Consider the following 60948-nt stretch of genomic DNA (forward strand, 5'->3'; position numbering starts at 1 on the left):
ATGCCGCAACTAAGAAGTCCACATGCTGCAGCTAAGACCCGGCACAGTCAAAATAAATAAATAAACAATTAAAAAAAAAAAAGAAAGGCTGAGATGAAGTGGTTACCAAGGTAGGACGAAAACCAGAAGAGTGTGGTTTCCAGAAAGTCAAGTGTATCAAGAGGGAGGGAAGGAGGGAGCCACTGTGTCAAATGCTTCTGTGAAGTTGAGTAAGATGAGGGCTGAGAAGTGAGCTATTGATTTGACACATGGAGGTCATTGGAGAGATTATTAAGAGAAATTTTGGTGGACTAGTGGAGATGAAATCCTGATTCGAGTGAATTCAAGAGAGAATGCGAGGAAAGTAACTGAAGACAGTGAAATTCTATAACTCTTGAGGAGTTCTGCTGTAAAGAGGAGAAGAGAAAAGAAGTGGTACCTTGAAGGATATTTGGCTTTTCTCTGATGAATGATAGAACACGTGTTTGTATGCCGAGAGTAATAATCCAGTACAAGAGGAATCTTGATGATGCAGGGGATGGGGGCATATATGTTGGAGTTGTATTCTCCAGTAGGCAAGAGAGGATGGGATCCAGTGTACAGGTAGAGTGGTTGGCCTCTGGTTTGTGTGCAACTGAATTACATGGCTAGAGAGGTAGGTAAGTTGGTAGATTTTGTAATAGGGACATATGAAATTTTCTTTGTATCATATCTATTTTCTCAATAAAGTAAGAAGAAAAGTCATCTTTTGAGAGAAAAAGTAAAGAGAGTCTTGGAGATTTAAGAGGAGAAGCTGTGAAATAATGGTCTGGAAGAGTAGGAGAGTAGCTTGACTAGAGAAATGTATACAGTAGGCCAGCCAGCCAGTACTGAGAGCCCACTTGAGGTCTTGGCAAAAATATTAAGTAAGACGAGTCAGTATGGTTGTGTGCTTTTCTTCAGACAGGCTTATCTGCTCAGGAGCTAGCCCAGAGTAGGTGGAAAGCTGGGTTTAACCACCACTGAGGTTTTGTCAGGCAAGAATGATGGTGGAAGAAAGGGATCAGTCCTTTGAGAATATATGCAAGGGGGTGGTCATAGTATTGGAGTCTAAGCTGGGTAAGGAAGAAAATGAAGACATGAGAGTTCAACTGGTTGGTGGAAAAGTGGTAGGGTTAATGGATTGGAGGTCTAGATAAGAGTCAAAGAATGGTTGGCATAGGGGAACTAGAAGAAGTGAGCTGGAAGGGTTGGAGGTGGCAGAGAGATGCTTGAAGTCAAAATTTTGCAGATGGTGCATTTTTGGACAATGACTATGGGAATAAGTGGCTGAAGTGGGTTGGAGGAAAAGATCACAAAGAGAGAAAGGGAGTCATGGATCTGAGCAGCTAGAGTGTCGGATGGATCCTATATTTAGATGTTGAAGTCACCAAGAATATCAAGAGTTTGGGCTGAGAAGATGGTAATTCAGGTACTGAAGTCTTCAGTGAAAGACTAGGAATAGCTGGGGGGAAGGGTATGATTGATAACTGAAGTAAGGAGGGGATTCCTGTAAGGGGGCTTCTATTATCTCAATGAAATATAAAGTGAGGTCATCTGCTGAGAATGAGGAGTATAGCAGGTTTGAGGAGAGAGGAGAGATGTGACACAATTATTTTGGAGAGTGATAAAATGAATTTACCAGGGAAATGTGCCAGGATTGCCTGGTGGTATTAAGTGCCATTTGATACTTGTGATCATGAATTGAAAGTGAAGGCAGGCATCCCAGTTCTGTGATTATCTCCAGAAATATTTAGTGGCTCCGATGCTGAGTTCAATCAATGTGGGACTTTTGCCAGGTGAATACTATGGGGGAGGAGAGAGAGAGGAGCGAGGGAGAAACCAGGGGGTTGCAAAGAAGTGATTATAATAATGGCTCATGGAACCTAAGCTGGACAAGGAAGGAAGGATGAGAGAAGGTGAAGAACTTGAGAGAAACTGATGGAGTGATGGATTGGAGGGCTCAATGAAGTTGGAGAGTTTAGACATGTCTGAATCCTAGCTTAGCTTCAAACCTGAATGAGTCTCCCCACTCCCCACACCACTGACAGAGCCAAATCCTAGCACCCACCCAGCCAATTGAATCCACCGTGTAGCAATAAATTGTTAAGACATTTGTACAATGGTTGAGGCAGTGGAATATTCTAAATTCACTGGATAGTTATACAGCCTTTGACTTTAGCTATATAAACACAAGTACTAAAAACCCAAAGACCTTATAAAATCTCCTGAGGGTGGACTTTAGAATGGTTGAATCCATTCAGGTTTTGCAAACGTTGTTCCCTAAGGTCACACCAAACTTTAGGACATTCACAAAATTTGGCTCTGAGTCCTTGCACAGTTTTGCTACTGAAACTGTGAGAGTCAATTCCCTGCTTGGCAGTACACTTTGTGGAGGCACAAGGTCTTCTAGGATCTGGGCTAGAGAGCATTTGATTGAGGCCACTCTGGGTCCCAAATGCATTCTTTGATGACTTCAAAGTCAAGACCAAAGACACAAGTATATTCTCTCTCTCTCCCTCTCCCTCCCTTCCATCCTTCCTTCCCTTCTTCCTTCCTTTTTAAAAAATTTATTTATTTATTTATTTATTTATTTATTGGCTGCATTGGGTCTTCGTTTCTGCACGCGGGCTTTTCTCTGGTTGCGGTGAGCGGGGGCCACTCTTCATTGCAGTACGCGTGCTTCCCTTTGCGGTGGCTTCTCGTGTTGCGGAGCTCGGGCTCTAGACGCGCAGGCTTCAGTAGTTGTGGCTCACAGGCTTAGTTGCTCCACGGCATGTGGGATCTTCCCGGACCAGGGCTCGATCCCGTGTCCCCTGCATTGGCAGGCGGATTCTTAACCACTGTGCCACCAGGGAAGTCCCCCTTCCCTTCTTTTTCTATCTTCTTCCTTAGAGTGAATTTTCCATCATCCTGGGGCCTTCCCCCATTCCCCAGCCAGAGGTTAGGGCACTCTTTGTCTTCCTACTTTGTCCCAGAATTTTAATCCTAGTATGGGAGACTCAATCTCTAAATCCCTTTTGTGATTCTTCTCAAGAGGCCCAGCAGTCACCATACAGGTAAGGAATCCTTATGTTCTGGCTTGTCAACTCAGAGTTTCTCATGTGACTTTGCAGATTAGATTCCTACCATTACTCTTGCTTCACTTTTAAAAAACTATCAAAATACCAAGAGATTCTTTTTAAGCGAGTTCACTATAACTGTATGTTAGCCAGTTCATTGGTTATAAAGTCCTTATAAGGAAAATAGTGCAACATGAGTTAACACAAACTCTGCAAGTAGACAGAACCGGGCTCTGCTGTGACCTTTGGTAAGTACCTCACCTCTCCAAGTCTCAGTTTTCTCATCTGTACCATAGGGCTCATGACCACTGCGAAGACTAAAGGAGACGACGACCCACGTAAATTACATAGCACAATGTCAGGTGCATTGCAATTGCTCTACAAATGTTTTTCCGTATTATTATGGCATAGAATGCAAGTACTATGAGAGCAGAGATTTTTTTCTCTTTCATTCACTGCTATATCTCTAGTGCCTGGAACACAGTTTGGTACACAGTAGACACTCAGTAAATATTTGTTGAATGAATGAATAGTACGTGTCTTATATTGTCTTTTGTAATTCCCACAGGGTTAGGTACTTGTAAATGTCTATTAATCCCACAAATCTTGAAATAGCATAGCTATAAAAACTTGAGGGATTATGACCAACATTTTTATTTTACAGACGAGGAGACCGAGGTTCAGGGAGATTGAGTGAGGTGTCCAAAGTCACAAATCAGTTAAAGGCAGTATGGATGGTTAAGAGCTCAGACTCCAGGGACTTCCCTGGTGGCGCACTGGATAAGAATCCGCCTGCCAATGCAGGGGACGTGGGTTCGAACCCCGGTCTGGGAAGATCCCACATGCTGTGGAGCAACTAAGCCCCATACGCCACCACTACTGAGCCTGCGCTCTAGAGCTCACGAGCCACAACTACTGAAGCCCACGTGCCTAGAGCCCGTGCTCCACAACAAGAGAAGCCACTGCAATGAGAAGCCTGTGCACCGCAACGAAGAGTAGCCCCCCTCGCTGCAACTAGAGAAAGCCCGCGCACAGCAACAAAGACCCAACGCAGCCAAAAATAAATAAAAATAAATAAATTAAAAAAAAAAGAGCTCAGACTCCAAAGCCAAACCACATAGATTCAAATACCTACTCCCACTTACTAGCTGTGTGATTTGGGCAAGTTACTTTACCTCTCTGTACCTCAATTTTCTCATGTGTGAAGTGAGGATAATGAATAAAACTCCTTACTCATGGAGTTTTTTTTTTTTTTAAAGAATTTTTTTTTTTAAGGCATTGTTTACTTTGTTTATTTATTTATTTTTGGCTGTGTTGGGTCTTCGTTTCTCTGCGAGGGCTTTCTCTAGTTGTGGCAAGCGGGGGCCACTCTTCATCGCGGTGCGCGGGCCTCTCACCATCGCGGCCCCTCCCGTTGCGGGGCACAGGCTCCAGACGCGCAGGCTCAGTAATTGTGGCTCACGGGCCTAGTTGCTCCGTGGCATGTGGGATCTTCCCAGACCAGGGCTCGAACCCGTGTGCCCTGCATTGGCAAGCAGATTCTCAACCACTGCGCCACCAGGGAAGCCCCACTCATGGAGTTTTTATGAGCATTAGACAAGTTAATATATATGCCTGGCATATAATAAATGCTTTATGTATCAACTATTATTATTTATTAGTTATAGAGCTAAGAGTCTTCCTACTTTCAGTCCAAGTTGTTTCCTAGCACATCGCTTGGTCGAGGTAGGTATTTCTCCACTGGAATGAATTTCTCCAGGTTTCTAGAAAGTATATAATTGCTTCTGTGAAAGGCAGAGCAGATTAGCCTGCCTCAGATCCTCATCTTGTGTCTGGTGGCTTTTCACTGTAACGTTTAGATCGCAAATGCACCATTGTTTACCTTGTTACCTGGAATGGGAATATGTACTTTTCTTGATGCTCATAGTGTATCTTGTACAAACACTATTCAGGGTCTTCATTGTCTTTTAGTTCCTAGGGTCTGGCACACATTCGAGTTCAGTTAAATATTAGTTATTTGTTGAGGCAATGTACCCTCCTTTAGATCTTTTGTCATATGATCGTGCAGAAATAGCAGGAGTCAGTGAAGTTTTTTCTGTAAAGGGCCAAATAGTAAATATTTTAGGCTTGGGAGCCGCTCAGTCTCTGCCATAGCTACTCAACTCTGTTGTGAAAGCAGCCCCAGACATAAACAAATGGGTGTGTCTGTGTTCTCATAAAATTTTATTTGCAAAAATAAGTGACTGATCTATGCATGGGTCAGAGTTTGCTGCCAACTCCTGGTTTATAGAGTAGCAAGAGGTTTAGAGACAGAAATGGATAAAAGCGATAAATCTAGTTAGGAACATGTACTCGAATGAATTTTAAGCATTTAATTTTCATTAAATGAATAAACAGAGGTTTAAACCATAAACAAATTCATTTGAATTCTAAGCTTTTCTGTTGGATGTTGTCTGGACCTGTGTTATCCATGTTGGTAAATGAATCAAGCAGCAAAGACTATTAAATTAAAATTAACAAGGTACAAATTAGTATGGGGGCCAAGAGTACAGTGCTTCCAAGTTAGTGCTTTTTTACTCTTTGGGTTCTTACACTTGATTCTTTTTGAGTGCCAGTAGTTGTAGACCATATGACTTAGGGCATGGTTGGTCAGGGGCTCATAGGGACAGTAAAGCATGACTGGGGAGTCCTGCTTGTCCTCTGCCTATTACTTTGACCCCAAAACGTACACAATAAAGTCTCTACTCTTGCTTTTTTAAATGTGGCAGATAACAACAGGGAGAGGGGACTTATTCATTTGACAACCAACTGAGCAGCTATTCTATGACAAAGATTACGAGAACCTAGAGAAGGAAGCTAAAAAGATGAAAATATGCATGATCCCTGCCTTTACAGAGCTCCCAAGCCAGTGGGGGAGACAGATCAGCAAACAGGCAATAACCCTTGCACTAGAGTGTGATATTGTTAGTGTCGTTGGAAAGCATTGACTACTCCTAGAGTTTTAAAATCATATAGTATATTATTTGGATACTGAAGACTTACATTGCACTTTGAGGATGTTCACACCCAGTTGTTAGTATAAGCAAAATTAATTGCTATTATAACAGTTAATTTTATATGTGTATGGATGTGCTTTCAATCAAATCTCATCCCTAGAAACAATACACTCAGAGAAGAAAGAATTTTTCTCCTTTGGTTAGCTTATGAAGGAGCCATTAAAGATCCCAATTTGTTTGACATTTGTCCGGAAGAATAACAAACCAAAACAGACCTGGGAAGAGGCAGAGTCCTTCATTCTCTCATGATCAATACTAGACTGCACAGAACAGGGTGCAGAAAATAAGGAAGACATATCACTCATTATAAATATGTCATGACTAAACCCTATCTGATGTATTTGGCATAGGAGAATAATTGGAAATTCTATTTATGGTCCTATTTACACTTCAATTGTCAAAATTAATGATTCACTATAAGTGAGAGGTTTTGCCTATATTCATCACCATCAGTGCCTGTGACTAAGTTAAAATGTGTTTATATTTCCATAAACCTTGATTTTCATTGCAAAGCCCCAGACTCAAATTTTGTGTGCTAACATTCATGACCAGTAGCCTAAAGTCTTCCCTAAATCGGCAAATCCTTACCCTTCCAAACAAACATTTATTTAATAGGTTTTATTAACTACTGAACAGATAGAATTGTCTAGCATACGTCTAAGGAATGGCAATGAAACAAACCCTGAATGTCCGCCATCAAGAAACAAGAAATAAACACATTTTAAAAAATTAAATTTACTTTTGTATAAGTAATGCATTACATGCTATAAATTCAAAATTTACAAGAAGGTATACATACGTTGAAAATTCTATCATTTTCATTCATGTAAAACCCTTCCTTATTCTTTTTATGGCTGCAGAGTATTCTATTTATAGATTTAACATCATTTATTTAACCAGTCACCTACTGATTTATATTTTGCTTGTTTCTAATATTTTGCTGTTATTTTTTAAAATGCTGCAATGATTAACCTTGTGTGTAAATTATTTAACACATATATGAGTATATCTGCAGAATAAATTCCTAGAAGTGGAACTGTTTTGTCAAAAGGCATGCATATTTTGTTTTCTTTTCTGTTTTTTTTTAAGGCGTGAGTATTTTTATACAGAGAAAATGTATGCTTCTACCGGCAGTGCATGAGAGTGCTTGTTTCCCTACACTTTCATGAGTGAAATATGTCATTAACCTTTGTCAACGTTATAGGTGAAAAATGGTATCGTGGTGGAATTTAGATTTGCATTTCTCTTATTACCGAAGCTGAGCATCTTCTTTTTTTCTGTATGATTCCCTTTATATGAAGTTCTCCAAGAGGCAAAACTAATCCCTGATAATAGAAATCAAAATAAAGGTCTGGGGCAGAGATAGACTGGGAAGAAGCATAAGAAATTTTTCTGGGGAGATGAAAATGTTCTGTATTTTGATAGGTGGTGGGTATGAACGCTACCGCAATTTAGAAAAAAGATAAGCACATAAGTACCTCGCACAGCATCTGGTTTGTAGCAGGGGCGTGGTAAGTGACTGCTGAATGAAATGACCACTCCCTAAGCAATGAAGATGAGGGAGGAGGGATTCGTGCTGGACTTCTCCCGGGTTCCACTGCCTCCCACGGGCAAGAACTAGCTGGGACCGAGGGTTGCACTTAGGACCTCCCTGAGCATCGTTTCTTATGTCAATAGCCATTTGTATTTGCTCCTCTGTGAACTGTTTGTTCATCTTCTTCACCTATTTTTCTAAGGCTTGTTGGTCTTTTTCCTATTGACTTGTAAAAGCTGTTCATTTAGGGAAATTTGCTCTTTATCTGATATTAATCCCTCTTCTCCCCAGTTCATTTGTCTCTTTATTTTGTTTAGGTGGTTTTGCCATTCATAAATTCTTTATTACTGTGTAGTCTAATGTATCAATCTTTTTATGGTTTGGGGGTTTTCTGACATATTGAGAAGGTCTTCTTTACTCCAAGAGTAAAAACAACAAACATTGAAACAGAACTGTGATTTCTGAATCGTCCTGCAATCGAGTGTAAATACTATTTTACCTGTAACATCTCTACATCTGACCTCAGGCACTGAATGGAATTGATTGGATATAAAGAATTCTGCATGGTGACACTTCAGAAACCCAGTTGCTATGGAAATTTGATCCAGCTCTGTTGTTTAAAATACACTCATCACTTGTCTATTATGAGTAAAACACTGTGCCAGGCACCTTGTAGGATACAAGGAGAAAAAAATGGATCCTTCCCTCCAAAGAGCTTGCAATATAGTGTGGGAGATAGATTTGGTTAGAAATATGGGGGTTGGGGGGGGGGAGTGAAGAGGAGAATGGTGTGTAGGGATGAGGGGTAGGGCTCAATGTAGGTTGAGTGTCGAACTAGCTAGCTTTTATTGGCCTCCATATTGGATCACCAATGTTCTTTTCTTAAAAATTTATTTTATTAAAGTACAGTTGATTTACAATGTTGTGTTCATTTCTGCTGTACAGCAAAGTGATTCAGTTATACATTCTTTTTCATATTTTTTTCCATTATGGTTTATCACAGGATATTGAATATAGTTCCCTGTGCTATACAGTAGGACTTTGTTGTTTATCCATTATATTGGGTTGGCCAAAAAGTGCCTTTGGTTTTTAAGTAAAAATAAAAGACACATTTTTCATTTTTACCAAGGACTTTATTGAACAATGTATTCACCCTTTTGTTCCACTACCTTCTGCCATTTTCCAGGCAACTTCATAATTCCGTCTTCCCAAAACTTTTTATCTTTTTGAGCAAAGAACTGTTCCAGGTGCCTTTTACAGTCTTCCAGGGAATTGAAAATTTTTCCATTAGGAGAATTTTGTAACAACCGAAATAAATGGAAATCCTAAGGTGCAATGTCTGGTGAATACGGCGGATGAATCAGAACTTCCCAGCCAAGCTGTAACAGTTTTTGCCTGGTCATCGAAGAAACATGCAGTCTTGCGTTATCCTGATGGAAGATTATGTGTTTTCTTTTGACTAATTCTGGACCCTTTTCAGCGAATGCTGTTTTCAGTTGGTCTAATTGGGAGCGGTACTTGTTGGAATTAATCGTTTGGTTTTCCAGAAGGAGCTGATAATAGAGGACTCCCTTCCAATCCCACCATATACACACCATCACCTTCTTTGGATGGAGACCGGCCTTTGGTGTGGTTGTTGGTGGTTCATTTCACTTGCCCCACGATCTCTTCCGTTCCACATTGTTGTACAGTATCCACTTTTCATCGCCTGTCACAATTTGTTTTAAAAACGGAACGTTTTCATTACGTTTAAGTAGAGAATCGCATGTAGAAATATGGTCAAGAAGGTTTTTTTCCCTTAACTTATGTGGAACCCAAACATCAAAGCGATGAACGTAGCCAAGCTGGTGCAAATGATTTTCAACGCTTGATTTGGATATTTTGAGTATATTGGCTATCTCCCGCGTGGTATAACATTAATTGTTCTCAATAAATGTCTCAATTTGATTGCCATCAACTTCAACTGGTCTACCTAACTGTGGAGCATTGTCCAGTGAGAAATCTTCGGCACGAAACTTCACAAACCACTTTTGACATGTTCGATCAGTCACAGCACCTTCTCCCTACACTGCACAAATCTTTTTTGCATTTCAGTTGCGTTTTCACCTTTCTTGAAATAAATAAAGCATAATATGCCTAAAATGTTGCTTTTTTTCTTCCATCTTCAATATTAAAATGGCTACACAAAAATTCACCAATTTTGATGTCTTTTTTTAAATGCACGCTGATATGACAGCTGTCACATACAATCTAACAAAATTGTCTTGGAATGAAGTTAAAGACAACTAAGTGCTACTAGAGCCATCATATGGAAAAAACCGAATGAACTTTTTTGGCCAACCCAATACATATAATAGTTTGCATCTGCTAACCCCAAACCCCCAATCCATCCCTCCCCCACCCCCGCTTGGCAACCACAAGTCTGTTCTCTATGTCTGTGAGTCTGTTTCTTTTTCGTAGATAAGTTCATTTGGGATGATTGATGTTCTTATCATGCAGAGCAGGGGTTGGCAAGCTTTATATGTAAAGGGCTAGCTAAGAAAATTTTCAGCTTTACAACTATTCAATTCTGCCTGAACAATGAGAGTATCTATGTTCCAACAAAAGTTTATTTATGGACACTGAAGTATGAATTTCATGTAATTTTCATGTGTTGTGAAATATTATTCTCTTATGTTTTACTTTTTTTCAGGCAATAAAAAATATAAAGACAAAACCACTTAGTTCAAGGGCCATACAAAAACAGATGGGAGGCCATATTTGGCCCACGGGTCATAGTTGGCTAACCCCTGATGTAGAGGAACGACCGTGAAATTCTACACCAGGAGGAAAGACGATTTGGGGGAAAGCTATCAATTACTGAAACCCTCAAAAGTAACTCTAAGTTTGATACAAATTATTAGGTATAATATAAGCTACAAGGATAGATTACAACACGGGGAATATAGCCAATATTTTATAGTAACTATAAATGGAGTATAACCTTTAAAATTTTCAATCACTATATTGTACACCTCTAACTTATACAATATTGTACAGTAACTATACTTCAATAATAATAATAATAATTTTAAAAACTTTAAGTTCATCACGTTAAGTTTTGCAAAAGGAACCTGGAAGCAATGAATGGAAAATCAGTGAATATGTGACCTGCTGCTCAGCTTAACGCTGCTTCAAGCTGGAGAGGATGGAGTTCTTTGAATCAAATTCACGGATTCCTTCCATTAAACTGCCTTTCACCTAATATTTCTGTCAAAGAATCTAGAAACTATGGTGATTGATGCCATAGAAACACATAGCGAGCGAGCAGGGTGATGAGCTTGTGGATTGTGGCATGGCTGAGAGGCAAAAAGCTTTTTAGCTGCCAATCTCCAGGTAAAGTAATAGAATAAAATGCACTGCAGCTAGCATGCGGGGAGCTTTGCTGTTTACAGAGCACTCTTCACGTATATTATCACCTTTAATTTTACTCAAAACTCACAATCACCCTGTGTGGTCGTCATTTTTATGATTTTACAAATGAGAATCTGACTCTTATGGCATTATTCACATTGCCCTACGCATAAGGACCAGACGTTCCTCAATGCTAAGGCTAAGACCACAATTAGTAAATAATACGTATCTTCCTCCATTTACAATGGGGTTATGTCCCAATAAACCCATCATAAGTTGAAAAAATCATTAAGTTGAAAATGCATTTAATACACCTAACTTACAGAACATCACAGCCTAGTCTACCTTAAATATGCTCAGAACACTTACATTAGCTTATAGTTGGGCAAAATCATCTAACACAAAGTATTTTATAATAAAGTGTGGAATATCTCATGTAATTTATTGAATACTGTCCTGAAAGCGGAAAACAGAATGGTTGTCTGGGTACAGAATGACTGTAAGGGTATCGGGTGTTTACCTTCGTGATCGCGTGGCTGACGGGGAGCTGCCATGGCTGCCGCTGCCCAGCATCACGAGGGAGTATCTGACCGCGTATCACTAGCCCGGGAAAAGGTCAAGTTCAAAATCGAAGTAGGGTTTCTACTGAATGCACATCGCTTTTGCAACATCCTAAAGTTGAACCATTGTAAGTCGGGGATCATCTGTAATGAAGATGATGATAGTAAAAGCATGCTGGTCACTGGATGTTGGTCATGTTCCGGACATTGAGCTAGGCAACTGACATATGATGGCTCATTTTGGCCTCACAACTGCCCGAGTATGGAGTCATTATGGCATTGTGTTTTCAATCACACGCTTTGGAGTCAGATAGATCCATGTTCAAGCCTTTGTTCTGCCACTTATAGCCCTGTGACCTGGGGCAAGTTACAGAACTTCTCCGATTTTCAGTTTCTTGATCTATAAAAGGCAGGTGACATAATGCTACCTATTTCTTCTGGCTAGAGTATGAATCAGATGGGATAATGAATGTAAAATGCTTAGCACAGTAGCTCACACATACTAAGTACTTAATAAATCTTTATTATTACTACACAGAGCTTATAATAACTCTGATGATCCTGCAAAGATGATGAAGATAATTTAATGGAATCCACACACACATCTGGCATTCAGACCATTAAAAAAGCTTTGAAATCATTATAGACTCACAGGAAGTTGCAAAAATAGTAGAAAGATCCACACACCCTGCTCCCAGCTTCCCCCAATGGTGACATCTTATATAACTGTAGTACAATATCAAAATCAGAAAATTGGCATTAGTATAATATCATTAAAAAATGACTTTATTCATTTTCCACAGTTTTTAAACCTACATTCACTTATGTGTGTATAGCTCTATGCATTTTCATCCCAAGTATAGATTTGTGTAACCACTACCACGATCAAGACACAGAACTGTTTCCATTACCACAAAATAACTTCCTGATGCTCCCTCTATGGATTTGCACCTAACCCCCATCCCTGTCCCATGGCAACCACTAATCTGTTCTCCATCTCTGAAGTTTTGTCATTTCAAAATGCTATGTAAATGGAATAATACGGTATATAACCTTCTGAGATTTTTTTCACTACGTATGATGTCATTGAGATCCATCCAAATTGTTGCATGTGTCAATAGTTCATTTATTTTTTTACTGTGTTCCACCATATACAAGAGTTTGTGCAACCAGCACTCATTGAAGAATATTTGAATTATTTCCAATGTTTGGCTATTACAAGTAAAACTGCTATGAGCAATAGTGTACACTTTTTTGTGTGGACATAAGTTTCCATTTCTTTATGCCCAGGAGTGGGATTGCTGGGTCATGTGGTAAGTGTATATTTAAAATTATAAGAAATTGCCAAACTGTTTTCCAGAGTATCTGTACCATTTTACATTCCCACTAGCAGTGAATGAGTGATCCAATTTTTCCACGTCCTCACCAGCATTTAGTATTATCACTATTTTTTATTTTAACTGTTCTAATAGGTGTGTAATGATAACTCCTGGTGGTTCTAATTTGCATTTCCCTGGTGGCTAATGATGTTGAACATTTGTTCCTGTGCGTATTTGCCATACATGTCTCCTCTTTGGTGAAATATCTGCTGATGTCTTGTGCCCATTTTATAACTGGATGGATTGTGTTTTTATTGTTGAGTTTTGAGAGTTCTTTATATATTATGGGTATAAGGCCTTTGTTGAATATATGGTTTAAGTGGTGGGCTTAATCGTGTTCCTCCAAAACCCCAGTACCTATGACTGTGATCTTATTTGGAAATAGGATCTTTGCAGATATAATCAAGGTAAGATGAAGTCATACTGGATAAGGATGGGCCCTAATCTAATGACTGATGTCCTAATAAAAAGAAGAAAATTTGGGCACAGACACTTAGGGAGAACACCATGTGACAAAGGAAGCTGGGATTAGAGTAATGCATCTACAGCCAAGGAATGCTAAGGATTGCCAGCAACCATGAGAAACTAGGAAGAGGCAAGGAAGAATCCTTTGCTTAGAGCCTTCAGAGAAAGATACTGACACCTTGATATTTGACTTCTGCCCTGCAGAACCGTGAGGGAATAAATTTCTATTGTTTTAAACCACCAAATTTGTGGTAATTTGTTATGGAAGTCCTAGGAAACGAATCCAGTTTATAAATATTTTCTCCCAGTCTCTACCTTGTCTTTTCACTCTCTTAATGGATCTTTACAGGGAAAATATGATGTCCAATTTATTAATTTTTTTCTTTTATGGATCATGCTTTTAGCATCATGTCCTAAGAACTCTTTGTCTAGCCCTGGATATCAAAGATTTTCTCCTATGATCTCTTCTAAATATTTAAAAATAATTTTGTTTATATTTAAATCTATTATCATTTGGAATTAATTTTTGTGTACGGTATGAGGTTTAGGTTGAAGGTCATTTTGATTTTGTGTATGGATGTCCAATTGTTCTAGCATTCTTTGTTGGAAATACTATTCCTTCTCCATCGGAATTCTTTTGCATCTTCATAAAAAATCAATTGAACATATCTGCATTCATCTAGTCTAGGATCCTTATTCTGTTCCATTGATCTACGTGTCTATTTTTTTACACACTGTGACCCAACTATTTTTTTTAATAGTCAAGATCTAAGGTTGCACAGATCTAGTGGCACATATTTAAGGAGGAAATATCAGAACTATTGATATACCAATACCACACTGTCTTGGTTACTGTAGGTATATAATACGTTTTTTTAAATTTTTTATTTATTTATTTATCTTAATTTTTATTGGAGTATAGTTGCTTTATAATGTTGTGTTAGTTTCTGCTGTACAGCAAAGTGAATCAGTTATACATATACATATATCCCCTCTTTTTTAGTTTTCCTTCCCATTTAGGTCACCACAGAGCACTGAGTAGAGTTCCCTGTGCTATAAGTAGGTTCTCATTAGTTATCTATTTTATACATAGTAGTGTATATATGTCAATCCCAGTGCTATAAGTAGGTTCTCATTAGTTATCTATTTTATACATAGTAGTGTATATATGTCAATCCCAGTGCTATAAGTAGGTTCTCATTAGTTATCTGTTTTATACATAGTAGTGTATATATGTCAATCCCAATCTCCCAATTCATCCCACACCCCCTTCCCCCCCAGTATCCATAAGTTTGTTCTCTACATCTGTGTCTCTATTTCTGCTTTGCAAATAAGTTCATCTGTACCATTTTTCTAGATTCTACATATAAGCGATATTATACTATCCACTCTTTAGAAAAACAAGACCATGTGATCGAACCTAGAGAGAGAGAGAGAGAGGTCAGAGAAGATGCCTAGAGGGAGTAAGCTGGAGAAAGTGTATCTGTAAGGACACTGTACCTCTCACTTCCCTATGGTTTTATGGTATAGAGTAAGTCTTAACATTAGGTAGAGTGATCCTTTCCACTTTATTCTTTTTCAGAATCGATTTAGCTATTCTAGTTCCTTTGCCTTTCCATATATATTTTGGAACAATCTTGTCTATAGGTACAAAACATCTTGCTGGGATTTTGATAGGAAGTGCATTAAACCTATAGATCAATTTGGGGAGAATTGACATCTTTACTATGTTGAGTTTTCCAATCCATGAACAAGGTATGTCTCTCCATTTATTTAAATCTTTGATTTCTTGCATCAGCATTTTATAATTTTCAGCATAGAGATCCTATACATATTTTGTTAGATTTATACCTAAGTATTACATTTCCTTAGGAGTGATTTAAAATGGTTGTATTGTTAATTTCCTTCCACACATTTGTTGCTACTGTATAGGAATGCAATGGAATCTTGTGTGTTGATCTTGTGTCCTGCAACCTTGCTAGCTCATTAATTTTACAAGCTTTTTTTTTTTTTGCTGATTCCTTGGTATTTTTTACACACTGTGACCTAGCTATGTTTTTAATAATCAAGATGCAAGTTTGCACTGATCTAGTGGTACATATTCAAGGAGGAAGTATCAGAACTATTGATATACCAGCTCAGAGTCATAACTCTAACTCCTCTTCACTCAAGTCTTCTGAGGGTGGCAGCACATATGAGAATCCTTAGTTACAATTATTTATTTTAAAATTAACATTAACTTCCTAATATAAAGACAAGAGACTTGTCTCACATGTATGCATTCCTAAACTAGAATATGTCTTAGCAGCTAAGCTCAGTTCCATTGATCAGTCTGGGAAGCCATGTTAATGTCCTTCCTTCATTCATTCATTCAACAAACAATTACTGAGAGCCTACTCTGTATAAAGTCACTGGAATAGATGCTGTGAACCCAGAAGTAAACAAGATGCACATATCCTCAAATGTATTTGCCAAGCAATATCTTGAGCTCAAAGTCAAAATTTTATAAAAGGATGTTTATGCTGCTTCTGATTTCCTGAAGATTGAATTATTCATTCAATTAGCCAGTGAGTTCCCAAAGTGTTTTATGATGGGACATTTCCATTGGGAAAAGCATGAGAAAGAACACTGTGGTTATAGTTCTATTGACATAATGCTATATCTTTGAAAGCAAAAAAATAAAATAAAATAAAATAATAATAATAATAAAAGCAAAAAGAAAAGGAAAAGGAACAGCCACCCACCTTGTAATTTGATCAATGTGGTCACCATCCCCCCAACCCTACTTTTAAAGGCCCTGACTCATTCCCAGGGTCTTCAGATCTCTCTTCTTGCTAGGAGATGATAATTTGACCCCCAGTTCCAGACTTAGCAGCGTCTCCAGGCCCTAATATTGGTCTCAATCCTTGCCATACATTAGGAATCACCTTGTGAGATTTTAAAAATACAGATCTTAGGGACTTCCCTGGCAGTCCAGTGGTTAAGACTCCGTGCTTCCAATGCAGGGGGCGCAGGTTCTATCCCTGGTCGGGGAACTAAGATCCCACATGCTGTGTGGCAAAAAAAAAAAACAAAAAACAGATTTTAGGGATCCAGACCAGAGCAATTGATTCAGAGCCTCTGGGGCTGGGGCTTAGGCACAGATATCCCTTAACACCTCCGGAGATGATGCTGAGGCGTAGCGAGAACTAAGAATTACTTTAAATCTAGCCCAACCTGCTGATTATGGTTGCGTAAGTCCAGTCTTTGTGGACCAAATTGTATAATTGGATTTTGTTAAGGTTCCACTTACTATGTTCCAGGTACTGTAGTAAGCACTTTACACACATTCTTTTGCTTTGTTCTCATGAAGTATTTGAGTCAGGAGGTGGCTTGAAGGATGTCAGGGGGAAGGAAAGTTTTAGCTTTCCTCCCATCTCCATCATATCTGTGAAAAACAACTCCAAATAATTATATACAGAATGAAAAGACAGTGCTAGAATATTCAAGATAAGCTCCCTTAGGCTGTCCCCTCCAACTAAACTGTGCCTGAGTCACTCCTGTATGGAAATCCAGGAGCTGCCACTGCTTCAAAACAACCACGTGAGGTAGGTATTATCATCCTTATTTTACAGTTGAGAAAACCAAATCACAGGGCGCTGAAGTGGTTTGCCCAAGATCACATAGCTAGCAGGAGAGCGGAAGCCGTTTCTGTTCACCCACTTCACCAGGGCTGGGACAATCCTGTCTTAGTTGTCGCTGTAGAGCCAGCACGTAGCCCAGCACCTGCACCCGGTGCATGATGGACGCTCTAAATGAACGGAAAGGCAGCAAAGTCATGCCCTTTACCACTTTGCACCTGCCTTGTCCCAAGGTCCAGGCTGCCTTGTCCCTTGCTCTAGTTACTGGATCTATGCTTCTTCCCCAAGCCCAGTGTTCTACCTAGGACTCTCATCGTTATGATCTGACTCAGCTCAGTGCTGGGTCTGCTGTTCTCTCCTGCTTAAAGGTATGGGATGTCAAAACACACCACACCAGAGCCAATGTTTTCAAGTGATTCAGAGGTTTATTTTTATACATATGTCCCCAGACCAGGTGCCTGCCCACCCGCGCACTCTCTCTCTCTCTCCCAGGGACTCCTCTCACTTTGCCCATCCCTGGGTGGGAGGACCCACTGGTTAGAGGGCTTTCTGATGTTCAAGTGGAGGGAGAGAGAGCACACCTGGTCCTGGGTGGGGATACACACACACACACGCACACACACACACACACACGTACGTGATAGGAGCCTACCTGCAGGAATTTTTAATAATACTGGGGCAGTCATCACATTGCAGGGTTTGGGGGGAGATCAAAAGAAGCAGGACAGATTTCTTGTAAGGAACTTATCAGACATAGTGATTAGAGCTGGGGCAGTTCCTGACCTGGCCAATGTGAATGGTTTGGTCAAATGTCATTTTGCTAGCAGTGACTTACTGCGCTCAACTTTATTTTCCCACAATTCCCCCCTGACATTAGGTCACTGTGCCAGGACTCTTGTAAGTATACTGGCATGTAGGTGCTGCTGGTTTGCCACACCCAGCTCAGTATGGAAAGGCCACCTGCCATCGGGAGGGACCCCGGAACAAGGCGCAAAGCCAGTCACCCCGGTCTGCAGGGGATGCCCAGGAGAAAGGTCTGTAGGAGTTCCCAGCGCCTCATGGAAAAGCTTAGTTATATTGTTAAGTGTTTTAGTTAGATGCTGCGTCTGTCTGGCTATTCGTGTGGCCAATTCTAAGATGTCCTGTTGTCCCAAGATTGTTTTTCCTGAGATTTAGTGGTTGCAGAAGGCTGAATCTCTACGTTTCCAGTACCAGCAGGTCTGCTGGGGGGCTTGCAATTTTGGCCCCAATTTCTGCCTTCCAGGGGTTCACCAAAAGGGTAGACTTATGGGACCATACCAAATCTACTCAACAATTGTCTGCCTTCTTCTAGTGAGTTCTAGTTACTAAGGCCTGAGTCCCACTGCAGTGGGGTGGGCTGGGCTGTCTGTCTGGCCATGGAAACAAAATGTAGGAGAGGGAAAGATAAGGTCCTCCTTCAGGGGCTATGATATTCTGGATGGGCCCTTTTTTTTCTTTTCTCTCTTTTTCTTTTTTTTTAATTTCAAAATAAACTTAGAGAAAAGTTGCTAGTACAATGCAAAGACTTTTGTTTTCTTCAGTTGACACTAAGTTGCTGAGCTGTTGTCCCCTCTGTAATAACCAGGTCTTTTATTTTTCGTATTCTGTTGCTCTGACATCTGGGATCTGGGGCCTTGCTGACCCTGGAGGGACTGCCCCTCAGGGCAGCCAATTCCTAGAGATAACAAACAACTTGTGGGTGAGGTCATTTCAATGTGAATCAGCCACTCCAGAGTCCCCCTCCCGCAACTCTCCACTCCAGCCACTATTCACCTGCCCTAACCACCCCAGGGCCAGGTACCAGACAACCAGGGACAGCTCCTAGAGCCCAGGGAAATTATTCCAACTAGCCAATCCTAAGCTTGCTTACCTTGCCTTGCCTATTCCTTCCAATGGAAGCCTCTTGTATGTCATCAGACTCTGTTGCTGTGGTGCTTCCCTCCCCCATCTGCCAGAGCCTCCCGTTTTGGGGGGAGAGGGGCACAGATATTGACCCCGCTTCCTGCACCAATTACGTGTTATGGTCATTCTTTGCCTGCTACTCTGGCCTTTATGCCAGGCCTGAAGTAAAGAAAAGCCCAGGGGTTGGCACCAAACCCTTCTAAGTGTCACCTGCTCCTGACTGCATCCGGCCCTACCTGATCCCACTGTGTCTCCCTCATGGTGCCCCCTCAGGCCCTCACAGCCTAGGGCAGCTAGAGCACACCCAGAAAGTTAGCACATACCAGGCCCACCAAGACTCCCTACCCACGTTTGCACCAAGTCTGAGAACACAGAATGTTCTGCAAGAAACCAGATGGAGAAGGCCCCCTTTAAAGCATAAAGGCCCCACCCACCTGCAGGAGGTCCAGCTCTGGGATCATGTGACCAGACCACCAGCCATCGCCAACACGAGCTAAAGCAGACCACACATGCCACCCCTACCAGGGAAAGTGAGCCGCTCCCTTGGGGGCCTTCCGCTGGTCCCCTGGTCAGAGCCTGAGCTACAGCCTGTTCTCCTAGGAGAGTCAACCTCACAGACCTGAAGAGAAGAGCAGGAAGGCAAGAGAGGGAAGGAGAGTGGCAGGGAGGAAGGAGAGAGCTGTTGGAGGGTGGGGGAGGAGGAGGTCAGGCCACGGGGTGTGAGGTGCCAACCCTTCCATCAGGTATAGCCAACAGGGGCTGAGGTGCTGCCCCCTGAGGAGAAGAGGCTGAGTCCCTCTCGCAGACAGTGCGGCCATGAAGCAAACCTGGGGGCAGGAGCGCCCCTGCAGGCTAGTCCCTAAGCCTGACCCCATAGCGCCCCGGGTTAATGCCCCCTTCCTGCCCCCCGTGCCTCAGCATGGGAGAAGGGAGGAGTAGGGGTGGGGTAGGGTTAGGGGAGCGAGGCCTTGCCCTTGGCCCCCAGGGCACACCTCCTTCCAAGTAGGAGTAGCCAAATAGTGGGAGGCTCCAGGCAGAAGGGGTTGTGAGGGGATGGGAGGGGGTGGGGGCGATGCAGGCTTTCCCCAGCAACCAGAGGAGATGGTCCTTCTGAGCGGTGGTTCATCCACTTTTCCACTTTTTGTTTTTTGGCTGCGTTGGGTCTTCGTTGCTGCGCGCGGGCTTTCTCTCTCGTTGCGGCGAGCGGGGGCTATTCCTCATTGCGGTGCGCGGGCTTCTCATTGCGGTGGCTTCTCTTGTGGTGGAGCACGGGCTCTAGAGCGCAGGCTCAGTAGTTGTGGCTCGCGGGCTTAGTAGCTCCGCGGCATGTGGGATCTTCCCGGACCAGGGCTCGAACCCGTGTCCCCTGCATTGGCAAGCGGATTCTTAACCACTGCACCGCCAGGGAAGTCCCGTCTCATCGACTTCTGACCGGTTTTAGTTTTAGAGAGTCTGATAAAATGGGACAGAGATGAGAGAGAAGGAGGTAGGATGGCCGAGGAGGGGCACAGCTCCCTTAAAGCACGGCTGGCATCAGAAACGGCTGCGCTGTCTGGTTGGAGGTGCACTCTGAAAAGACTCCTGCGTGTCACAAAGCCATCACCCATTCTCCACCTGTCCATACTTTAGTTCCACCACTGCCAATTCAGTCCCGAGGTCAATATTCAATTACCCCCGGGCTCCTTCCTCCCTTGGGCCCTTTTCAAAGCCCTAGAGGACGTCATCTACTAACTGATCCGTTTCCCTTATGAACCAGCACACAGTTTTCCCTCCAGAAAAGGTGAAGCAGGAACACAGAACAGGCATTAGGGACTGCAGGCCCCCACTTGCATAAGGCGAAAAGCCAGAAGTATCGGTAAAAGGAGAAAGGCAGGCTGGTGTAGAGTGAGTGAGTCTGTTGGCATATTAGAAAAGGCCCAGAAAGGTTGTGCAGGTGGGACCAGGGCAACGATGTTTCCCTTTCTGTTCCTATCATTCCACAAAATACTTCCAGAGGTCCCTAAACAGGGCCAGGCTCTGGCAAAGCAGCCTGAGCTGTCTTCCAGCCCACCTCACAAGGAAAGGATCACTACTGATGCAGATTTTTCTACCGCAAATCACCACCCACACTGCTCCCTTCCACATAGTTAAAGCTCAAACATGATAGAAATGCTATGAGTAATTCCAGGCACCTGCCTCTGTAAAGGCAGGCACACAGCTGCTGTGGCCCAGAAAAGGGATCTCCCACACCTGCTGGTCCAAGGCCAAAATGTGTTCTCACTGTTTCTACCACACTCTAGAGGACCAATATCAGAGTTCCCGGTCTGGGTCTTCACACTAAGCCTCCTTCTCATAGGGGTAACACCTAGGAAGGGGCAGCTAGCGTGGACAGGGCAGCAAATTTGTCCCTGCCGTTGCCACCAATTTTTTGACTAACACCAGATCTCCTTGTCTGGGCCATCCAACCAAGTCTCCCCCTGGGCTTCCTCCCAGCCACCTAGTAAGGGGAGGATGTCTCCTGGTCCATGCCCCTTAACCGGTGCATGATTGCTTCTACTGGAAATAGATCAGACTCTGGAAAAACAGAAAAGCTGATGCTATTTCCAGTTCCTGGCCTCTGCAGAGTGCATAAGGCAACTGTTCAATCTCAGAGGGGAGGGGTCTGCAGAGACCACAGGCACACGGCAGCAGAGGCTTGTGAACGAGGCTCTAGACCTCATGGGGCACCAACATTTCCTCCACTGTTAGTTATTTCTCTGGACCAGAGCTCCCTTTCATTCTCCCTTTGGTCTGTGTTCTACCCATCAATCAAGGGGAAGATGACTCTTGACCTATCCCCTTAATAGTCAATACCCAACTGCTTCTACCGGAAATAGATCAGGCTCTGGGAAAATAGAAAAGCCGATGGTGCTTCATGGCCCCAGCCCCTGTAAAGGCACAAATGCAGCCGCCCCATCTCAGTCTATCCAAGGCAGAGGAGACGGCAGCAGAGCCGGCAGTCTAGACTCAACAGGGCAGAAAGGAGAGTGGAGCAGAGCGTGTGGAGAGTGTATTGATCCTTGGGTAAAGAGGGTCAATCAGTTTCAGAAAAGTTTGAATCCTTGTTTTCTGGCTTTTACTTTTAACCTCCTGAAAGCCATGATCACAAATCCACCTTTCTACTCTGTTGAGTCACTGCCAAAAATTCAAGGATTGGTCTTGGTTTATTAGTTTTAGAAACCAAGAGAGATAGTGTCCCCTTGCCCATAGTAAATTCAGCTGAAAGAGTAAAGCATTACCTAAATCCCTTACCCCAGCCCTGTAAAGGCCCTAACACAGTTGTTTTATTTACAAGGGAGCTAAAGAATGGGTTGAGGCAGACAGCTCCACATGCCAGGCCTGTGAGAAGTGGAGTCTTGACTCTCAAGGACTCTGGAGCAGCTGTGTTGGCAAATCATTGTTTCCGGCTCTCCAACTTCTCCCCCTTCCGTACTCAGGATTGTTGTCACCACATAATCTTTTCAAAGTCTTCCAAGAGATCATCTTTGAGATTATGTAAGTAACTGCGTATTGACGTGCACTCAAACATGTGGTGTGGGTGAGAGAGATGTATAAAACAGTTCATATCATTACCCCGCCATAAAAATGACTAAGGCAGGCTTGTTATATACTCTTAAAGACAGGAAACTTCGAGGTGGTCAAGGAGAGTCTTGCTTTGGCAGCCTTTCTCTCATCCTGCCTTTGTTAACCAACCTCAGGTTAATCTGAGGATGTTCATTCCCCAACCTCATGTCCATCATGGACCCCTACTTAGCCAAGGGCTGTGAGACTCAGAGACTCGGTTCCTAAGTCCACGCGACCACCCTGATAAGCAGCCTGGGACACAGAACCTTCTCCCCAGCCTCACACCACGTGAAGGAGCAGGCCTGCCCAGTGCCTCTGAGGGTGTGTCGGGCGTACTTGAATCCCAAACAAGGAGGAAGAATGAGAACTTTGGTCTGTCTGACAAACTGCACGGGAAAGCCATCTGGGTGAGGTCGGCTTTCGAGCGAGCGGAAAGGTCAGTTGTGCGGGGAGCTCCCAGCTGCGTCCTAACTGCCCCCTGCTGGTGCCGGGACCATATGCTCTGCCATCACCACCACCCCCGCCCCATGGAAGGGGCTGGCCCCCTTGCTCTTATACATGCCAGGTGAGGCAGGGAGCTATTTTGCACAGCACCCTGCTGGAAAGAAAGTGGATAGTGTGAAACGGAGGAAGAGCATCTCAGAAGTAACAAAAGAAAGAAAATAGGAATTGAAGCACCACCACGTCTTCACAAGGCCATGGCAGTCTGTTTCGCTTGTCAGGAGTTCAGGGTCTACTTCTTGTTATTATTTACGTGCATCTCCAGAGCTTCAAACTATCATTATTACTCACAACTATTAGCTCATCTACATGTTTATATTCCTAGCATTGACATTTGGTTTGTTTCATGGTACGGGATGTTTTATTACTCAGGTTCTCTGCATTTCTACTACAGCCAAATAACGCTCAGCAGTAAAGACGCCAGGGGCCTGCTCCCTAGGCCCTGAAGTTTATCGCCTGAGAGATGGATGTTCTCGGGGTTAGCCCTGCCCAGGAAAGTCACTATACTGTTGTACCAGACGCTAAAGCACTTCCTCTGGCCTGTGAGAGGGGCAGTGCAGATCCTGTCACATCCTCAGACTGTGACATCCTCCCGTCTCCACTCCTGGGACTGTAGGATGCTCACCTATGTATTCAGTTCCAGCTCCCAGTTCATATGACTGAGGACTGGCTTTGAGGCAAAGGAGTGTGTAAGGAGCTCCAGCCAGCATTTTGGACTTGGCTTCAAGCTGCCTTTTTCACTTTGTGTGGCTCTGCCTTTGCCTTTAGTTCAGATGGCCTTGCACGTTACCTTTTTCCTACCTTATATAAACTTGGGCCTAAGTCCTTCTCTTGATACTTTACAAAGTACCCTTCATTTTCCTTCCTCCATGGGGAGTTCTCTTGTTTCTTGGTGGCGGGTAGAGGTGGGTGACTCACAGGTTTGAAGTTACTGTGGGGTTCGGGAAGCATCCCTGAAACAGCTCGGGTCACCAATCCTTCTCCTCCCGCTTCCACGGACCCATCTTCTCTAATTTACACACCTCCCCTTCCTCCTACGGTCACTCAGGAAGCTCTAGCTGCTTAGCTTTTTTGTCCATTCCTTCTCCCAGATGAACCCAACTCATAGAAACCAGGCTAGATCCCACAAGTCAGAGCTGCCCGCAAGGGCCTGGCGTTCCCAAGGCAGTGCCAAAGGAATCTCCACTGAAGAGCAGCCGGGTCACTAATCAGAAAGGCCAGGTCCTTAGAGAGTAGATCTAAACAGCCTCAGCTGCCCCTACACCATGCACCAGGGATCTGCCCAGAAGAGGGGCGCTCTGGCATGGACTCAACTGGCAACAGCCTGCATTCTTTGCATCTGATCTTGTTCTTTCTTCCAGTTCGTCCTTATGCTTTGTCCTTTTCTGTCTGGCCTTAAGGATGAAAAAAAAGAAAATAGACCTTGGTACTAGAAGGTTCTGGATTTGAATTCTGGCTCTTCCACTTACAAACATGTGTGACCCTAAGCACATTTCTTTACCTTCTGGGACAATTTCTTCACCACTAAAATGCAAAAGCCTATCACCTACCTCTCAGAACTGCCTCGGGACTAAACGGGATAACATGCATGGAGAACACATTACAGCACCCAGCGCACAGTAGGTGCTCAAGTCCATGGTGGCTGTTATTCCACCTCCAATCAAGCCTCATGGAAGTCTGGTCGTGGCCAAATGTGCATATTCTGCTCTTCGTATCTGAACCTCGCGACTCTCCAGCTAGAGCACTTCCCTCCTCAACCACGTGGCTTCTATCCCCCAGCATCGGCTCCAGCAAACAGGCTTTTTCAAATTGGCATGGCCCTAGGAACCCTGTTTTGAAGCCCCTCCTTCCTCATTTCCAGCCCCCCGCAGCACTCCAACCAGCCCTGCTTGTACTGGGTGGGCCCAGAAAATGGGAACTGGAAAAGCAAAACAAAACCAGATCTTCAGACCAAATAAGACTTGGAGACAATGTGGTCAAAGATAAGGTGAGGTATGGGCAGGTCAAGGTGATGTTCAGAAATGATTCCAGGGCCACAGCCAATCTGCCCTAGTACAGCCCTTAGGTATGGTTCAGTGCACCTCTTAAGGGACAAGGTGTGTCTCGGGTGTTTTTAAAGGAGGCAAGCTAATCCAGACACCCACTTTAATTCTCTCAACCACAGGTGTAGTGTGGTGGCTGTACCCCTAAACTGTCAACCAAAATACAGAAGAAGGCTCCCGGAGCATCTGGTCTGAGATTGTGGAGAGGGGGTCTGACACCATGGCTCTTCAGCTAAAACATTGACATAACTTCTTATTGAAACGACTTCTTATTGTCTTTCAAATTAAGTTCAGTCTCAGCCCACAGCATTCAAATGTTTTCCACAAGTTAACCTCAACCTACCTTGCCAGGCTTATTTCACCTTGCTTCCTTTCCACCCACCCTTCAGCCAAACTGGACTGTTTATTCCCTGAACATGACCCTGTACACTCCCACCCCTGTGTCTTTGCTGTTTATCTTATTTTTTTTATTGCAGAGTTTTGGGGTTTTTTTTTTAATTGGAGTATAGTTGATCTACAATGTTGTGTTAGTTTCAGGTGTACAGCAAAGTGATTCAGTTATACATACATACATATATATATATATTTCAGATTCTTTTCCCTTATAGGTTATTACAAGATATTGAATATAGTTCCCTGTGCTATACAGTAGGTCCTTGTTGGTTGTCTGTTTTACATAGTGTATACATGTTAATCCCAAACTCCTAATTTATCCCTCCCCCTTTCCCCTTTCCCCTGTTTATTTTTATTTATGACTGTTTATTTCCCCATCCCCCATCACTACCTACTGAAATCCTCCAGACTCCCTCTGAAAAAATGGACTCTCCCATGAATCCTTTCCTGATCCCTCAGCTCTCCTCCAACGGGACAGAATTTACTTTCTCTCTTGCTTGTGGCATGGATTCTAGCTAGAGCCTAGGTGCTGGGGTTGAGACATACTGCGCAGTCTGGTAAATTGAGGGAACGGTGGTGGGGCTAAGGGCCTCTGAGGAGATAAATCCTCCTGAGGGGAGGAAATAACCAAGCATGACAGAGCTGACTCAGGCACAAAGGCCAAGTCGGTAGTAGGAAGCCGTGAATTGGAGTACAATGCGAAGGCCCTTAACTGAATCTGCCCAGCCCAGCCTCCCTGGATACCTACTTCTGTCCTATCCAGGGACCTATTTGCATCCAGGAAGGCTTGTCATGACAGCAAAGGGAATGAGATCCTGACCCCCTCTTCCTAACACAGCCCACTGAGGTTCAAAGGAATAAACCAGCGGTCCCCAAACTTTTTGGCACCAGGGACCGGTTTTGTGGAAGACAATCTTTCCATGGACAGGGGAGCGGGGGCGGGGGGATGGGGAGGATGGCCCAGGAGGTAATGTGAGCGATGGGGAGGAGCAGATGAAGCTTCGCTCACTCTCCCGCCGCTCACCTCTTGCTGTGCGGCCCGGTTCCTAACAGGCTGCAGACCGGTACCTGTCTGCGGCCTGGAGGTTGGGGACCCCTGGCATAAACGATGTCTAATGGCCTGGAGTGGTCCCAAATGAGGTCAGATTGCTGAGAAGGAACAAGGAGGGTGCTCTGAGAGGAGGCTTTCCGTAAAAGGAGAATGTGGACAGGCTCTCAGAGTCCAGATCATTGGAGGGCATCTGGTTCAGGACATGCAGCCATTCTGGATATCCTGTGGATGCTCCTCGAAAGGAAAGAGCTGCATCCAAGCCGCTAAAGAGTTAAAATCCTCCAGGGCCCAGGCAGTCTTTCTTTAGGACCCTTCTGAGCTGAGTCTGACAGAGTAGAAATGGCACCTTGAGAAACCATCTTGATGAGGATGGATCAAGTCAGCACTCTATGCTGGAACCAGTTCAAGCTGGTGGTCTGGTCGGGGCCACCTCTGATTAACGGGGGTAGTGGTTAGTAGCCAGGACTCTGGAACCAGCTACCTGGGTTCAACAGCTTTCTCATAGGTAAATGGGGAGAACTGAATCAGTCAACTGAGAGCAGCAAATGGGACCACCTTGTTATTAACAGTTGTGAAGTCCATTTCAAGAGGCAAGATTAGGTTGCCAATAACCCAGCGGACTAGACCAAACAAATAAAGTAGAGGACTGATTCATACATGTGTGGAAGCAACCCTAGAGATTCTTGGGTCAACTTAAGGAGGGAAACCATTAGAATTCTTTCTGGAAAAAAAATGGGTGTGTATGGGGGCGGGGTCTCAATGCCATTGTAATCTGGATATTGGAAGATGAGACTTTTTTTGAGGTATTTTTGACCTACAACATTATATTAGTTTCAGGTGTACAACGTAATGATTCAATATTTGGATATATTGTGAAATGATCACCACAATAAATTGAGTTAACATCCATCACTATGTATAGTTTAATTTTTTTTTTCTTGTGACGAGCAGTTTTAAGATTTGTGGAGACTGGGACTTCCATGGTGGCACAGTGGATAAAACTCCACGCTCCCAATGCAGAGGGCCTGGGTTCGAGCCCTGCTCAGGGAACTAGATCCCACAGGCATGCTGCAACTAAAAGTTTGCATGCCACAACTAAGGAGCCCATGTGCCGCAACTAAGGAGCCAGCAAGCTGCAACAAAGAAGCCCTGGAGCCGCAACTAAGGAGCCCGTGAGCTGTAACTAAGGAGCCCGCCTGCCACAACTAAGACCCGGTGCAACCAAATAAATTAAAAAATAATAATAATAAGACTTCAGGAGAACTTATTTTTAATGTGCAGGCTTATCCTACCCTACCATACTGGCAGCGCCTCGCAGACCAGTGGGGCTCCCTGGAGAGGGACTGCCATGCTCGGTGGGGCAGTGGAGAAGACCACGAGGCCTGGCAGAGTGACACGGAGGTGGTAGGGCACCCAGTGGGGCAGCAACAGCGCCCGTGGGAATATACTTGTTCATGAGCACAGGGAAGACACTAGGAAGGAACTTGAAGGGTTAAACGATTGCCACCAACTGTAGCACAACCTGAGTCCCAAACTACAGCTTAGACCCCCATCCTTAGGGGCTGCCAGAAATACTTGAGGTGGAGGACTTTGCAAGAAGCTAAAGATCCTGCGTGAGCCCGTGTGTGTAGGTGCCCGAGAAACTGAGGTTTCCCGGTTGTGTCCTTACCTCCTCTCTCTCATTAAGTTCTTTGAGGACAAGTGCTATGTTTTACTTATCTCTGTATCTCCCCAAGGCAGGAGCCCTAGTCCTGGCAGAGGGCTGCAAGGCAGAGTGTGGTGCCCGGTGGGGCAGCTGCGGTGCCGGCGAGAGCAGCCTTGATCCAGGCACTGGTGAGACTCTTCCACCTCGACATCCCCCAACAGCACCTAGCCCGGGACTTACTATTTTTTTTCTCATTTTTCAGCTCTCTTGAAGTATAATTTACATATCATGAGTTCACTTATTTTCAGTGTACAGTTTGAGGTTTAATAAATTTATACCATCACGCAGACATCATCATGCCACATCATTACAGAACACTTCCATTATCCCCAAATTTTTCCTTGGGCTCCTTAGCAGTCATCCGTGCTCCAACCTCCAGACCTAGCCAACCATTGATGTGCCTTCCATCACCATAGTTTCGCATTTTCTCGAAATTTCATATTAAGGAATTATACAGAGTAGCCGGTGTCTTTCATTGCATATGTTTTTCATCCCTGTTGTAACACGTGTCAATAGTTTGTTCTTATTTGGGATCAGTGGCCAGTCTGAACTCATGACAGTTTAGTGCTAATTATGTAGGAAAACCAACTCTCCCAAGTTATTCCAATCCTACAGTCAAGGTGAGAGTGGAATGATCAAAATGCATTTAATATGCAATTTCCAATTTGCAAGAGTCACCATTTTTATCTGGGACGATTCCCACTACAGATAATAGATCATGAAAGGGTTTCATGTTGCTAACTAAATAGCCACAGAATGGTAATACTTACGTCTTATAAAAAAGTAAAATTGATAACCAATAAACTGGATTTTAAAAATAATATTGTTCTTTTTTTAATTGCTGACTAGTAGTCCACGGTATGGATAAGTCACATTATGTTTACCCAATTGCTAACTGATGGACATTTAGGATGTTTCCAGTTTGTTTTTATGAATGATGCTTCCATGCACATTTGCATTCAAGTCTTTGTGTGGACATATGTTTTCATTTACTTGGGTAGATACGTAGGAGTGGAATTGTGTGGCCTTTATTGACTTAGAGTCCCTTAATAGGGATTACATTGCAGGAAGCTGAAAGTAAGCCCCGTGGAAACGGAACACGTGATTAAGGGTATGTGAGAGAATTTTAGGAAAAGGGAGGTTACTGAGAGGTAGAAACGCACTAAGAGATAAATTTATCTACTTCATAATTTGTACCTCAATATTTAGGAAGCCTAAACATTTTATCTGACGCAAAACTGCCTCCATCTATTATAATTGGAGACTCACTGACCACAGCATACAATATTAGGCATGTGTGGGTGGCCAATACAGTGATCCGGGCATAGAAAGGCACTGAAATCTGAACAGCCTACATGGTTGTTCACTTTTTCGGAGCCATCAGTAATTATGACAAGAATTTGCTTTAACAAAAAATTCCACTTCAAGATTCGAGTGGAATTTCTACTCCTTGTAGAGCCTACCATTACATAATTTGTATTTTTTTTTAACCTGGTCTCTGCAGAGGCCATTCTGAATAGTAGTCTCCTCTTGAAATATGGAACTATACCAATAAAGTTTTGGAGCAAGAAATTATGAGGGAGAACAGAGAACTCTGTGATGACAGGAATCACTATTACATAGATCTAAATACACCCACAAGTCAAACTTGTCCTCTTAAAATTGATCTAACCCAGTTAATTAATAACAAAGAAATCCATCCTGTTTCCCAGCACAAGAGCATTAAGAAAAAAAAAAAAAAAAGGAACCTCTATTGTTGGAGTCTTATAGATTGAGAATTCTGGTTATTCATTTTTCAGCTCTCAAATATGCAGACAGAATTTGACCTTGAGTCATAGGCCAAAAGCATAACCACTTCGTTTTTCTCCCATTGGAAAGATCACCTCAAGCACCCTGAGTCATTTGAGTGCAGGTACCCGATGGTTCAGTAGACGTGGCTTACCTGGGACTGAGATTCATAGGGAGGATTTTTGAAGTATCCATCACATCACAGAATTCCTTTTTCTTTAATGAAGACCCACAGAAATCTCTCTTCGACCTCAATATCAGGAAAAACCATGCTTCTCCTGAACAACTGGATTGTTTTCATTTTTATCCTATGTAAGTGGTTCTCAGAGTGTGGTCCCTGAGCAGAGCACCAGAATCACCTGGGAACCTGTTAGAAATGCAAATGCTCAGGTTCCACCCCAGATCTATCAAGTTAGAAACTCTGGACATGAGACCCAACAATCTGTGTTTTGTTAAGCCTTCCTGGTGATTCTGATGCAAGCCAAAGTTTGAGAACATTAACTGAATTGGACTGAAACCAGGAAAACCAACTTTAGAAAATTGGTAATTTATTTGTTCAATGTCTAATACTTCCTTTTGAGTTAAAAGGTTACATTAAGGTTGTATTACAATTGCTTAATCTACAACCAAGTAGTTGGTTTTGAAAACCTTGGATGATAATATTGACCAATTATGTACTACTAAAAACAAACAAAAAGGGATTTCATCATCTTGTATAGGCTAAGTGCCCTGCAACTTGAACTACAAACGATTAACTAGACACGGTTATGCTTTGTGTGTGAATTATAGGGTAAACGAAGTAGATATTAAAGCAGATGAATTTAAATTATCTATCATGATTTACTTGTTAGCCTGGAAATCTCTTGTTCTTTAGTTAATAAAACACACAGAAAACCTAAGTCCACGATGCCAAATGAGCAAATATGGCTCATTGTCAGGAACTGAGTGTTTTTTTAGCTCTTGCCGCTTTCAGAATCCAGAGGGAACCTGTTTCCATCTCAGCTCTGCTACGGAATGCTTTGTGTGACCTCATATGAGATAACTGTCCCCCTCTGAACCTCATTTTCCCCTCTGAACCTCATTTTTGCCTCTGAAAAAATTGAGGATTTGATTTCATCATCTTTAAGCTCACTTCCATCTTTGATCTGCTGGGAGTCTGGAATTCTAGAGATCCCCAAACACCAGCAGCACCCAGGACATCACTACTCTCTCCTGACCTCTCCTGACCAGAGGGCAGAGGAAGGAGGGAAGGCACGCATGTGGCTGCAGCCTGAGGCAAGCATGCCTGAGATCTTCCGAGTTCAGATCATTTTAAAAATCACGCGCCAGGGTTTATTTCTTACTAAACAGTGCTGTGTGGCCATCAGCCGAGGTGTGAATTGGGGCATACGGCTTGCTCTTTGCTAAATGCTACACGGGAATCCCAAAGAGATTTGATCATTAGCTTTGTGAGAACAAGATGTGAACGGTATAGAGAGCCGTTTTCTGTAGAGCCGATCTTAAAGAGGCAGCCCAGTGCGTGAAATTAACATAAGGGTATATAGTTCAAAGCGAAGGGGTTTGGGTTTATCCAAGCATTCCCCTTCCTCTTTCCCATGAAAAGCAGTTATTTCACTGGGTAATTCAAGACCTGGAGATAATTTCATAAGGAGTGGAGGATAGGTGTGGTTTAGGTTGTTCAAATTAACCAGATAATTGATTCAATTCATCCAGTTCACTCTCCCTGTAGAATTTATTGCGCCTATTATTGTCAGTATAAAAAGCTATCTTTGCTCCTTCTGTTCATTGGGCAGCCAAATACTTTGCTGTCTTTCATGCCACTTCCCAGACTAATTCTGATCTGGATATATTTATAAGCACCTTACTACAAAAAGTTTCTCCTAGCTGAGAGATTATCCTTTGAATTTGATCATTTCAGAGAATATTCCTTAGCAGATAATATTATCCAATGCCTTTAGACTGCTGGCCTCCCACCCTGCATATACACACAGAAATCACATACTTACATTCTCTGTATCAAGGGGCATTTCTTGCTGGTACTATTGCTAGTACTAAGGGAATTGCCTTAATTTTCTGCTTCCTTCGGTTCATGTAAACATTATCTCCATGCCCATCACCTCTGGAGTAGCCTGTGGCATTCCCTCACTTGAAAAGAATGATTTTCATTCTTACAAGTCCTTTTGCGTCAGGACCTCGAGCTGGGTTCTGCATTATTTTGTTTTGGAACAAGGCAGGTTCCTTTTAACCATTTCTAAAGGGAGAAACCCTAAATGGCATTTACAAAAATATATGGCATTAAAACAGATGGTCAAACAGTAAAAGGGTGTTTTAGTAGGACATTTAGAGACAAAGCAACTGGTGGTTTGCCTGGATTTTGCATCTCTTAAAGGTTGCTTTGATACTGTGCAGCAGAGCCCTGGTAATACGCAGGTTTGGGAATTACCATGTGTCAGAGCTGGGTGATAAGCCCAGGTCACCTGAATTATTCCTCCTTGGAAGTGACATCAGCCCTATCAAAATGTGAATGATTTGTTGCTTCAGCACCTCTCTGATATTAAATCTAGAGGAGTGGATTCAAGTTTGTGCTTCAGGGGACACATATACTTATTTACCCTGTAAAAGAGAGTGCACTAGACCACCTTCTGATTGCAGAGAAATGGATGAAAATTGACAAAACCTACACAGATCTTCGTGGTTAGATATGGAAACAGAGTGATTCTAATAAACAATAAGTATTGTTTAATAACATCTAGGTAGTCCATAAGATTCCCCAACAGGGAAGAACAAGCAACTGCAGAGCATTTCCCAAACCCCCCTCTTTCTGTCATGGAAACGCCGATAAAACTCCTCCACCTCCCACACTCCAGTGCCAGATCGGTAAGCATTTAGCCAAGCATGCTGGGAGACAAAGAACAACTGAAGGAAAGGAGTATCCGGGTGTCTTGGATTTGCTTGCCATTCTGCTCTGTTGCTCTACCATCTCGTTACTAGACGTAGGCATTAGACGTGACAATCAACTACATTTGAACTGAGCAGAAGAAATATTAAAGGCATAGGCTTCAGAAGAAATGTCTCAAAGGCAGCCTCAGTCACCTAATCAGACTTTAATTTCAACCACAAATGACACAGAATCATCAAGCCCTGTCGTTCCTAATGATACCACAAATAAAGGAAGGACCGGAGACAACTCTCCAGGAATAGAAGCATTGTGTGCCATCTATATCACTTATGCTGTGATCATTTCAGTGGGCATACTTGGAAATGCTATTCTCATCAAAGTCTTTTTCAAGACCAAATCCATGCAAACAGTTCCCAATATTTTCATCACCAGCCTGGCTTTTGGAGATCTTTTACTTCTGCTAACTTGTGTGCCAGTCGATGCAACCCACTACCTTGCAGAGGGATGGCTGTTCGGAAGAATTGGATGTAAGGTGCTCTCTTTCATCCGGCTCACTTCTGTTGGTGTATCAGTGTTCACGTTAACAATTCTCAGTGCTGACAGGTGGGTTTCTTTTCTCAGTTATATTTGCCAGGATGTGAAATTAGGCGAAAAGAAAGGAAAGCTTGTACGGAACGTTCACTGGCTACTATTCTGCTTTTCTCACACTCTGTAACCTGGATGTAAGATTGAAAAATTGGGGGGCATTTTAAATAAAAGTTGGTGTAAGAATATTAAAATTCCTGTGTTAGCATCGGACGAGAGATTGAAATTGTGTGCTTCAGGGATCATTTATTTTCTTTGAAGTGTAATTGTTTGTTTGAAAGAATACTGAACGGTGTTTTTCCCCCCGGTTTATTAAGGCAAATTATTCCAGGTGTAAAAGAAAAACAATTCTTTCTTTATACATTAGTGCAGCCTAGTGGTGCAATATTGTCAACATTAAAACATCAACATAGGTGTGAAATTGACCACATACACATTACTGTCTACTGGAAGAATGGTAAAAAGATACATGCATCTAATTTATTTGAAATGCATCAAATTAATTAATGGCAGAAAAACGGTGAGGCTTTCAGCTTCCTGGTAATTCAGTGTAATGTCATCACTTAATTGTATTTGTTTTTTCTATAGGCGTTCAATGACATTCTCATTTCCAGACATAAATTAATCCCGGCTGACTTTTAGAGCTCTGTGGATGGAGCGTGTGAGAACCCCTGGCAGCCAGGGTGTTTGGGCTCTGTTAGGATATTTTCAGTCTGCGTACTGGGTCTTTCTGTGCCTATTGTAGAATGATAACTGTGAAAGCATGAAGAAAAATTGAGGCTCCAAATGTTAAAAGTGATGCTTTAACAAGCCTGCAAGAAGCCTGTAAGTAATCAATGCCTGGCAGTAACAGAAGGAAAAGCTTCTTCAGATTCTGGAATCTGAGAGGAGGAAAAGCTTTCCCTGTGTCTTTTATGGAATTTTGCTTTGACTGGTTTTATATTCTGTTTGAGGGCAGATTTACTTAAAGGCTGTAGATTTTAAGGTGGATTTGTCAGAATAAGGAGGCATCTTTTCATGGGTACAGGGTTTCCGATTTCACCCTTGCCTTGCCCTAAATCTACCTACAGATTGGATCGGCTTGGGCAAGAAATTAGCACTTATGAACAGGGAAGAAATTAACCCTCTCCTCTTTCCTGCATAAACTCATGGAATTCTTTTCTAGGAAGGTTGATGACTGCTCTCTCACAAGGAAAGGAGAATTAGGTTTAACATCAGTCACTTACATAAAAAGGAAGTCTTTTAGAACACAAGGTAATGCACAGGTAGTGAATTACTCTCCATCACACACAAAATCATGCCGAAAAATATTTATTTGCCCTAAATAGAGGGTCTACAAGAAAATTATAAAAATTGCAAATCTGGAATATCTCATAACAGTGAATAAAGGAAAAAGTGATTAGCATCAATATAAAATACTGGGATGTATTATGTGTATTTGAAATCGTAACCAATTCCAGTTGGTTAATGTTGACTTGGTTATATACATATGGGATAAGAAGGTAGAACTGGATGACCACGGAGATCACTTCTAACTTTAAGATTCTGTAATTTTGATATTGATTTTGCCCTTTGCTATGATTATGTGTTTCTAGATACAAGGCAGTTGTGAAGCCCTTGGAGCGTCAGCCCCCCAATGCCATCCTGAAGACCTGTGCCAAAGCTGGCTGCATCTGGATCGTGTCTATGATCATTGCTCTACCAGAGGCTATATTTTCAAATGTATATACTCTTCGAGATCCCGACAAAAATATGACCTTTGAATTGTGTGCCTCTTATCCTGTTTCTGAGAGGCTCCTGCAAGAGATACATTCTCTGCTGTGCTTCTTAGTGTTCTACATTATTCCACTTTCGATTATCTCTGTCTATTACTCTTTGATTGCTAGGACTCTTTACAAAAGCACCTTGAACATACCTACTGAGGAACAAAGCCATGCCCGCAAGCAGGTATGTATTAATCAGGACCCACGCATGAATTTAGAAGGGAAATGCCTCCTTTTGCACTCCTGAGCAATAAATACTTTAGCAGTATCGTATTTTTGTTATGGTCATGGGCTGTGGAGTCTGTCAGACCCAAGATTTAATTCCATACCAGCTGAGCAATCTTGAGCAAGTTACTTAACATCTCTGAGCCTCACTTTCCTCATGTATAAAATGAAAATGAGGTCTGGATGATATATATGAAATGCTTAGCATAGTTACTGCTGCAGAGTAAACATTCAATAAGCGGTAGGACTACTATTATTAGAAAGCTGAAGTTTGGGATCAGTCAAAAATCACCCCACAGAATAGTGAGAAACATCACACAAGGTGAGACTATAAAGTGAAGCATCTTTTGTTTAGAAAAACACAGGATGGTAGAACTGGCAAGAAGCCATAACATTATTCAATGCAAACCACTTACACACAGATGAGCAGACTGGGCGGAGGGGTTATCTCGAGGGATGCAGTGCCAATGGCAAGAGAACACAGTGATTCACAGAAGCTTGATTAAGACCATTGCAAGACCCAGGTGTGCTCTCCTCTCATAAATATGAACAGAATAAAAAGAATATTGGCAAAACATCGTTCCATTTGATTAAAAAAACCCAACAGGATTTCTATCTTTCTTGGGTGGGAGGAGATGATTCCATTTACCTCTTAACGAGTATGTGCAGAGCTCAGCGCTTTTTTTTGTTTTTTTGAGCTAGTACATTCAGTTGCTTCAACAGTGGTGGTCAGGAGGCTAAAGTTGCATTTTAATGCCCATGTGAACAGTTATCTTTGCTCTATCTGTGACTACAGGCAATGTCTTCACTTAATGTGGTTCATTTCTCTTATTAAGAGGTGCAGGTAGGATTATTTTCATACATGAAGGGTGGCACATTGATTTTTATTCCTTTGACTATATAGTTAGAATTCCTATACATTAACAACAATTTTTGGTACCAATTTAGCAACTTTCATAAACCCCAGAAGACTATTCTAACCTAGTCAGCCTCTGCTGATGCAGTGAAAGCAGGTTTGTATAGCATCTATTTCTTAATTAAATTAAATTTTCGATAATTCCACAACACTGCTTGAGATAATTACAGACACCCTAGAGTATCTCAAAACCAGGAATGGGAGTCTCTGAATTAGAGCTAATCAGAGACCAAGATCACAGGTTACCATGTCAATTAACTTGCTGTATCCTCTAGCCACGGGCTGACTTCCTTCACCTGCACGATCAAAGGGACACCAGCCTGTTAACTGTAAATTTCTATGTAAATCTAGAGAATGGCTTTTTAAAATCTCTGCCAGCTAAATGTTTTTGTTTGGGTTTTCGGTTGTTTTTTGTTTTTGTTTTTTGTTGTTGTTTTGTTTTGTTTGTTTGTTTTGTTTGGGTTTTTGTTTTGTTTTGTTTTCTTGGTTGTTGTTTTTGCCATTTTTCTTCCCCCTATAGATTGAATCCCGAAAGCGAATTGCCAAAACGGTGTTGGTGCTGGTGGCTCTGTTTGCTCTCTGCTGGTTGCCGAATCACCTCCTGTACCTCTACCGCTCATTCACTTCTCAAACCTACGTGGACCCCTCTGCCATTCACTTCATTGTCACCATTTTCTCTCGGGTTCTGGCTTTCAGCAATTCTTGTGTAAACCCCTTTGCTCTTTACTGGCTGAGCAAAACCTTCCAGCAGCATTTTAAAGCTCAGTTATTCTGTTGCAAGGCAGAGCTGCCTGACCCTCCTGCTGCCGATACCCCTCTTGACAACCTGGCCGTGATGGGAAGGGTCCCGGGTGCTGCAAGCACTCAGGTGTCTGGAATTAGTGTGTCCGTGTTCGCTGGCTGTAGTGTGAAGAAGGAAGATGACAGAGTCTAGCTTTTCAATTAAAAATAGTATTTTTCCTCCCAGCGTGTGTATTCGACTCTGAGCTGTGTGTAGGTGTATGGTGTCAGAATTTTTGTTGCTTGAGAATTGTGCTGAAATCTTAGGAGGGAAGGATCAGACAAACCATGATTTTCTTCAATCTACAAGCATTAGCGAACATTATTGGGCTTTCTAAATAAAACAGAGCCCCACTAGGCGTAGAAAGACATATCTGCGTATGTCAGTGGGTCCTATAAGAGGTTGAATAGGAGGTGAAGTGAAATAAACAAGATGACACTTAAAAATCTAATATGTTTCCATCACATCTCTGATGCTTATAATTTCGCATATACTCCTGTGATTTGCATAAAACTGTGTTTATTATGTGGTGTAAATCTACAGATTATACTTTGCATATGAAAAGGGGCTCAAAGAGAGGTAAAACATCCCTTCTGCAGTTTTCTTAAAAAACAAAGTCCTAAAAGATAAACCTTCACAGGGTTTGTTTTTGACTACCCTCTTCCATTAATCTCTATTCCATTAGAACTAAAGCTGTGCAATGGCAATGACAACGTTTTGGGCTCAGTGAGTATAAAGTAGCGAGTAAGGATCTGGGGCAGGGTGTTTGCCTTACTAGGTCAGCACTTACTGACTTAAGGTAGTTCTGGAGTTACAACTCCCATTGATTGATAATTGGGCAAAGTTATCTTTCACAAATATTGTGAAGAACTTGCCTTCTTCATAGGCAGAATAAGTGGCCATGTTTATGGTGTCATTTGAGGGCTCCAAAGAAGGACCCCTGTCAAAAAACCTGTGAGCCTGCCAGTGTCTGAAATTCTTCCTTGAGGGAAATTCATTTCTTTCTGGTAAGCAGTGCCCTCTTTCTAAAAAATGCAGAAGTACCACATGAGATCCCTAACACCTGGGTGTGCAGTTACTATCAGATCATCTTCCTGCTTGACTACCTTAAACCTGATGTGTGCCTAAATCCTGTAAGAGTATGACCTAATTAATCTCTGCCCTTGGAAATCAGAGGATTTTCTATCCTCTGCTCCTACTTGCTAACACTATAAGCTTGTTAATAAATATTATTTCAAACAACAGTTGTCAATAGACGTGTCAGATTTAGATTTGTGCTTTCAGAAAATGTTTTCTTGGGGGCAAATTAAAGCATATGTTTGGCACAATCGATAGTTAAATTTGAATTTTCAAAAACTTGATTTTGGGGTGTGCTTTTGGTAGCTTTGAGCTTTCTTTAAATGGCTTGTGTAATTGTGAACTTTTGCTTAAAGATGTGGCTCGAAAAGGGGATATATATTAACACTAGACTTTACATTTAAGTAAAATTGGTTTACTTAAAGTGGGGGGGGGGTGTTAGAATTGTATTAGTATTGCTTTGGGTTGGATGTTGTAACAAGGGGAGAAAAATAAATATGAAATAAAGTTTTAAATGACTGTGTAACTTTATATTCTAAAAACAATACTTCTGACAGAATATCACTGAGAACCCATTTTAACTCCAAAATGTATTTTCAAGTGCCAAACTCCAAAATATTTTACTATTTTCCTTACTCTGGGTAAAAATTACATCTTTATTCTCCTAAGCATAATATTTTAGAAATAACTTGATCAAAGTACCAGATTACAAAAGCTAAGCGAGCTTTTTAGCAGTTGATAAAACTAGAGCTCCAAGAACTTTGATTTTCTTCATTCTCAGTAATCCCTAGGTGACTTAGGGGTCTGATATAAAATAAATCCCTGAATGGCTTTATAGGGCATCAGCCTCCCGTCCAGAATTGGGGAATTGGGATTAAAATTCATGGCTTTGCTTTGATTTTTTTTGGAGAGGGTGGTCTTATTTTTAACAGATTATCCTTGTCAGAGCTAAACTTACAAGTAGGCCCCAATATCCACAATTTTTTTCACACGGACTATTGTGTGCAGCAATGTTACTACATTTCGCTTCTTTGGAGAGGGTCCTAAATGGGGGCACGGGGGAACACATGAAAAACAAATTTTGTATACTTCTCAATTTTGCTCAGGGCCTGCCCTGACCCAAGACTTAGAATAATGGACCATAATAATATAATATGCTACAAAGCAGGAAAACAAAGTCACAAACTTAGGTAAGTCTTTGTCATTGAAGTTGATAGTACTACAAAACATTTAATACTGGTATACCTACTGACAATAGCAAATTTGGGTTTAAAGAATTTCTGCAGTTATTACCATCTTAAGTCAGGGATCCATCAATTTTTTTTTTGTCAGAAGGAGTTACTTTTATTTCCACTAAGTCTTGAGATTACACGAAGTGGGGACAGGAAAATTCCCGAACAGAGTGAGCCTGAATGGGCCATTAAAAAAAATCTACTTTGGTATAGTTCAGTAATTTTCCAGAAAGACTTCCTAGGCCAGGTAGATGACTTCTCTGTCCAGGCAGTCTCTGCTTTTGTAGGTTAATGAATTTTTATCCACCAAGAAGTCGGTGGCCTATTAGGCCAGGAGTAGAGCACAGATCACCCCTCACAGAGAAGAACGAACGTGATGTTCAGGGAGAAGCCGGCTGTCTGGGTTTTGTCTTCCTGGGTCCAGCAGCCCCTTGTGCAGCCCATCTGTATTCCATTCCTGGAGTTTCGGGAGCTACCCCCATCCTTATAATAACAAAGGACCCCCCTTTTTGCTTGTTAACTTGAATGTTTCTTGCAAAAAATCTTGGAAATAAAAACAGGTTATAGGGACTTCCCTGGTGGCGCAGTGGTTAAGAATCCACCTGGCAATGCAGGGGACACGGGTTCGAGCCCTGATCCCGGAAGATCCCACATGCCGCGGAGCAACTAAGCCTGTGCGCCACAACTACTGAAGCTGGTGCCCCTAGAGCCCATGCTCTGCAACAAGAGAAGCCACCGCAATGAGAAGCCCGCGCAGCGCAACGAAGAGTAGCCCCCGCTTGACGCAACTAGAGAAAGCCCGCTCACAGCAACGAAGACCCAACACAGCCAAAGATAAATAAATAAAATAAATTTATATAAAAAAAGAACAGGTTATAAAGAGATACTTCCAGATTACCTCAGTTACTAGGGATTTAATTCTAGGAATCCACAAGGAAATAAGAACTGGAACCAGGCCTCATAGAGACAAAAGTGTTGCTTAAAAAAAAAGAAAAAAACTGGGAATTCCCTAGCGGTCCAGTAGTTAAGGACTCCACACTTCCACTGCAGGGGGCACGGGTTCGATTCCTGGTCGGGGAAGTAAGAGCCTGCACGCCGTGGGGCACGGCCAAAAAAACTAAATTAAAATAAAAAATAAATTAAAAATTAAAAAAACAAAACTGTCAGGGCCAGTGGCCAAGTAGAATGCCATTGTAGGTACAAGCATACTTAGGTCCCAACTCACTACTCCACTATTACGGTGACTCAATGACCCTCTGTCACTGCCTCAGCTTCTCCTCTCACCCCTGGAGAACTTCTCCACAGAAGGCCTCTGTTCTGCTTACTACCTTCCCTGTGTGGGCCTCCCTGCTTCTGGGCTACTCTGACCATGTCCCTGTCTGTTCCATACTCAACCCTCTTTCTGGGAGAGGCTTGTTGGCTCAGTGAGTCAAATTCAGTCTAGAATGCGGGGCTACCCTACCAGGTCACCTCACAGGCCTCTGGGTAGCCCGTGACTGGGTCACATGGGAAGTAACCTTTTTGGCCACCTGCGAAGAGGGGTCTGTGGATAGAGCAGGCGCTCAGTGTCACGTGCAGCAGGGCTGCGTAGCATATTATCACCTATGCTGTGAACTCACTCAGGAATGAAATGGGAGCCCAATAAACACATTGCTGAAAACAGCTGTACACTATTTTTGAATCCTGGAAGAAATATTTAGCAATGCTTAAATGAGCCTAATAAAACTCATGTTATCTATATTATAAAAATGCACGCAAGTTCTATTGCATGCATGTTTTTTTCTAAGAGATCAAAAAACGACGTTAGTGGGGCAGTAAAGGTGGTGTGCACACTGGATGTTAAAAGTTTTAGGTTTGGAGCTTGAGCACGTCTGAATCATGGAGTACAAGGGGCAGGCAACTGCTGCCCTTCCTTTCCAGAGACATCTCCAGCCTGAGGAAGGTACCGGAGAGATAAAGGAGGGAGCAGAGGCTTGGAAAGAAGGTTGGTCCTTCCACCCATCGTTCGTTCATTCATTCATTCACTCACCACACACGCACTAGACACCAGACCCTGTACTAGGAACTCGGGCTAACCAGAGCCGGCGCCTCTCCTAGTGAAATCGTAACGAAACAAGCGAAAAGACTCGTTTCCCACGCGGAGGAGGAGCCTCCGGGCGAAGGAGGCGCGCCTTTCTCTCGCACCGAGACCTGTCCCGCCCGCCCGGTCCACTCCCTCAAGATGGCGGCCGCCTCGACGCCTGCTCCGGCGCCGGCCGAGGGGGAACCTTCCCACGCCTTCGGGCTACCGCCTCGCCCCGGCCCGCCGCGGACCCCGTGGACTCAGACGGCCCCGAGGCGCCGCGCCAGGAAGTCCCAGCTGGGCATCACCGCCCGGCAGCAGCGCAGACCCCGAGCCCCGCCCCCCGAGCCCCGCCCCCCGAGGTCCACGCCGCCTGCCCGCGTCGGCGCCTGTTGACGCCACTGGGGGAGTGTCTGCGCGATCCGCGACGTCGCGACGCGTCCACAATGGCGACTGCGTTAGCATGAGCGGGCCTCCGTTGTCAAGCGGTTTCCAGACGTTGCGGCGGGAGCCGCAGTCGTCTTAGACCCGGCCGGCGGGGAGCACAGAGCACCTTGTGCTCGCTCCCGCCGCGTTGTGGATCGAGCGGCGGTGTCAAGACCCAGCGGGGCGAGCCAGGTGGGCGGCGGGGCCGGGAGCAGCGGCGCGTGCGCGCGGCGGGCGGGGGGCGGTGCGGCTGGCGAGCGGCCCTGACTTCCCGGGGGCTGCTGGGGCGCCGCGGGGAGGCGGGCGGGGGGGGCGCGGGCTGAGCACGGCCAGCCTCCCTTTCTCTGTTCCCCTCCAGCGTCAGTTCGGCCTCTTCGCTCTCCCGGACCCTGCCACTGGGCTAAGTCGGCAACATGAGCTGCAACAACTTGGATGAGAACGACGAGTTTGATGAGCAGTTGCGAATGCAAGAATTGTACGGAGGCACTGAGGACGGCGACACCGAGAAAGATCCCGGTGGAGAAAACGATTCTTTCCGGCAGCAGTCGACTGACACCCCATACGAGTGGGACCTGGACAAGAAGGCTTGGTTCCCCAAGGTAAAAGTCGCACGGGCGCCGATGCGCAGCGGGCCCGCCTGGCCAGCCTCGCGGGGCGCTCCTTTCACGTTTTCTTTGCTGAGGTCCTGGGTTAGAGCCCCTCTGGATAGTGACGTTTCTTTTTGTTGTGTCTGTAGCAGAACCGACGTGTAAAGGAACGGAAATCTTTAGGGAGATGGCTTCAATGTAATTTAATTATTAAGCCTTTTCCATGCCTTATAAATTTTATCTATGAAGGTTACAGTTGGTGACTGCTTTTTATTGCAAAGAGGAAAAACACCAAGAGCAAATTCAGTCGATGTTAATCTCACGTAGTCTCAATCTTACTTATCCTAGGAATTCAGATGTTTAGCTGATGTGCTATGTGCACAATTCAGCTTCTTGATTTGAAAAATTGATAAATTGATAATTCTTTACTGATTGAACTTTGCACCTCTTTTTACTTTCCTACTAAATTTTGTCCCTAGACACGTATGTTTGAACCATATTACCACGGGAATATGACAAGAGGTGCACAGAATATGGATGGAAAAGATCTGAGCATATTTATTTAGAGTACTTGGAAATTGTTAAGTATTCTATTTTAGCTTGAAGGTGAAAGGACTGATGTTAATCTTGGGTCTCTAAACTTTTTGGTCAAAGTACCCTGTTAATCAAAGTCTCACGGTATGGGTGGAAAAAAAGGATACTTATCGCACAGTAATAGACTTGCAAGCCAGTAATACAAACTGTGTCTCCATTGTGTAATTTGAGTGTGATTTTTTAATTATTTATTTCACATTTTTTCTTTCCCACTTTGTATTTGTGTGTATGTTCCAATCCCTCCGAATTGTTAAACTTACTATTTCACTTGGCTGCTGGTGGTGCCAGCTAGAGTGCATATTTGGTTTCTTCAGCCTTCAGAGTACTTTAACAATCGTCTGATAATGGATTAATTTGTGGCTCTATCTTTTTATGTTATGGAAGCCCATACCTCTTCAAACTTCAAGTTTTAAATTTTCCTCATTCCTGTGTGTGCCTAACATTGATTGGTGTGAAGATATAACTATATTTCTTTTGTTGTGCAATTGTGTTTTTTCCCTAAGAGCCAGGAGGATGGTTGTGAGTTGGATTTGTTCTTGATTTGTTCTGACATTAAATGATAATGTGATTTAATTAGTGACGGTGTTAAAATAGCATTTAATTTTATAATTGTTAGCCCCATTCTTTACACACCAAATCAGAGTTCTACTCTTTGTGTTCTCTGCCTACAGGTATTTAAATATTTAGAGTAGATATACTTTTGTTCATCCATATAGTAAAAGAAAATTTGATCCTGTTGTTAGATTATTAGTTGACTGTTGGTTTTTATTCTGTTTATTGTTATCTGATACTTCCTTTGTTATATTTATTTGTAGCCTTAGTCAAGTAGACTGCAGAGATAGTAATTTACAAATAAAACAACTAGAAAAGGTGCCAACTTAAAATGCCTTTAATAGTATCTCAGACTTTTGTGCTGATAGTCCAAGTACCCATGTCTTAATTTTTTATTATTTTGTGTGCAGTTTTCTATATAAGGTGACTGTTCTTGCATTGACACAGAAACACTTGTATGTTAAGTTGTATTACTGAATATGCTGTTATTTAACACTGTAAACTTTTTGCGTGAGGAAATCATTTTTGAATTTATGTGTGTGTGCTAAATTTCTTGTTTAGATCACTGAAGATTTTATTGCTACATATCAGGCCAATTATGGCTTTCCTAACGATGGTGCGTCTAGTTCTACTGCGAATGTCCAAGATGTCAGTGCTAGGACTGCAGAAGAACCTCCGCAAAGAAAATCCCCCGAACCCAGTGATACCAAAAAGAGGGGAGAAAAGAGAAAGGGTGAATCAGGCAAGTGGATTTAGCTTGCAAACATGAGTGTAAAAATTAAAAATATGAGTGTGTGTGTATATATAGTTACTTTTGGGAGAATTATAAAATAGCTTTGACAGAATCATAAGATGGGTTTTTTAAATATTATTATTTGGGTTCATATGTTGGCTCTCTCACTAACCTGTGGGCATCCGGTGGGCTCTTTCAATTCAGTTCAGTTCTCAGTTTCTTCCTTTGCAAAATAGAGCCGTCATTAGGAGATTATCTAAAGTTCTGTTTGTAAGGGGTTTTTTTTTTTGTCCTTTTTGAGTTTAATTAAATTAAACTCAAGAAGTCAATTTTGCTTCAGCTTGGCCAGGTCTAACACAGTAGATTGGAGTCAGAAGCCACTTATGCCAAGGCCTAAAGTCAGTGCAAGGGTGAGGTTTTTTTAAGGTAATATCAGATTCATAAAGTACCAAGATAAACTAGCCATCTTTTTTCAGACTGGGCTCTGAAACGAATTACTTGTCCAAAGATCCAAATACTTTGAAAGCTGGACAGTGATTTGATTTAATCTGTCTTGTTCTAAGGGTAAGAAAAAGCTTCTGGAAGTTTTGAGAAACTGCCACACTGTCAGGATTTCATAATGGGACTCTTACCTTTTCTGGCATGTGTTTTATTTATTTACTCGATTTTGATTTTTAGGATGGTTTCATGTTGAAGAGGACAGAAACACAAATGTGTATGTGTCTGGTATGTATACCTTTTTAACCACATTTAGAGTAGAAAATATTTGATTTCGAGATTTTTCACAAAGTGATTTTTAGTTTTCAGTTTCTCTGAATTCTATTTTGTATCGTTGTGTCATTATTTGTTCAGCCATTTATGTGAGTGAGGGATATGTTGTTTTTTTATGAAACTGAGAAAAATTAAGTGTATGTAACTTTGCGTGCCATCCTTTCTGTCTGCTTTAGGTAACTCACAGCTGTTTGCCCCTTCAGATTCATTGATACAAGGCCTAAGCAAAGCATGATTTTAATGTATATTTGAATACATTAAAACATGACATTTCTTCACGTCTATAGATGTGAGATTTTTACATACTTTTAGAAAATCAAAATTGCACTCATCCAAGTTATGGATTTCGAATTGGTAGAATCCCTAAGTAATCCTCACCTTTGTTTTAGATGCCTTTATAATTTTTTTCCCCCTAACGTCATAGGTTTGCCTCCAGATATTACAGTGGATGAATTTATACAGCTCATGTCCAAGTTTGGCATTATTATGAGAGATCCTCACACAGAAGAATTTAAGGTCAAGCTTTACAAAGATAATCAAGGAAATCTTAAAGGAGATGGACTTTGCTGTTATTTGAAGGTTAGTTATGTGGTCAAGTAAGTTTCTCCTATCTCCGTTTCTTTTTTTTTTTTTTTTTCCATTTTCCTATCTCCATTTTTAACTCAGGAACCAGGGCTATAATTTTGTATAGATGATAACCAAGAGTGAGAGCTGTTCAAAACAGGATGTGAAGAAAACTGTTGTTTCAGATTGTGCCTGTGTGTATCACATTGGTAAGGTTATTCACGCGCTCTTGTAAGAAAATATGTTACCAGGTCAGGGTATTATGTAAGTCATATGACCGAGGTACTTCTCTTGTCTTAAAAAAATTCTTGCTGCAAAGATCTCTTTAGGAGTGTATGCATATAATCAATGCAGAACACATTCTAAAATTTCGCAGAAAAAAGAAAGCCAGTAACATTTTATTTGCCCATTGGAATGAATTAGACCAGGGTTTGGCAAACTTCAGCCCACTGCCTGTCTTTGTAAATGAAGTTTTATTGTAACCGGGCCACATTGATTCATTTACGCATTTGTCTGTACCTCCTTTCACATTTCAACAGCAGAGTTGAGTGGTTGCAACACAGACCACAGGGCCCACACAGCCTAAAATATTTACTCACTAGCCCTTTACAAAAGTTTTCTGACCCCTGAATTAGACCATAAAGGTGCTAACTTATGCTTACTGCTTTGAAATATATTTTGAATGAGAGAGAAGAGAGAGTGGTATTAACAGACATTTGCAGAACTTTATGTATTCCTGATACCATAAATGGCATGGGGGGAAGCTCAGTGCCAAAGGCGGCCATCATTTTTGGAACACCTGTCCCCTTAGGAGCATGTGTTACGCATTACTGCATGGTACAAAAGAAATGGGTACAATGATGGCGTGTACATGTGTCATGGAACCTGAAAATAATTACAAAGCAAAATCAAAGTGATGAAACAACAGTACCAACATCACAAGTGTGTTGCAAGTATACAACATTTCAGTGAAATCAGAGGGCGGGTAAGATTAAGCTGACAAGCTTTGGGGGAGATAGGTTTTTGATCTGGTTCTTGAACATGATGGGCTCACACATGAGTACGACCATTATAGGAAGATATTTATGTAATTTTCAAATGTAAGGAGATTGAATGCATTATAAGTTCTTCAAGGATTACTAAAAATCTGTGAACAGATTCTTAGGGGGTTTGATTGGGTTTTAAAATTTTGAAGAGAAAAATGGGGTTTTGACAAATTTGATATGTCAAATTTATGACCCATAAAAGTGCAAGATTGCCAAACCAGTAAATTGAGTTCCAGAAGAATATAGTTAATTGTTCCAGGATCCATATTTAATTGCATGGCAGAGTTCAGTTGTCCTTTTGAGTTCTCCTCAGGTCCTCAGATCTTTGAATCTGTGTAGAGCTGACAATTGCCCCCTTTGTATAGGACCCAGAATCCTCAAGTGTGTGTAGTGTTCAAGCTATCAGATAATCATCTTGTTCCCAGTATATCACAGACCTACATTTTAATTGGTGAACACAAAAGATTAAAGGCTGACTATGCTATTCCCAGTTTCTTGAGTCATCTAGTCTTTTAAGTAGGAAACTTTTAGAATTTTAAAACTGGAATGCACCTTAGAAATCACGCAAGTCCATTTACCTCATTGTATAGAGGAGAAATTGAGATTCCAGGAGGCAAAACTACTATTCCAGTAATGGTATAACTTATTGAGTACCTACTGTATGCCAGTCACTATCCTTTATATGCCTTATTTCGTTTAAATTTGTCAAGAACCCTGCAAAGAAGGCATTTCCATTCCCATTTTACAGATGAAGAAATTGGGGCTCAGGGAGCTTGAATAACTTGCCTAGGTTCACATAACTGGTTGAGGACAGCTATGTCTTAAGTACACATTTTCTGATACGTGCTCTGTAGTTCTTTATTCCCATGTAGGTAGTTACATTTAAATCTTTATTTTATGTATAGTCATCATTCATCTAAAACACTCCTGCTGAAGCTTCATTTCAGTGTGTAACTTACTGACTGTAGCTTGCTTTCCCTTTACAAAGAGAGAATCTGTGGATCTTGCATTAAAACTTTTGGATGACGATGAAATTAGAGGCTACAAATTACATGTGGAGGTGGCAAAGTTTCAACTGAAGGGGGAGTACGACGCCTCAAAGAAGAGGAAGAAGTGCAAAGACTACAAGAAAAAGCTGTCTATGCAACAAAAGTTTGTGGTTTTTTTTTTTTTTTCCATTTTGAAAGATTTCGTATAAATATCCTAGAGTATACTTTTGGTAATAACCACCTGGTTTTTTTTTTTAACGTCTTTATTGGAGTATAATTGCTTTACAATGGTGTGTTAGTTTCTGCAGTATAACAAAGTGAATCAGCTATACGTATACATATATCCCCATATCCCCTCCCTCTTGCGTCTCTCTCCCACCCTCCCTATAACCACCTAGTTTTGTTCCATCAAGTATGCCTACAGATTATTTTTAAAGAATTTTATTTGCTATACATCTGAAACTAACACAACACAGTAAATCAACTATCCTCCAATATAAAATAAAAATTAAAAAATTTCATTAGATCATCAGAAACCCTCAGTAATCTGTGTAATAGGATGATTTGGCAGTGGTGGTGGTTTTCGTTTTCTGGGGTATTCATTTTTAGTATAACGTGGGCTTAAATGAAATAAGAAAGCCATCTCTACAGAAAATGTTGAACATCAGATTAAGTAAGATGGTTTAGGTTTATATACCAGAGCCATTAGTTCATTTTTCATGTGGATGGGATCAGCTACACCAGGAGCTAAATTTTTACATACAGGTTTGTTAGTAGGAGTTAGAAATTAGAAATGATAGGTTTTATCATTTTATCATGTACTGTGTGGTTGTGTATAGTATATACAAGTCATCAAGTTTCTATTCCCTTTATTTAATATGTTTTTTGAAATATGCTGGTTTTAAGAAATGAGCCAAAATAAGTACTTTTATCAGAGTGAATTCTAATAACACTTCTAACACTATGCTTAAACTAATGATAAAATGATCAAAGAAGCATTTAGTTGTGATGTCTATAGTTTTTACAGGAATCGTTAAAATAGATACCTAAAGATTTTATAAACAAATCAGTAAAATTTAAGGTAGTAACAAAGAGTGAGTAGTTTTACATATTTCAATGCAGTTTGTTCTTTATAATCGTAAAATACCTAAAAACCAATACAATTTGAACATTTTCTTGGCCTCAGTGTCTCTTCCTAGATAGTCATAGATACTAAATAATTAGCAATTTTTCAGGAGTCTCATTGGAATGTTTGTAACCAGCCAGCAGTTCTGAAAAATATATATATATTCTGGGGATTTCAGATACTGCGTCCATCTTTCACCTGACCATTATTTTTATTCAGAAAGTTGTAATGGAGCTGTGACTAAAATACACATTGTTGTTTTGGAATCAAATAATTATCACTATTTAAGTGCTCAATAAAGGATTATATTTAACTGCTCATTTTTTGTTTTTCGCTCTGACAAGTCTGAAACAAAATTCACAGCTTCTTGTTCCTGCTTTGTCGCGTTAGGCAGTTGGATTGGAGACCTGAGAGAAGAGCTGGCCCGTCCCGAATGCGCCACGAGCGAGTTGTCATCATCAGAAATATGTTTCATCCTATGGATTTTGAGGTAGGAAGCAGTATTCTTACTGATAGAAACATAGATATGCTTTCTTTCAAGGGAGCCCAAAGCTTGCCTCACCCCATCCTTCTCATGTCACATCCTGCACGTTCATCTAGTCTTCAGGGTCGGAAAGTGATACCAAGAATCACCTGAAGGTTTCAGATTTTCCCAGGTTTAACCCAGCGTTCCTTTAATCGTATCGCAGGTAAACCTGTACCGTGGCCCCAAACAGCAGCTACTTGGTATGGGAAATGATTAAAAGTACAATCTTTAAAAGATTTATGGGAGTCGCTTGTGGATTTTGAGTGCAGTTCAACAATGCAGGCTGATTTTGGTGGGGAGGACCAGTTTCACACTTGGAAATGAAAACTTCACTTTAGTGCTAAAAGTTTGATCCTTAAAAAACCTTAGGTTAATGAAATACAGCCCCTGACATTTGAGTAGCGAAGGTTGTTTTTTTAGGACCTAATCTTTACAAAACTCTTTAGTGGCTATTAAGAGGACTTTGTAATAATTGGTGTCCATGTAAGATTCTAGGAACAGCAAATAAAAGTGAATAAAGGAGGAAGAGCTACTAGAGAGGTTTAAGGAATATTAATTGCCATCAGGGTACCTTGTGTTATGTTCTGCCTCTTGTCCTTATCTCTGTGTTTTGGCCTAGACCGATGGGATCATTCGTGGAAGAATTCTTTATTCTCTGCCTGACTTCTGAAATTAATGATAACAAATTACACATAAGAAAAAAATGTTCATAATGTAAAATTTCAGATGGCTTACCAATGATCTAGTTGCACCCAAGGCCCACTCTTGTTCCTTTTGTGCGGTTAAGCAGATTTAGAGTGACAGTGTCATTTTATCCCCCTTAGAGAGGGCACCAGAATTGTCTGTTGAACTCCATCTCTGCAGATGGTGATGTGATAGGGTTTATCGTGCACCTGTGGAGTCTGTGTCTTTTGAGGTCATTGGGAAGATACCTGTGGTCTATTTATACTGCTTGGTGTCTCTTCTGACTAGAATCCTGAAGCATCTTGAAATACGGCAGAGCTGCATTAGACTTGCAGTGATAATGAAGCATGTTTAAAAAATACACATATACACATGCACACTAGATGCTTTTTGAAGTGCTATCCCTGCCAGGTGGGACTTTGAAAGGCACGCATAGATGGCTCATGGTGTCTAGTCTACGGGGTACAACTCCAGAGTTTCCTGTGATTCACCTACATTTTATTTCCCTGGTAGATAATTGGTTTTTTAATTAGGTGACCTATTACTTTCTGTGACTTGAGATCCGTGATTCACAACATTCCATGCTCCTAACACTTGGACATGAATATAAATGCAAACTTAATTCATGAAGTATCTGGGCCCTGTGCAAGTTGAAGTGTATTGTGCAATTGCCTTTATGTGTTTCCGCCTCCTGCCGTTGTTCGTTGAGACCCTAATTTAAGTCTAGCTATCACCCTGGGCACACTTAATTTTTCCTAGCTTAACAAATATTCTTTCCTCCAAAAAGCCATATTTATTCTTCCTTGACTTCCCACAAATTTCCTCCAGTGGATATTTTTAAAGATAAAAGTTCCATGCTTGTAAATTCTTGATAGCTTAAAGAAAAAAAACCTTTACTGGTTTAATATAAACTTTGGAGTTATAGAACCTTTATATTAACCCTGTTTTATTTTATTCATAGCATTTATTATTATCTGAAGTAACTGGATCTTCTCTGTTAGAATGTGAGCTCCATGAAAGCTGGGGCTCTTGTCTGCCTGGTTTGCTGTTATATGCCCAGTGCTTAGAATCATGATTGGCACATAGTAGGCCCTCAGTATTTATAGGAAGAAAAAGTGAGAGAATGATTGAATGAAACCCTTTTTACTCACAAGGCAGAGTGTTTTCATCCACTCAAGGAAGAAGACGTTTTCTCTTTAGCATCTTTGCAACTGAAGGAAAGTTTTCAGACGGCTGCACCACAGGGGCTGGGAGCGCAGTGATGGGCTTCAGAGCTCACGGGCAGAGAAACCCTTGGCGCTGCCCTCGTTTGCCCGTCTGACTGGTCTTGTGTGGTCTGACGAGTTTGATGAGAGCCTGTCAGAAGTCTTGTTTTTTTGCTCAGTGTCTCATGGGCCTGAACGTAAAAGTGCATCACTGTAGTAGACTGTCCAGTATGCTAGACTCCAGCCACATGTGGTTAAATTTAAATTAATTGAAGTGAAATAAAATGAAAATTTAATTCCTCAGGTGTATTAGCCACTTGTGGCTAGTAGCTACCATATTGGATAATGGAGTATTCACTTCTTTTAACACAGAAAGTTCTGTTGGGCAACGCTGGTGTAGACATTATATAACTCTGGATAGAGGTGTTCAACTGGAAAACTGCTTTCATTGGATGTTTTTGGGGAGTGTTTGATTTGTCCAGAGATTCCATATGAATCTAAAGAACAGATCAGCATTGAGGTTTGTAGTAGAAGACAAAAACTGAATTGTCAGGTAACTGGGGTGTCAGAAAGAAATCAGCTTTTGTGGGGTGGAATACAGGCACATCTTGTTTCATTGTGCTTCGCTTAATTGCGCTTTGCAGATACTGCTTCTTTTTTTTTTTATTTTTACAAATTGAAGTTTTTGTAGTAACCCTGCATGGAGCAAGTCTGTCAGTGCCATTTTTCCAGTAGCATTTGCTCACTTCATTTCTCTGTGTCACTTTTTTGGTAATTGTCCCAGTAGTTTAAACATTTTCATTATTATTATATTTGTTATGGTGATTTGTGATCAGTGATCTTTGTTACTATGACAACTCGCTGAAGGCTCAGATGATGGTTAGCATTTTTTAGCAATAAAGTATTTTTTAATTAAGGCATGTCTTTTTAAAATATAATGCTATCGCACACTTAATAGACTACAGTATAGTGTAAACATAGCAGGAAAACCAAAAAAGTTCGTGTGACTTGCTTTATTGTAATATTTGCTTTATTGCTCTGGTCTGGAACCGAACATGCAATATCTCCGAGGTATACCTGTATATGTTTATTCCAGACAGTTGACTAGTGTTAGAACCAAAATACCTAGAAATACTCTTTGGTATCAGGGTGAACAGTGAAGGCTAATATTTTAAATGTAACTTTAAGGGGTTTTCAGTATTTAATTCAAAGCCTTATTTAAAAAATTCATGCCTGGCAAATTTGAATACCAGGAGGTGAAGAACCAAAACTCAGATGCAAAGGTAGGTTTCTCATTGTGTATACTAGCGCTGTCCAATAGAAGTATAATGTGAGCCACATGTGTAATTTAAATTTTTCTAGCAGCCACAATACAAAAACAACATGAAACGGGGTAAATTAATTTTAATAATGAATTTTATCTAACCCAGTATATCCAAAGTATTATAATTTCAACATGTAACATAAAAATGTTAATAAGCTATGTTACATTGAAGTTTTTTTCCCCTTTGGTACTAAATTTTCAAAATCTGGTGTTTATTTCACACCTGCAGCACACCTCAATTTGGACTAGCCACATTTCAAATGCTCGGTAGCCACGTGTGGTTAGTGGCTACTATCTTGGACAGTGTAGGTTTAGCTTGGAAAAGAATGAGAAATACGGTTTATTTCTGGGAAAACAAAATATCACCCTGGAAAAACATTTTAAGTGTTGACTGCTGAAGGTTTCAGCGTTTCAGTCTGAGTTTAGTCTCGGGTCTGTTGCTTGCAAAGTGTTGTCTTTAGAAAATTTTCATGCTTAGCTAGGTTAAAGATATTTCCCGGGGGAGAGGGTTATTATCTTTAAGCCTCATGATACTATATAACAGTGAAGATATATTTGTTTTTCAAGCTGGTAAACATGAAAACAGAGGTCTGGGAAGTCTTTGGCTGAAATTTGATATTCTTGTAGCAAAGTCGTGAGACTTTGATAAAGAAATAAAAATGGTAATTCACCCCTCCCCCTACAGTGGAATCATGCTTAAATGTGTTAAATATTTTGAAACAGTTTTTGTTTGTTTTTAATATAACCCTGATTTCCCTTGGTAAATAAAATGGAGTTATTAGGAACAGTTTATCAAACTCTGAAAAAGCTTTTATTGACTGTTCATTGCATGAAAGACTGTGCTGTGTTCTGTGAGGTATTCGAAATTCAGTCAAAGGAGATTCCTGCCTGCGGAAAGCTCACAATCTGATAGGAGCTACCCCGCCACACATACACCCCCGTAAAAGCCACCACATGAGTACATGGAGTTTATGCTCCATTCCTCATTCCTCTCAGGCCTGAGAATTTTCTATAAAACAAATTGGCCTATTCTCCACAGTTAGATTTTATAAGTGGGAGAAATCCAGAGTCCTGCCAGCTGTACTCTTAGAAGCTTCAGATTTATAGGATTTGATAGTTTTGATTTTAAATTTGATTTCAGTAACTGCCTACCAGTTGTTTATTTTTGCCTTTTGACAAAACTTTAGGAAGGAGAAGCCACTTGTCATGTTTTGCTGTTCTCTTTAGTTGGTGAGGAACATATAAACCCGTGAGATAGACAAATTCATATGTTTCCTAAAAAGTGTAAGTCTGCTTCATTAGAAATCTGTAGGTAGGATATCCTCGTTTATATTTGTATGTAGTTGAAATTCAAGTTGATAACATAACTTTTTTATGAGCCTTTTTCATGTATTGGGACTTGGAGGCAAGATGAACAGGAACCCTTATGGGGGAGGTTTACCCTGTGAGTTAAAATAGAATCGTGGAAGCACAAAGAATAATCTTAGAACACTTAGTCAATGAAAGGGATATATGTCTCCCCATTACAACATTTCTGTAAATAGGAATCTATGCAAAACACAAAATAAAATTTCCTCATCGGTACAGTCGTCGTGATCCTGGTGCAGAACATAGGAATTAGCAGTCTCTGACTTAATATGAGCCACAGGACTTCACCTGCTTCAGCTGCTGTTATTTGTGATTTCCACTGACACTTCCCTTCCCTCTCCTTTGCCACTGCACACCCCTAGTGCTGCCTACCATACTTGCCTATTCCCCATCTTAAAGCAGGGCAGACCTGTAGTAGTAGCAGCAGCTGTGGTAGTCTAACTTCATTTGACTTTGATTTTTTTAATTTTGTAGACTGCAGACAAACAACTAACCTTAAGCAAAACCTTTTTTTATTCGTTGGTTTGTCAAAGTAAGAAATTTGATTCTCAGGAATTATACTTAAAGAAGGGGGCAAGCCCATTTTAATCAAGTGTGTTTTTGCAGGATGATCCACTGGTGCTGAACGAGATCAGAGAAGACCTGCGGGTGGAATGTTCAAAGTTTGGACAAGTTAGGAAGCTCCTTCTCTTTGATGTAAGTTCATGGCTTGGACAAATGATTTCTTAAGCAATTTTCTTCCATTTTAATAAGTTATTACCAAATGTCAGTATGCCTCCAAATTTTACATAAATGTTTTTATGTAGTAGGTCTGCTGTCTAGTGGTAGTCATCTGTAAGCAGTATTAGATAGCATTATTAGATGAACGTGGATTATAAGCGAAGGCTTTGATAGACGTGATATCCCTTGGTTATTTTCCTTTATCATCACTCTAGAGTTTATGATCAGGTGAAAAAAAGTATAAGAGACATGTATGAGACCTTATGGTTCCCTATTTGGCCACATCTCCCCCTCTTTCTGAATTATTTCTTCTTCCATATTTGGAGAAGAACAATCAAGAAAAATACTCTCCTGTATGTTCCCCTTTTCACCTTTTTTTTACATCCAGAATCAACACATAATAATTGAAAAAGTCACCATTTATTGATTGCATACTACAGCTACTTTACATGTTACCTCATTAAATCCTCCAAATCCTCTGAGGTAGGTAGGTGCTATTTTACCCATTTTGGTTAGTTACCCATTTTACAGATGAGGAAGTTTAGAGATTGAGCACCTTGCCCAAGGTCATTGAGCTGGTAAGTAGCAGAGCCAGGATTTAATCCCAGGGCTGTTCAACTTCAGAGTCCACGTTCTTAACAGCCATACTGTTCTGCGTCTCGTTAGACGGTGTTATCAGCAGGAACATTTCCAAGGATATCATGCTTGGTTTTTGCTAGACAATGTTAAGCTGAAGAAGCACCTAGCTGCGTGTTACTGGCTGCAGTAAAAAGGAAGAAAGACTTCATATAAAATCTTTAGCTCAAATGATCAGAAGGAACACTACTTCCCTACTTTGTCAAATGTATATGTTTTACTTTAAATGTTCTCATTCATTCCTTCTTTTTCTTCCTTGTCTTTCTAGAGACACCCTGATGGTGTGGCCTCTGTGTCCTTTAGGGATCCGGAGGAAGCTGATTATTGTATTCAGACCCTCAATGGAAGGTGGTTTGGTGGCCGTCAAATCACTGCCCAAGCGTGGGATGGGACTACAGATTATCAGGTGAGTTCTGCAACTGTCAAGGGCACGTGAATTGTTTCATTACCAACAAATACGGATCTAGCAGTTTTTCACATAAGTTTTAAGTTCTGTTTAATCTGTTTAACAGTACTTCTTTTAAATAATCCTTTATATTCAGAGTACGGAAAGAAAAATGTTTCAATCTTTCAGTTTATAAGTCTGAAATCAGTTTATAAGTCTTGAGGCTTGCTCAGGATAGCAATAAGAGAAGAACAAATTAAAGCGCTTCTCTTCCTTTCTGTCTTGTAAAGTGCAGACAGTTCAATTATTAACTTTTTAATTGATGAGACATTTCTGCAGTGCTGTGGTATTAGGCGTTTATTTAAATGATCTTAATAAGGTCAACTCTAGTAAATCAAGATGTAAAGTGTTGGAAACTGAAGATAGGGAATTGCTTTAATTTCCTAAAAGTGATACCTTATAAAATCAGAGTACTTTTGGCGATATTAGAAATGTTCAGAGACGCTGTTACTTCTTTTGGCCTACAACGTATTTTAACGGTAGTTTCCATGGGTACACAGGTGGAGGAGACCACGAGAGAAAGGGAGGAAAGGCTGAGAGGATGGGAGGTTTTCCTCAACACTCCCGAAGCCAACAGAGGCCTTCAGCGTTCAGATTCCGTCTGGGCTCCAGAAAGGGCGGGGCCTTCTAGAGTTAGGCATTTTTCAGAGCACCCTTGCACATCTCAAACGAATGTTCAAGAAGCCGCAACTGAAATGGCATTTGAAGAACCTATAGATGAAAAGAAGTTTGAAAAAACAGAAGATGGGGGAGAAGTTGAAGAAGCTGCTTCTGAAAAAGATGCTAAAGAAAGTGGCCCTGAAAAGGAGGCTGAAGAAGGCTGTCCCCAGAAAGAATCTGAAGAGAGCTGCCTCGAAAGAGAGTTTGAGGAAGGCTGTCCCAAAAGAGAGCGTGAAGAAGACCTCCCCGACAGAGAGTCCGGAGAACGCAGCCCCAAGAAAGAGCATGAAGAGGGTAGTCCTAAAGAAGAGTCGAAAGAGAATGGCGCAGAAAGAGAGTCCAAAAAGAAGAGACTCAAAACAGATCCTGATGAGAACGGCCTTGAGCAGGAGCCTGAGGAGGAGGCCAGCCCCCAGAAGGCAGCTGAAGATGGCAGCTCAGAACAAGGGTCTGAAGAGTGCTCGGAAAAGCAGTTTGAAGACGACTCTGAAAAAGAGTTAGAAGAAAACGGCCTTGAGAAAGGTTTTGAGGACGAGGGCTCTGAGAAGGAATTTAATGAAAACGTTCTTGAAAAAGAGATAGGGGAAAATGACTCTGAAAAATCAGAATTCGAAGATGACAGCTCTGGGAAAGTGTTTGATGAAGAAGGCTCTGAGAAGGAGTTTGACGAAGAGTCAGATGAGAAGGAAGAAGAGGAAGATGTGTATGAAAAAGTATTTGACGATGAGTCGGATGAAAAAGAGGACGAAGAAGATGCAGAAGAAAAGGGTCTGGAAGACGCGGATGAAAAGGACGAAGAAGACGATGCAGATGAAAAGGTGTTTGAAGATTCAGATGGAAAAGAAGATGAGGAAGATGTAGATGGAAAGGAAATTGAAGCCATAGATGAAAAGATGTTCGAAGATGACGATTCCAACGAGAAGTTGTTTGATGACGATGCCAGTGACAAGTTGTTTGAAGATTCCGATGAGAGAGGGACTGTGGGTGATTTAGGGAATGTTAAGGAGGAAGGGCCCCTGTCCACAGGCAGCAGCTTTGTCCTCAGTAGTGATGACGACGATGAAGACGATGATGATGACGTTTAATCCCTTAAACTTGCTTTGGAGGGTGATTCCTCCATCTCCATTTTGCCTCTGCTCCAGGGTAATTAACCAGTAGTGTTACAACGTGTGCATAGAGGTAGGATGCCCTCAGATCAATGCAGTGAAATGTGTCTGGTTATCTGTACTGACCGATTTTAAATATATGTGAACAAGTCAACTGGACTCTTGTCTTTTGTCAGATTTGTTAAGTGCATGCAGAATAATATTTTTTAAAGTATTCCGATTGAAGTTTGTGATATTCAAAAATAAAAAAGTTGTTAATATGCAGAAACAGAAAACTAGACCTAAGTTAAATTGCATTTTTCATTCTTGCTATTGCTTTATTCATACTAAAGTTTGGTTTTTCTAAGGACCTGAAAAATCCCTGTAGGAGCCTCCTTGCTTCAGCTTATGATGTTACCACTGATGTCCCCATTTCCCCTTTCTAAACCAGAACATGTTACTAAAACTTATGAAGTAAAGAACACTTCGGAGTTTTTCCCTGCCCAGTCCTCGCAAGTTACTTTTTTCTTTTCTACCCTCTTGCCATGAAAATTGAGGCTTAAACATGCAAAAGTAAACTTCCCAAGGTCCACAGCTTCCATTGTTGAAAATACAGAGGAAATCAGAATTCTACTGTGTACTGTTTGGGCCCCTCTAGAAGCTGATTAAAGTTACAGGACCTTTACCCAGAAAAATCTATGCATGCACTACACAACCTTTTCTATACAGTTTGGGGTGGTTCATGGATCCCCTGGAGTTTAAGAACTTTTGTCATGCATATTTCAGATTTTTGCTTTTGATTTTGTTCTAGAATCATGGTATCTAGTATATGCTAAGTTGTGTAGTCCCAATAAAAATTTGGGTCTTTCTTGATTGTGCTTTCCAAATTCAGTATTGATGAGTTGACTTCTGATGTAGCATTAAGTTATTCTCATAAATTAGAAGAATTAAAATAAACTGCATTGGTGCTTTCTCATTATACCGTCTGTCAGTGTAATCATTACCCTCTATAGACAGAAAAGAGTTCTTATACTTCAGGACAGCTTTCTGAGAATGTTTTAGTTGATGTCTGGGATCTATTAAAAATCTTTAGGCTTTTCACCGGGGATAAATCAGTAAAAGAGGTGAAGAAAGTTAAACATAGAAAAACTGCAAACCAAAATAGTGTTCCCTTTGAAGATAAGCCAGAAGCATTTAAACACTATATTTATTGTGTTTTACTACAATTTATTGTAATTTGTTGGAAAATTGGTTTTCTAAACGAAAGGGTAAGAATGCTTTATCTTCCGTACACAGAGGTTGGAACACATAACTACAACATAAATTGGCTCTAAGCCTGTCAGAAGGAGGCCGTTTTCATTCTGACTTCTTTTCCCCTGCTCATTAGTTTGGTTGATATCAAGTACTCATGCTCTTTTCATATAAACACCCTGGAGCAAAAGTCACAAACAGCTGTAAAATGGTAAATAATTTACAAGGTGATATTGATGAGCAGACGTTAAGAGTCATGAAGCACTCACCTGTTTTCTAAGCAATCAGGTTTTATTGGTCCTGAAAATGGAATTTACTGTGGAGCAACAATACATCTTGTTATCAAAAGAAAATTAAAATGTACGGGTGGATTGTAAGCACAGCAATGCTCAACAATTACCGTACAGTTTCTAAGGAGTAATGCTCCTTAAGACTATATATATAGATTTCAAATAATGTATTCAACCCTGAGTGCATGAACCACAAGTTGCTTCAGAGATGCCTTTGAAAGGTTTGAATGCCCTGCCCTCTGAGTCTACAAGTACCTTGTATAGGAACATACTTGAAACTTAATGTTAGAAGGTAAGACTATTACTGGTCTTGCCAATATTAATGAAATCTTTGAAATCATTACTACTTTCTACAAAAGAAACCCGACAGCAAAATTGGAGTAATTTGTTCCAAGGATCTCTTCCTTCTCAAGTAACTCTCTCTGGGCTCTTTCTCAAGCCCTGCGTTGTCAAATCTGGCCAATCTGGAAGCCACTACCTCTTCCTTTTTAGAGTGGAATCTTCTCCTGATGTAAATTATTTGGTGATTCTGAGGCTTGGAGAAAAGGTGGGAGTTAGCTAGTTTTCTGAATATACCTTTCTCAAATAATGCCAAGAAGTGCTCTTGGGAGTTCCCTGGTGGTCTAGTGGTTAGTATTTGGTGCTTTCACTGCTGAGGCCCAGGTTCAATCCCTGGTCCGGGAATTGAGGTCCTGCAAGCCGCAAGGTGAGGCCAAAAAAAAAAAAAAAAAAAAAAGTGCTCTTAATTAGTTTGAACAATGCCATGGCTTGGACAACAGCAGAAGGCTTATAAATGTGCCCTTTGTGAATATTTGTCAATATTCTTACACATTATTTTTTCCTTATTGAGTCTCAGATTTACAAACTGCATGCCTGTTTTTAGACAGTCACTTCTATTCATTTAAAGTCTATATTCATAAATGCTTCAGAAAAATGAACAACTTATAAAAACAAGAAGCTGCTCTTCAAGTTGTTCTTTCTTAAAACCACTTACGCAGTAATCCAGAGATTAATTTCAAATCCCTCTATTTTTTAAAAGCACAAGTTATGAAGCACTATAAATAATCTTTTGTGATATGTCCTAATAAATAAATAAAATTAGTGTAAAAAAATCTGTTTGCCCAAATTATTTTTGCTTCTTACCACACTTCATTTACCTGACTGGCTTTGTTCATATCTCTCTAAGTGAAATACAACCTGATGTGAGAAAAAATGTTAAAATTATCCCTTTCTAAAATCACTAATTGCTATTGCAAATAGCCTAAATTCTTGGACACCAATTATCGCAGGGATCGATTGCTTGAGAAAAATACTTAACAGTTTAAAGTTTATTTTTAGGTGTTCAGATCTGTCCTACAGACTTGTTTCAATTTTCATTTGGAACCAAGAGGATACTGTTGTTAGATACAGTACGCTCAGATAGCATCTTTAGATTGTCTTGTGTTTATAGTTTAGTTATCTGTAGCATTTCCGGGCTGTGTGATGAAGATGCACCAGTGGTCCCAGGCTAGATAAAGAAAGCTCGGACAATAAAATCTTTTATGAATTTTTTTTAATTAAAAAATGAAAAATAAATAATAAAATAAAAATTTAAAAGCTCAGACAGCAGCAGCACAAAGGTGGCTTTTCTGCTGCCACTATTCTACTTTTTGCACCCCTTTGTAATGCTTCTGCTGAAATAGCAATGATAATGTTAGAAGAGCAAAGCTCTTAAGAATAAAGCGTTTTTCGATTTGCCATTTCCAGCTTTTTCATAGAAATTGAGACTTTAATAA

The 60948-nt window shown here is 41.3% G+C and overlaps 2 protein-coding genes across 2 annotated transcripts; both read left to right on the forward strand.

Moving 5' to 3' along the window:
• Positions 1 to 33119: 33119 nt before the first annotated feature.
• Positions 33120 to 37373, forward strand: BRS3 (bombesin receptor subtype 3). Its single transcript, XM_059911431.1, has 3 exons — positions 33120 to 33553; positions 35131 to 35482; positions 36960 to 37373. Exons 1-3 carry the CDS (start codon positions 33120 to 33122, stop codon positions 37371 to 37373), a joined length of 1200 nt encoding a protein of 399 aa, XP_059767414.1.
• A 4626-nt stretch (positions 37374 to 41999) lies between these two features.
• Positions 42000 to 57807, forward strand: HTATSF1 (HIV-1 Tat specific factor 1). Its single transcript, XM_059911224.1, has 10 exons — positions 42000 to 42209; positions 42376 to 42616; positions 44312 to 44492; positions 45162 to 45209; positions 45679 to 45833; positions 47853 to 48016; positions 49370 to 49469; positions 54693 to 54782; positions 55711 to 55848; positions 56388 to 57807. Exons 2-10 carry the CDS (start codon positions 42431 to 42433, stop codon positions 57630 to 57632), a joined length of 2307 nt encoding a protein of 768 aa, XP_059767207.1. The 5' UTR covers positions 42000 to 42209; positions 42376 to 42430; the 3' UTR covers positions 57633 to 57807.
• The last annotated feature ends 3141 nt before the right edge of the window (positions 57808 to 60948 follow it).

The sequence above is a fragment of the Balaenoptera ricei genome, chromosome X (genome assembly GCF_028023285.1).
Source record: "Balaenoptera ricei isolate mBalRic1 chromosome X, mBalRic1.hap2, whole genome shotgun sequence".
Taxonomy (NCBI): domain Eukaryota; kingdom Metazoa; phylum Chordata; class Mammalia; order Artiodactyla; family Balaenopteridae; genus Balaenoptera; species Balaenoptera ricei.

What these genes read in the sequence shown, in the direction of transcription:
- BRS3 (XM_059911431.1), top strand. Translation starts at nt 33,120, where the DNA reads ATGTCTCAAAGGCAGCCTCAGTCACCTAATCAGACTTTAATTTCAACC. An exon ending in ACAATTCTCAGTGCTGACAG is followed by an intron (nt 33,554 to 35,130) that starts GTGGGTTTCTTT and finishes ATGTGTTTCTAG; the next exon opens with ATACAAGGCAGTTGTGAAGC. An exon ending in AAAGCCATGCCCGCAAGCAG is followed by an intron (nt 35,483 to 36,959) that starts GTATGTATTAAT and finishes TTCCCCCTATAG; the next exon opens with ATTGAATCCCGAAAGCGAAT.
- HTATSF1 (XM_059911224.1), top strand. Translation starts at nt 42,431, where the DNA reads ATGAGCTGCAACAACTTGGATGAGAACGACGAGTTTGATGAGCAGTTG. An exon ending in CACAAATGTGTATGTGTCTG is followed by an intron (nt 45,210 to 45,678) that starts GTATGTATACCT and finishes CTAACGTCATAG; the next exon opens with GTTTGCCTCCAGATATTACA. An exon ending in AAGCTGTCTATGCAACAAAA is followed by an intron (nt 48,017 to 49,369) that starts GTTTGTGGTTTT and finishes TTGTCGCGTTAG; the next exon opens with GCAGTTGGATTGGAGACCTG.